The sequence below is a fragment of the Peromyscus californicus genome, unplaced genomic scaffold, assembly GCF_007827085.1.
Source record: "Peromyscus californicus insignis strain IS unplaced genomic scaffold, ASM782708v3 Scaffold_19__1_contigs__length_69161282, whole genome shotgun sequence".
In the NCBI taxonomy this organism is placed as follows: domain Eukaryota; kingdom Metazoa; phylum Chordata; class Mammalia; order Rodentia; family Cricetidae; genus Peromyscus; species Peromyscus californicus.
The window spans coordinates 9,824,943-9,895,936 of record NW_026294491.1 but is presented as its reverse complement, the minus strand read 5'-3'; the positions used below and the strand labels follow the sequence as shown (position 1 = coordinate 9,895,936).

The following is a 70,994-nucleotide window of genomic DNA, read 5'->3' as shown; positions in this document are numbered from 1 at the left end:
TTCCTTGCTCTCTTTCAAATTCATGGCCTGTTTTTCATTAATTGTGATTGCGTGCATATATGTATATGTACATTCAATGTATTCCCCAATACAAACTGCTCAGTCTGAATAACGGCACTTATATGTATATTTCCAGGGCTGACTATCTGGCATTGGATAACCAGTTGGTGTGCTCTTCCCCAGGGAAGACTATTTCTCCCACTCTAGGCATTCCTTAGTTGCCTGTAGTTTTTGAATAGGGTTGAGGACTCATGGTCATCTCCCTGTCTATTTTGGCATGTCTGTTGTTGTTGTCCTTGCTCAGCTCATGTTTAGATAGCCATGTTGGTGGACTTTATGGATGTAGCTTCTGAGATTACTAGGAAACACAGTCTCACGGTCAATTCCTTGATCATCTGGCTCTTAAATCGCTCTGCCCCCTCTTCCGCAATGTTCCCTGAGCCTTAGGTTGTATTGTAGATGTATCTCTCTGTTGGGGATGTTCCATTTTTTAACACGGTGACAACAGAAGCTTTAAACGTTCAAACCATAGTAGCAGGGACAATATTAGCTCATTTGGGGATATTTTATTAGCATATATTAATTGTAAAAATAATGAGTTTCATTGTGACATCTCCACACACACATATCACCCACTCTGCACATATACACCCCTCTCCTGCCCCCTTCTCCCAGTGGCCTGTTTCTTCTTGAATATTCCCCTTCCACTTTCATGTGTTTATTCTTAGTCTAGGTTCCACACGTGACAGAAGAGATGAGATGTTTGTCTTCACCGGTCTGGATTATTTCACTTAGCATGATGACTTCTGGTTCGGTCCATTTTTCCTGCAAGTGCTATGACTTCATTCTCCTTCATGACTGACTAATACTTCACTGTGTGTACATACATTTTCCTGGTCATTCCTCCGTGGTGGGCAGTTAGGCTGGTTCCATAGTGTGGCTGTTGTGAATGGCGCCATGATAAACACAGGTGTTCTGGGGTTTTCCTCTACTGAATGCTGACTTTGTTTTTTTGAAGAAGGGCCCCAGGAGTGGTATAGCCGGGCTGTCTGGTAGTTCTACTTTTGAAGAACTTCCTTGCAGATTTCTGTAGTGGCTGCATCTTTTACACGTCCCAAAGCAGTGTGCAGGGCTCTCTTTCTCTCCACCTCTAACAGTACTGTTGTCCTTACTTTTCTGAACAGCAGCAAGTCAACTTGCTGAGTGGTTTTAATTTGCATTTCCCTGGTGGCTAAGGATGAAAGCTTTTCGGTGTATTTATTAGCTATTGGTATTTCTTCTTTTAAGCATGGTCTGTTCAATTCATTTGCCCATCTATTGATTATATTATTGGATCACTTGGCGTTTACTTTTTTTCCCTTCAGTTCCTTACTAACTTATTTTTGGCTCAGCTCTTAGGAACCTGTTTCTGTGATGGGTGCCAGGTCAAGAAATGCTGAGCTTATCGAATAGAAGGCCTGAGGCAAGCTGTCAACCAATGTGGTAGACAGGTGCATGACAGATGGGCAGGGCAAGGTCCAGAGTGCGGCACCCGGGAGTCACACATAAAACATGCCAGAGCAAAGGGCTGAGGGTCCCCTGAGGAGAGGGTTGTGAGATGGAGTTTCAGCACCCTGGGGGAATTCTCAGATGAGCCAGCTGTCCTGCAAACCTCCCCAGAAGCCCTTTCTGCCGCATGGCTACAGAGTCTGTTTTCTCTTCCTCAAACATCTAAAGATGTCCTTGGCTGCCTGTCTTTCTGCTACCTTCCAGGGCACCACTGAAGCCACCAGACTGGAAGTATTCAGCAGCAGTTTCTCGGGGTTGGGGAGACAAGATCCTGCAGTGGACAAGTCACAGAAGAAGCCTGAAGCAAGCTTGTTTGGACTCAGCAGAATCCGACTTCTCCTGGTCAGAGACGTGGGGCTCGAACACAGCTTCTTTTGTGAGGACAGATCAGGATTGCTTGCATTTTCCAGTGGGGGGGGGGGGCTGCCACCCTTACTTTTAGTCATGACTGCTCCGGGGCTGGCATGGGGTCAAGGGACACAACTCTATCATAAAGTTGGCCCCTCTTAAAAACCCAAATACTATCAAACGTCACATTCCTGAAGCTAAAAATAAGCACAAAACCCGACATTTCCTAAGACACGAAGGTCTTGGCCAAGAACTCTGTGGCTGCAAGTCTCTCTATGAAGGGCCTGTCAGACAGTTATGCAGGAAGGGCCGTGGCTGCAAGGCCCCTGCAGACTGCCCTGTCCCCGTCCTAACATCTCCGCGGGGCAGTGGTGCTCCCCAGACACAGGCGGCACTGGTTTGGGCTTGCACCAAGACATCCAGTATCCCCTATGCTTGTGAGGCCGGGCCTCTCTGGGTGAGGGGACCCCCAAACCTCCCATGGCCTGAGAACAGAACAGGGGCTTCCATTCCTCTGGCAAAGCTGAACACTGAGAAACCTCAGTGCTGATTCTCTGTGGCTCAGCCCACAGTGATGTGCCCTGGCCTGAGTAAGGGCAAGGTGTGGGGAACAGGACGGGATGCTGGGGCATGCCCTCTTGGATTGGGGGTCAGGGACAGGGGCCTACTCCTCCATCCTAGGATGGGGTGTTTCTCCTTGAACACAGCTGGCTGGGGCGGGCTGGGGCTGGGAGGAATGAGCTTCCTGTCTCAGCACTCAGGCTCCAAGACACTACTAGGACTATGGCCTTGCCAATGTCTGTCACCTGGGGGCCTACCAACCCTCCTCCAGCTACCTCCTCTATGTGGCCACAGTAGGACAACTGGGGAACATAGAGGAGGGATGCTCTATGACGTCATCCTAAAGCTGAGGAACTGAGCCCAGACAGGCACTTCGGTAGCCTTGCCCATTCCCATCCATCTGCCATCAGGAGGAGCAGGACCCTCACAAGGGGAGCAAACACAGAGTAAGTACTGTCCCAGACATCAGTCCCCATCTGACTAATAGGGAACACCCAGGGAGGGACTGGCCTTGTCTACACAGGGCAGCACGGTCTCCACTCACTGTCCCCAGGACAGACAGACGGGGCCCATGTGGCGAAGGACTGGCTTGCAGGTAGAGGGACAGTGAGCAGGTGCTCAGAGAGGCAGCGTCCTGCTGACCACGTGGGACACACAGTTGGTCACTGCGCCTGGGCTGTCCCTCTGTGGCCCAAGCGGCCCCATTTCCAAGCCCTCCGTCTGTCCCCTTGGGCAGGCATCTTCTCAGCACAGCAGGGAAAGGACGGCACTGTCTGATGCTCCCGCAGAGCTCCCGCCACAGAGGAGAGTGCGTCCTTGGAGCTGCTGTCTGCTATAAATACACATCTGAGTCAGAAAAATCAAATGCCTCCAGCCAGGCAGCCAGTCTGCCCAGCAGCTCCATGGCGTGGGGTCCAAGCCCTCCCCGACCAGCCCAGAGCGGCCTACTTTTCAAGCCACGAACACTTAACAAAGGCAGGTTGGATGGGAAGGAGGGAGACAAACGCACCCCCCTCCTGAAAGTTGCTGTAACCTCATTGGAGGACTGCTAGGGTGTATGTCCCGCTCCTATTGGCTGAGGGTGGGCTGGTTCCAGGGACCCTGCGGACTAGGAATAGTCTTTCTCCATTCCTTCAGGCTTAACAGAGGTCCTGACATCTGCCCTCTGACCCCTAAGGTGACCACTCAGTATGCTTTCAGGATTTTAGGAGGCAGGAGCATCACTTTTCTTAGACTTCCAGCAAAATTTCTTGAGGTCTGGGAAGCTTCCGTCAGAGGCCATGTACCAGGGCCGCATGGGAGGCTACTTCCTGTCCACTACTGGCCTTGCTTGGGGTCCCCATGTACTTGGCTGGTGACTGCTGAGGCTGTCCCTCTGGTCTCTGGTGGCAGCAGCTGTCCTAGCTCAGGACTTCTTCATCTTTACACAAGCCTCCCTCCTCCCCGTGGGTCAGGGGAGCCAGCTTCAGGGGTTATATCAGATGGGTATCACGATTGGGCTGCAGTGCCACAAGGTCCCTGACTCAGTGACTTTCATGCAGGTCACAGGTCGACTCTCAGAAGATAACCATGGAAGGACAAGGGAAAGAACACGGGAGCAGAAGGGATTCCTCTGATACGGGACATGCTTTGCAGCTGTGAAGCAGCGCCTGAGTCCAACCCTCCTAGGAACAACGAGATCCTGACATTTGTGCCCTGACCAGGACATCACCCGTTGAGATGGCTCCGGGTTCAGTAAAGCTGTTTCCAGTGGAGCCCTCAGGTTCTGACACTGTCCAGTTTGGAGGGAAGACAAGACCACAGCACAGCCTTGCCAAGTTGGCAGTGCCAAGGGAGGCAGGTTGATTGGGCCAGGGGACCACTGGCTAGACAGTGAGCCGAGCTTGCCAGCCTGTTGCTGTCAAAACAGGGTCCTGTCGTGGTGAGCTGAAGCAGGCTACACAGGATGTGCAAGGGTGGCAATCTGCTCAGGTCTGGGAGAGGTGGGGCGCATCCTTGTGAGGCTGACGCAGGGCTGAGTCCCAGCAAGGGCCATTATGGTGAGGACATCACTAAAGACCCCTTTGTCCTTTGTCCTCAGCACCCCTTGTCACATTAGTTCCAGCTCTTGAGCTGTCAAGAGCTTCATTAGCCTCACACAAAGCTCCCCAGAGGGGAGGAGCCGGGCCAGGCTCTCAGAAGAGGAGCCCGGCTGGAGATGTACTCTGGTGAGGACCAGATAGACCCAGCCAGGCCTCCAAGGGTCCCAGAAGCATGTCCCCATCTTGCCACTGACATCCGTGCGCTCACGCGCACACACACACACACACACACACACACACACACACACACACACACACACAAAATCCTGAGCCCTCTCTGCGGGGCACGGCCTGATGTCCCCCAAGAAATGGGCCAAAACCCAGCCACTACATTCTGCACACTTGCTAAAACTCTGCCTGACAAAACATGGACCACAAAGCAAACCCTGCTCCATCATCCCAGTCACATTGGGATACATCAGTGACGTGGTGGTCCTTGACCCAGCCAGAGCTGCATCAGCCCCTCAACACCGCCCCAGTGCTCTGGAATTCAGGGAGAATCAGTAATGTCCTCTTCATTTCGTTCCAAAGACACTGGAGTATGAGGCAGGAGGGTGGCAGCGTGACCTGGCTCCTGGGGAGGAGAGAGGCCCTCAGAACACAGAGTGCACCAGCCTGGGATCGCCCCAGGTCTGAGTGACTAATGGCTCACTCACCATTTCTGTACTAGTCTTGTAGCCATCCAGAAGCAGGATGACACTCCAGACTAACTGACCACTCTGGAAAAAATGTTCCCTCTCTTTAGTTGTCTGGAATTTAGAGGTGACACCTGGCAGGTGAGATGCCTCCTGGGACTATGAATTAGCATCCAAGTATTGAGGTTGACTGTAAACTAGGATTAAAAGGAGCACAGAGCCAGCCCCTGTGTGCAGCCTGGGAATGCCTAGCTTAGAGAAATGAGCCTTCCGCCCATTTGAGCCATTTTATTATTTTGTTTTTCTTTTATTCCCTCTGAAACACTCCTGGAACTGACACAGGGTTGACTAGAAATGTGCCGAGCACCTGACCTTGGGCCTGGAGACAGGAAGCTTTCCATGAGCTTGCCACACAATATGCCACCTCAGAGGGGCAGCCAAGCACGGTCAGGCTGCTGACATTTCCCCCAAGTGCTAGGAATCGCTCTTCTTGGATTCTTTGATTTTCATCTCATCTACCGCACTTTGGTCTCTGTCATCTCTCTCACAGCACGGCTCTCTTCATCCCAGCCTTTCCTATGGGACCTCCTGGGATGTCCTGAGTACCCCAACTGTCCATGAGGACACCATGTTGCCACAACTCTTGCGGTTGTCTGTTTTATCAGTGGCGTTCCTAATGGGTGCCACTCTGCAGTCTCACTGTGTGCCTCCCTAGTGACCAGTGATGCTGGGCCACTTCCGGTGCTCATTGTGTGTTTGAGTCACATCTCTTCTACTCCTTTGTACTATTATTGTTTTAGTGTCCTGTGGTGTCCCCTATGATGAGCCCATCGACTCAGGGTAAAGGAGGTGCCACTCACCTGGGTGTCATTGGCAAGAACCCTAAGAGGGTTCAGGCAGCTTGCTTACATGCCCCTCCTCTGCCCAGTCTGTGAAAGGGGGGATGGAGGCTCTGATGGGCCAGGTGACAACTGCACACTCCCTGGGGTATACAATGGGGGACGGTCCCCAAATAGACATTCAGCAGCGGAAAGACATTCAGACCACCATAGGATTCACTGTTGCTGTCATAACATCTCAGAATATGGAAGTCACCGACTTTACAAAGCTGTGTTAAACAGATACCACCTGTATGCATGTGAGGAGGCACTCAGGGCCCCTGAAGGACACACATGGCCTGTCAAGAGAGGACACACACACAGGGCACAAAATAACACAGCAGGGCCATAGTGAAGAGGTGGAGGAGGAGGATAAACCCTAGCACTGTGGTTGCTACTGTTAGGAAATTTTTTTAAAGATTTATTTACTTATTATGTATACAGTGTTCTGTCTGTCTGTATGCCTGCAGGCCAGAAGAGGGAGCCGGATCTCATTACAAATGGTTGTGAGCCACCATGTGGTCACTGGGAATTGAACTCAGGACCTCTGGAAGAACAGCCAGTGCTCTTAACCGCTGAGCCATCTCTCCAGCCTCTGTTATGAATTGTAATGTAAATATCTGATATGCAGGATGTCTGATATGTGACCCCTGTGAAAGGGTCATCAAACACTCCCAAAGGGGGTCATGGTCCACAGGTTGAGAACCACCACAAGCAGTACGTTATCTAGGAAGCTGGGAAGATGGTGACTTCCGCTGTCTTTAGCGAATGGATAGTTACTCACATTTCTGGAGAGAACACATTCAGTCCGCCATGAAGAAGAGCAGCACACTGTTGATGACCAGGCTGGAGGTGCCCCAGCCTCCTTGACGGCACAGGCAGTGTAGGGATGAAGTTACTTCCCAAAGAGGCAGCCTGCTCTCAGCACCAATCTGGGATCCACTCACTGCCCAGATGTCCTGCACACACGGGCGCTGGACTTGTACCTCTGGGGCTTCGCAGACAGCTCAGAGTGGCTCTTCAACATTGGGGGCCGCCTCCCTGCAGCACTATGACCCTTTGACTCTGACTGCCCCTCCTTCGGCCACGGCAGCTGCTTCATCACTGCCCTCCACCACTTTCCTAGTGGCTGTTCTTCTTGCTGTGACAAAGCATCCCAAGGAAAGCGACTCGAGGAAGAAGAGTTTCTTTCGGCTCAGTTCCAGGTTTGAACCCACCATACGGGGGAGTCACGCGGGAAGCAGGAACCGCAATGACGAAAGCATGCCTGTGCTCAGCAAGCTTTCTCCGTTTATATAGTCCAGGAACCCCATCCAGGAAGTGGCCCTGCCCACAATTGGGTCTTCCAACGTCAGTTAATGTAATCAAGCGAATCCCCCATAGGCACTCCTAGGTGCCCATCTCCCGAGGAATTCTGGAGTCTTACAAGTTGACAATTAACGCTAACCGTCACAACTCCCTCCCCCCTTGTCAACTTGACGCCTGTGGTGGTTTGGAAGAAAATGGTCCCCAAAGGGAGTGGCACTATTGGGAGGTGTGGCCTTGTTGGAGTAGGTGTGGTCTCGTTGGAGGAAGTGCGTCACTGTGGAGGTGGGCTTTGAGGTCTCATATATGTTTAAGATATCACCCGGTGTCTCAGTTAACTTCCTGCTGCCTTTAGATCGAGATGTAGAATTCTCTAGCACTGTGTCTGTCTGCATGCCGCCATACTCCCAGTCATCATGCTCCCTGCCATGACAATAATGGACTAAACCTCTGAAACTGTAAGCCACCACCCCAATTAAATGTTTTACTTTATAAGAGTTGCCATGGCCATGGTGACTCTTCACAGCAATAGAAACCCTAAGACAACACCCAAACACATCACTTTTAAGCTATAACTAACCTACTATTCCTTATAAGCTTGTAAGTTATAATGTTGTGTTCAGTACAACTTCAAAGGTCCCTAGAGTCTTTAACAATTTCAATACTTTAAAAATCCAATTCTCCTGTGAGTTCCTATAAAAATAAAATCAAGCCGGGCGGTGGTGGCGCACGCCTTTAATCCCAGCACTTGGGAGGCAGAGCCAGGCGGATCTCTGTGAGTTCGAGGCCAGCCTGGGCTACCGAGTGAGTTCCAGGAAAGGCGCAAAGCTACACAGAGAAACCCTGTCTCGAAAAACCAAAAAATAAAAAAATAAAATAAAATAAAATCAAGCTACCTCCTTTCAACATATAGCACAGAGTAAACAATGCTATTCCCAAAGGGAAGAATGGGGATATCGGAAGAACCATTAAACCCTTTAATGTCATCACTGGAGAGGAGAGACGGGTGGACTGCTGAGTTCAAGGCTAGCCTGCTCTACAGAGCAAGTTCAAGGCCAGCCAGGACTACATAGTAAGACCCTAAGAAAGAGAGAAAGAGAGAGAGGGAGAGAGAGAGGGGGAGAGAGAGAGAGGAAGGGAAAGAGAGAGAGACCAAAACAAGACCAAACTACAGCAGGGCAAAACATCAAATTCTGCAGCTCCACGTCTGACATCTGGGTATTGTAATATAGTCAACTGGACTCCTGGGCTACAAAAGGTTTAGGTAGCCCCAGCCCTCACCCCTCCAGCTCTGCTGTACTCAGCACACACTGGTTCTTCTGGACCAGCTCTATTCTATCCCTGTAGCTCTCCTCAGTGCCTGTCCCATGATCCTAGCATTTCCAATATCCTAGGACCCCACTGCAACCTAAGCTTTACCTCTACAGCTTCATACGACAGCCTCTCTGGGCCTCTTTGCATGGACTCCAACCCTGTCGCACACTGGCCTCAGTGGCTTCCAACAACCACCTCAATATTCCATCATCTTTCATGCCTCCGAAACCATTACCACGTGGATGATGCCGCAAGCTCTGCTACCATCTCAAGATGGAGGTTGCCCTGCGCCCCTCCCCCAGGCTCCGTCAGCTTGTGTGTGCTGACCCTAGGGAAACCTTTTCCTCGGCAGTTTCTTTTGAAGGACAGGGAACCTTTCAGCTTAGGTTTTTTTCCCTTTAAATAAATTTGGAGCTAACCAGGATGGAGCCTGTGGCGGGTGAGGTTTCCTACGGTGCCAGAGCAGCATGGGAGACGTCTCTGTAATGGTGCTGATCTCTAACAATCATAGCTGCTTTCTCAGCACCAGCCTGAGTGTCCTGCCATCCTGAAATTTCCTCTGCTAAACAAATCAATCCATTGTTTTTAAATTCAACTTCACTCAGGTTCTCCAGACACAGGCAGAATGAAGCTACAATTTTGGCCCACATGTCTCAGAAATGACCCCTTGTTCAGTTCCTGACAGAGTCCTTGACCAATCCTGAAACCTCCTGAGGCAGGCTTCCACTATCTATGCTCCTTTTAACTTTACGGTCTTCCAAGCTCCCATCAGAATGGCCCGCTCAGCTCTGCCCACTTTTCTAACCCAAGTTCCAAACTCTTCCACATTCTAGTCACAAAACAGTTCTATGGCATAAAAGCCATACAGTCCAGTTTATCACAATGGTCCCACATCTCAGTACCAATTTCTGCCTCAGTTTCTTTCCCTGTTGCTGTGATAAAATACCCTGACAAAGGCAGCTTAAGGGGAAAAGGGTGTAACTCATAATTCCAGGTTACAGTCATCAACTGGTCATATTACATCCTATCTCAGTTTCTATTGCTGTGAAGAGACACCATGACCACAGCAACTCTTATAAAAGAAAACTTTTTTTTTTTTTTTTTTTTTTTGGTTTTTCGAGACAGGGTTTCTCTGTAGTTTTGCACCTTTCCTGGAACTCACTTTGTAGACCAGGCTGGCCTCGAACTCACAGAGATCCTCCTGCCTCTGCCTCCCGAGTGCTGGGATTAAAGGGAAAACTTTTAATTGGGGTGGCTTACTTACAGTTTCAGAGGTTCCATCCATTATCATGCTGGGACATGGCGACATGTAAGCAGACATGTGCTAGAACTGAAAGTGCTACATCTTGATCAGAAGGCAACAGGAAGTGGACTGAGCCACTAGGCAGCATCTTGAGCATAGGAGACCTCAAAGCCTGCCCCCACAATGACACACTTCCTCCAACAAGGCCATATCTATTCCAACAAAGCCACACCTCCTAATAGTGCTACTCCCTATGAGCTTATGGGGGCCAGTTACATTCAGACTACCACACATCTATAGCTAGTAACAGACAGTAATGAAAAATGCATGCTATTACTCAGCTCACATTCTCTCTCCAGCCCAGGATCTCCTACCAGGGAATGGCCCCACCCACAGCTAAGATGGGTCTTCATAATCAATTAGCATAATAATGACAGTCCCCCACAGATACGCCCAGAGGCTTGGCTCCCAAATTATTCTAGATTCACACTCAGGTCCCCCTCAGTTGCCAAGTGGGGCCCTATGCCCCCCTCTGATAGCTCCTCTCTGATAGCTAGGCTGGGGCTATGGCTCAGTGGCAGTTCTTGCCTAGCGGGCGTGGGACTTTGGACTCACTCTCCACTGACAGGGTGAGTGACAGCAAGAGGGGGGAAGAAAAGAAGAGAAGAGGGAGGGGGTAGGTGAGGGAAAGAGAGAAGGTGAAATGTGACATCTGTCACACTCACCAGGGGTCCACCACCTAAGGGGTACAGTCATCCCCAAACCTCGCTGGCATGCTGTAGCTGGAAGCTGCCAGGTCACCTGCTGGCATCTAGTGATTCATGGGAAAATCAAAGCTCCAAAGCCATATGGATCTCCTGAGATGTTTCCTGATGAATAATTCACTCCTGGACAGGCTCAGCACTCGCATTTAAGTCTGACTTCCTCCAGCCTCATGCCCAGCAAGCAAATGGAAAGGACTATCTAATCTGACAGAGAACATGTGCCGGCACCAGGGCTGCCAGCCCCCTGCACCAGGTCACTCAGCTTCTTCCTGGACAGGGCACCTGGGGAAGGGGCTACCCCTACAAGGCGCCAGGCCTGAGCCTTGCTGGGGCTTAGGCAGGGTCGCTGTATAGCTGGCCTGGTGACCTCTGGAATGGGGACTGGGAATGGCAGAGGAAAAGGGAGCTTTGGAGCCGAGTCCCCTTAGTGCTGGGTGAGAGACAGAGCCGTGCTGGGAACAGCCACCCAGACTAGCTTCATACGGTATGCAGTCACAGGACAATAACCACAAACCAGACAGCATTCTGGAAAGGTCCAGAAACAGACCTGCCCTACCCTTTGACACCATCCCAACTTGTTTCCACAGGTGCCTTATGGGAGGAGCTCCAATACCACGTGACTTCCCCTGGCTCTTCCTCTCAACCATCACTGTGGGATCCCTTCCCAGCTTGACAGGGTCTCCAAGTCCAGGTCAGCGTTACTTGGTGAGGGCAGACTGGGCTGTGTGACCCATGAAACAGGCCTGCGGTGCCTTCAGTGAGACTGAGGCACTCACGTGATCAGAATCTTGGGGGCCTACCGAGGCAGGTGCGGTGGGGCAAGAATCGTCCTGCCTTCTGCTTCTAACCCTCCACTGAATGAGGTCTCCTCTCTCTCCTTTCTCCGTCCCCTTTCTTTGTCGTGGGTGCTTTCTGACCCCACAATCCCTCCAGTGCCACCAACAGGGTGTCCCAGGTGCCACCAATAGTGTCTCTGCAGCTGGCCTCCGCACCAGGACAGCTGCTGGCTCCCAGAAGTCCTGGCCCTGGGGAGTTGGGATGGAGTGGTCAGCAGGCCTGGCTGGACCAGGGATGCTGCGATTGCAAAGAGCTGCTTGATTGCAGAGACCTGCTGGTCCTTTCTGGTTGTCATTTGGATTTGAAATGTGCCCCTGGGGTGGGGGTGGGGCTCATGTTCATCCCAGCACTCAGAAGGCTGAGGCAGGGGCCTGGGAGAGGGCATGGTGACCTGGTGGCAGAAAGCCCGAGCTCCACCCACCTCCGAGTCCCACAGAAATCTGAACGTGATAGTTCATATCTGCCGTCCAGGATTCCCACAGCCAGGTGGGAAGCTGAGATGGCAGAATCACTCAAAAGCTTGTGGGCTAGCCTGGAGAACATAGCAGAAACAAGAGGGTGGAGGGTGAGAACTTACTCCTTAAAGTTGTTTTCTGACCTCCACACATGCACAATGGTACACACACACACACACACACACACACACACGCACACACGCACACACACACACACACACACACACACACACACACACACACACAAAAAAAAAAATATATTTTTAAAACAGAAAACTAAGGCCGGATCGAGTTCAAGGCTAGCCTGGGCTACATAGTGAAGCTACTTCAAAAAAGCAAAAGCATCCCTCAAAAGGTCCTTTTGTGAAGACTTGGTTGACAGTGTGTAATCACTATTGGGAGGTGGTGGGAGTGGGCTCCTGGGAGGAAGCGAAGTCGCTGGGAACATGTCACTGAGGATCTTGGTACCCTTGCCCTTCCGGCCTCTCTCTTTGCTTCCCATCTGCCATGAGTTAAGGGAGACTTTCCACTCCCACGCTGCTTTCATTGTGATGTACTGAGCCATGGGCCCAAAGCAACAGGGCCGAGCGGCCAGGAAACCGTGAGCCCAAGTAAACATTTTCTCTTAGTAAGCTGATTGTCTCGGGCATTTTGTCACAAGACTGACTTGTGTAATAGCTATGGGAGACAAATCCAGAGACAGCAAGTGGCTTGCTTAGTGTTTGTGGTACTCAGTCTCAATTGTTTGGGTGTGCTAAGGGGGCATTTCCAGACAGCGGCACTGTCCCGTACTGGCTGGGGGCATGGATAGGGCAAAAGGCGGATGGGAGGAAAGTGTGGTAGGCAGGCATCCTCACCTCTGCCTGCTGGCCTCCATGGTGGCAGCCTCTACGTTCTGCCTCTCCCTCCCCACCACGATGCACTGCACCCTCTGCAGCGGCGGCGGGCAAAGCAAGTCCTCTCCCTCAGGCTGCCCGTGCCAGGTGTTGTCATGGCGCCAGAGAGGCCGACTGGTGCAGTGGTCGCTCAGGGCGGGAGGAGGAAGAAGGGGGACGTGACAGGGGCAGCCACTGAGTCCTGGAACTTCCATTTCCGACGATGAGAACTGTGGAACTAGCGTGTGTCAGCTGCCCACAGCGCTGCTCTGTCTGTAACAGCCGGAGTCCACGGGTTCCTTACTCTTCAAAATCTGTAGCAGACAAGATTAAAACAATGGAAACTTTGATTAACGGGACGCACCCACGCCAGCCACACCTCTGTGTTCCATGGCCCAGGGGAGGGCACTGGTGCCAGTGTTGGGAGCCGTTGACCCACACACCCCAGGAGGAAGGGGCTCCGAACACTGTGCTCTCCACCACAGCTCTTGGAGAGGCCTGGCCCGCCACATCCCAGGGATACCCTTGAGCCAAGTGCCCCGGCATCTTGCCAGGACAACACAGACTCTGGCCGGCTCCCAACAGCTCCTGAGCCCTCCAAGGCCCCATCTACCCCAGCTGCCATCGATTCTGGACAGTGTTTATGGTGTAGTGAGATGGATTCACCCTCTGGGGCGGCCTGCAGGGATTTAATGAGCAGACATCAGACTCAAGAAGGATGTAGAGAGGGCTGGGGACTAGATAAGCACCCAGCCCTTCCCCTGGGTGATGGGGCTGATTCAACAGCTATAATGGGGACCTCCAGCCTCAGCCAGCTGTGCCCCCTCAGCACACACGCAGGCTGTCCTACCAAGCTTGGGGCCAAAGACTAAAGTTTTGGTATAGAGCAGTAGCTGGCCTGACCCTTAGCTTGGTATCTGCTGTGATTGACTGCTTAAAGTCTGGACATATGGTGGTGTAGACAGCCTGCAGGCCACCCACTGTCTCTGGACCTCCACTCTCAGGAGATGAGCCAATACACTGCCTATGGGTGTCTATTCAGACCCTTGAAGGGGCCTGGGACAGCACTGTTGGCATCCAGGAGACACAGAATCCTAAACCTAGGCTAGCCCAGAACCTGTTTTTTCCTGGCAAGTGGGCTGTCCATGTGGCTATTGAACGGGATGATCTCAGAGCCTGTCAGTTCCCATGCCCTGGCTCCTGCCACCATGCCTATTCTCATAGGCAGGGACCACACAGGGCTGCCCCATCCAGGTGGGGCTTAGTTAAGCCACCAGTGTCCAGGCCTCTCCCCCACCTTGGTCTCCACCAGCTGGCAGGGCCTAGACTTCCAAGGAGCTTCTCCCCACAGTGAGACTGCTCCCTGGCCTGTCTACACTGTCACCTCTTGATATGAAACACCCAGGGACACCACCCATCTAGGAAATGAAGTGGACATCATGAGATTGGGCATGGTGATGGAGCCCCAGATTTTCACACTGGCTCAGCTTCTTAGGATTCTCAGGCAGTAGGAGACAGAAGGAGCCACCTAAAGGGATGGACCCTCTACCCTGGCCACTCACAGACCAGTCCCACTGTGTCTAGGGGAAGTCTGGGAGTCATGTTGGAGTCACTGAAAACCCTGGGTCAGAAAACCTGTGTGACTCTGGGTTTCAGTTCATACAAAAGCCTCAGCTGAGACGCAGCAGAAACCAACAGTCCATTAGTGTCCGCCCTCTGTCTGTGGACTGATGTCTTTTCCAGTGTATCCCATCAATAGGATTGTCTTTATGTAGCCTGGGGAGTCTGGCTTCTTCCACTCAAAAAGGCTGCAGTCCCAGCACATGGGAAGCTGAGGCAGGAGGATCACAAGAACAAGGCCAGCCTGGGCTACACACCAAGACAAAAGGAACGGAGGATGTGTAAGGAGATCTGGCACGTAGGCAGGGAGCATCTCTCGCTCTTGGTGGATTGCTCCGCTGTGCAGGGCACAGCTGACTTTGGAGCCCAGGCAGTGAGATCATTCTGCTCTGTGCCAGTCCTCACATGTTCCCAGCCAACCTCTTGGCATTCCAGGTGGGAGATGGTGTCTCCTTTAGCGAACAGTCATTGGTAATGGGACCACAGGCCTCTGGGGCTAGTTCTGACTGACGCATTTGGGCCTGGCTGTTGACTGACGTGAGCTAACAGCTCTGGGTAGGTTTCTATACTGTCTTGAGAACTTGCTTTCAGTTGTTTGTTTTTTCCCCCCATTATTAATGATCAGGGTAAGCAGTCTGGGCAAGTCAAAGGCCAAGCTTCCCTATGTATAAACATGAAGTCAATTCCCACTAAGCCTCCACCAGAAGTACTCTGAGGTAACCACAGGCTAACTAGGCAGAGTGATGTGGGCCTCAAAGGCCCGGGGGACTTCAGAGCAAAGGGCTATGACTGCCTAGTGACATATGCCGCGCTCTTCTCCTGACACCCTGCAGCATGTGGACACCCCCACCCACAGCCTCCCTTCTGCCAGGCCAGATTCTTCTTCCATAGGCACTGGTGCTCATCTGCCCACTTGCAGGGCCTGGCTGGGCCCGGCCCCTGCTCTGAAGATTTGGGGTAGGTATAGGTCCCTGAGAACCTGCATGGAGCATGGCGGGGAGGTACCCAACTGACTAACACTAGCTGACCTCAGCTGTGCAGCCCAGGGCACTGAGCTCCTAGGTTATTACGGCACAGACTGAAGTCGGTGCGCTGCAGCCCTGAGATTTCTCTGGAATGGGTGGAGGAACTTCTGTGTCTGGCTCAGGCAAGACCTATATGCAACCCTCCTCTGGGACATGTGGTGACAGAATCTGAGCTTGCTCTACACGGGGTGAATGAAGGACACATGGGCGGAGGCGGCAGCTAGGAAGGCACCCAGCTGGAACATTCTGCGGCCATCTAAGCCACCTCAACTTGACCTTTCTGGGGCCTTATGTAAGCACCCCTCACTGGTCTGAATGATCCCGCTTCATTGGGATCCTGAGCGTTGGACATGAGTGCTGCTGGCTGTGGATGCGGTTTCACAGGTTGATGCATTCTCCTGCCGGGCCATCCTGCTCTACCCAGGAGTAAGTGATTAGGTGATTCTGAGCCTAGTGCCCCTTCCGCCTCGCAGGAGCTAAGGCACGGGGCTTCTAAGGACAGCGTGTCAGCCTATGTTTAGCTCCAGGCAGGGGGTTGGGATGCTCTTGGGCCCTGCTGAATCTCCTGACAGCCTCCACAACACACCATACCTGCTAGCAGGGATAGCCTCACCGGAGCATCTCTCTCACAGGGTTTTTGCTCACTGTCAACTCCCGTTCAAGGGCGCTCAGAGCCTGTTCTACCTGCCCTGTGGAATGGAAGCTCAGCAGCCCAGCACATCTGGGTATCTAGAACCCCAGGGCCCCCAAGGCCAGCCCGGGCTCCTACACTGTATTAAAAAGAAGCTATATATATATATTCAGGGATGCAAGAGGCATCAGGGCCGCTCACAGCCTCCTCCAAGGTGTGTTAAAAATGGAATTGCAGCGGCACCTCACCCTCTGTGCACCAACAAGGCTGGCAAAGCAGGCTAAAAATACCAGGTGTTTCTCCTAGAGGCGTTGGAGTCAGGCTTGCGCTAACACCCCTCACCCCTCCTGTACTGCAAGAGGCTAGGGCTGCAGAGCCAACGGGCCCCGGATCTCAGCTCTCCCAGGCTGCTAGAGACTGCGTGAAACCCTGTCTCGCGGCCAGAGGCTGCAGGTACGACACACCCACACCCCTACTTCATGTCCAGTGCTGCTGGAATGGGCTAAGTGCGGGCAGCAAGGGGCCCCTTCTAGGGATTTTTTTTTCTGCCTCAATCCAGAGCCCCTGTGGGAAACTTCTCCATGTGTACGTGGATATCCTTGTCCAGTGAAAGAGGCAAGCAGGTGAAGGATGAAGTGGTAGGAGGAGACATCACCCCGAAGGGTCCTCTGAGCATGCTGACCCTCAGGGGGGCTCTTGATCTCCTCACCCTGTGGTCATACAAGGGTCTCCACATACTCACGGCTCCTTGAGGCTCCTGGAAGATGTGACTTGGCAAAAGACCAGGAGGCCCAGAGCAGGGGTTGTGGGTTCAGGCCAGCTGAGGTCTGGGCCAGCCCTGCTCCCACCTTCCACCATGACGGCTGTCCAGGCAGGATGCCCTACAGGGACATGCAGCTGGGGGCACCATGTCTAGCCAACCTCACCCTCTGTAGAACTTTCCCCCAGGATTCTTAGCCTCAGAATGGGAACTTGAGTTTGGACCCTTCACTCAGCTTCTCCGTGAGGATGTCCTTCCACAGAGCAGGACTGGAACCTGTCAACTCCTGTTCCCCATCTCTTACCTGCCAGGAGCTGCAAGCCTCCACAGACACAGACCGGGAACCACAAGCCACTTGTTGGGTCAGCTGGTCATGGGCAAAGCAGAGGGAAAGAAATCAAACCCAGAATCGCTGTGCACAGTGGTTTCCCCAAGTCTCTGCAGCCAGCTGAAGTTCATAAGCCAATCAACTTTTCTGCAGGAAATTCTAAGAACCCTTCTGCGCTTCTGAGTTATTACTATTCTCGAGGCTCTACCAGCATGCTCCCAGTGGGGTGAGCCAGGGAGGAAGCCACAGAACCTTCTCTAGGGTGGGGTCCCTTACTCCCCACATAAGAGCTTGGCTTGGAGGAGTTTTCCCTTTGGCCAGCTGTTTCTAGGGCGGGGCCCATGGTCCCAACGCATTGCCCAGGCCTCTACTGGAGCCTTCTGGTCTCATGGTATCCCTCGAGGCATTGCTAAGTGCTCAGGCTGAAGCAGTAATTAAGGGTTAGTCATTCCTGGGGTCACAAGACACCCCTGTTTGCTCTTTCCTCTGAGCCTTGGAAAACAGTCTGGCTTCTAGCCCCTGCCATGAAAGCCTAGCAGAGCCTGAGGCCCTTGTATGCAGACAGCAGTGTGCAGGATGCTGTTTCCTGGGGCCTCTACATGCAAAGCTACCTCCTACATGCTGGATGCCCAGCCAGTCCCCTCACTCAGCTGGGTCCAGAGTATGATCCCAGCATCATCTTGTTCTCCCCCTTTGTGAGATGGGCTGCTCACACTGGGTGTTTCCAGAAAATGAATTGTGATCTGGCTTCTTAGAACTGTGTCTGCCCACACAGGCTCTCCTGGGCCAGCCTGAGTCCCAGAGAGCTGTACCACCACCGATGAGGAAGCACAGGTTTCTCCAGCTCCACTCCCAGGCTGGAATCTGGAAAATCTCCTCAGAGGGCAGATCACTGCAAAGCTTCAGGGTGCCCTAACTGGCTGCAGAACCTTAGGCTGGCCCTAAGCAAATAAATACACACGTGGCCCAAGAGGTCAAGTTCAAGGAGACAGGCAAACCAGGCATGATGGCACAGAGCCGTAACCCAGCACTTGGGAGGCTGAGGCAAGAGGGTGAGTGAGACCATGTCAAAAAGAACAAACCCATCCTATACACACTCAGAGGCAAATCACACACACACACACACACACACACACACACACACACACACACACACACACATACACACACACACACACACACCCCTACTCACCAGAAACTCCCACGCTGTCTCATACTTACATTCAAGGGCAGGCCCCCCATCTCAGCACCAGAGCACATTCATAGAAATAGTGAACAGAAATGTCATTTCTGATGAAGTCTACCCCTAGGATTCCTGCTTTATACGCGCACACAACCTTCTTATAGCTGATGCTCTCATGCATGACAGCTGTCCTCAAACATTTTTTTATTCTTCTGGTAGCTCTCCTCATCCCTCACAGTCCATGGCCATCCAAGAGCTGGGACTGGTGACAGGCAGGCAGGGAACGGGGCGCGGGGGGGGGGGGTTATGGGGGGAGCAGGAGGCAGGGTTATTATATACAGCTGAATAAGGAAGCAGGTTTAGCTAACCTCAGTAGGAACAGACTCTCTAGGAGAGCAGTCTCCAGGCTGTAAATATCTGCGGGGAGAAAGCTACAGCGGACATTTTCTGCACACAGACCAGAGGAAGGCTTCGCCATGTCTCTGAGCTTCTCACACTGAAGGTTTTGCCACTCCCATAGGTTTGAGACACAGGAGTCTGTCATGGTTTAAATGAGAACAGCCCCCATAGGCTCAGCTATTTTAATGTGTGGCTCCCAACTGATGGACTGTTTAGGAAGGTTTAGGAGGTGTGGCCTTGTTGGAGGAGTGTGTCACTGGAGTGGGCCTTAAGATTTCAAAAGTCCACACAAGGCCCAGTGGCTCCCCACTGCCGTGTGTCTGTCTCTCTGTCTCTGCCTCTTCCTGTCTCCCTCTGCCTCTTGCTTGTGGGTCAGACGTAAAGCAATCAGCTACTGCTCCAGCACCATGCCTGCCTGCTGCCATGCTCCCTGCCATGTTGGTCAGGAAACTCACTCTCTGAAACTGTAAGCAAGCCCCCAATGGAATACTGCCTATTATAAGTTGACTTTCTATTATAAGTTGCCTTGGTCATGGTGTCTCCTCACAGCAATACAGTAGTTACTAAGACAGGGTGCTTGACATAGCCATGCTTATGCCAAAAACACACATTCATTCAGGACTTCACTCGTACCCTCCTACCTGGCACCAACTAGAACCATGGTACTGCCCCAAACAGACATCCTTCAAAATGGTGAGTGAACTGCCCCATAAGTTCTAAGGCCAGTATGTTCAGCTCAGGTGCTTGCCAGACACCCAGGTAGTATCAGCTGAAGGCCCAATGGGCTGGCAGGCTGCATGCAGGATGGTTCCCTCTCAAGGCCAGCAGGAAGGCCTCACCCTGCCATCTGCCCCCAGTGCTGCCCTAGACTCCAGCCTGGAGTTTCACAACCTCATAAGTGGCAGTTGCACGTGCCTGCCATTGGTCACAGACACATTTGGCCAAATGGAGACCTCCATTTGCATGGGAGCAGGTACCAGTAGGATGGGGAGCTATCTTGGAGGACAGCTACACCCAGCTTTGGCCACCACTGGGGTCCTAAGGTCTTGTTCCAGTAGACCAAGGAAGGGAGCCTCTCCCTCCCTGATCAGCCACTCGGAGACTTAACCTTTGGCCAGAGGCTGTGACCCTCAGGAATGGGGCCAGGGAAACACCTGCGTCCTTTCCCTGGGCCCTTAGGAAGGAAGGATGGAGAAAAACACCCGTATCCTCATGGCAGACCGACTCACTGAGGAGAAACTTGTGACAGGTGCCTTGGCTTCCAGCAGGGATAGGGTGGGCAGTGCCCCACAGGGGCAGAGGGAGGTGGGTCACCAACTCCACGCCAGATATGCCCATGGGACTGCATGGCTCTAGGCAGGTAGGAAGAGTGACCTTTTTGTGCCTCAGTTTCCCCATTTTTCAAAACGGGCCACATGGGCACCTGGCAGTGGTACTGGGGGAAGAGGAAGAGTCTGAGGTCAGCCTGGCCAGCAGCAAGGGTGCTGGCCTTGTGCCCGCACTGACTTCACAGCCCTGCCCTTGTCGTCAAGTACACAGCCCACTGTGGATTTCCTTCCCCTCAGCTGGAGGCGCAGCGCTGGCACGGGACACGGAGGCACGCCGCCGTCGTGAGCCAAGATGACGCGCACATTTTTCTAGGTGTGTATAGTGGAAACAAAACCAAAATATTAGCACAAGGCTAAGTTTGTTTTACAGCTGCAGTGATCTATGGCGGTACTTGTTCGACTCTGTCTAAACAGCTTGCCCTGCGCTCCCAGCCACTGCCAGCTTCCTGCCCACTGTCCCCTGGGGCTCCAAGGATAACTAACCTGTTGAGCTGACATCCAGAAGACAGAATCTCCTCAACAACAGATCATCCTAGCTATGTCCAGGACCCCCAAGCTCTATTTCCCTCCTACACGGCTTGGTATGGAAAAACCCAAGTTAGGTCTGCCACACTTAGGGTCTTCCGGTCTCCAGGGTTGGAGTAGGGCTCAAGGGTGCCCTGGCCTCTGAACATCTGATGGTTCTGGTCCCCTCTCCGGGCTAGAATAAGAGGCAGGGGCTCCTGACTCTCCGTAGCACAGCCCCAGCATCAGCCTCCCTGGACACCGACTTCGGTCCACAGGTCTCACTGAACCAACTCAGCCCCTCAGACACTTGAGTTCCGGGCTGCGAACTTCTTCCTAAACCCAAGGGAAGCCTCTTGGCTAGGAGAAGCTGCTCTGGGGACAGCAATGGCAGTGCTCCACAGCACTGTCACCCTCCCAGGAACTCAGCCTAGAAAGAGGCGAGAAGCAGGCAGCCATCTGTGCGTGGGAGCTGAGCTCACAGGGCCAGTGACTGACAGGTGTTGACAGACAGCCATCGACAGACAACTTGAAGCCGGTTTCCCAAGTTAACGCCATCCCCCATCCCACCTTGAGAGAAGCACTCATCTTACAGCAGAAACACCGAAATGTCACATGGCTCAGGGAGAGCAAAGAGCTTCAGCAGAAAGGTAGGAGGGCCGGCGGTGTCTTTGGGGGAGACGTGGCCAGCGAGTGTAGAGTGCTCAAGGGACAGCTAAGGTTGGTTCATTACACTGGGTGAATGCTCCTACACGGTACTGAGCTACGATGACCACTCAAACCTCTCACCGCCCACACTTGGTGTGACTGTCACACCCCACTTGCCCATGCACTCTGCTAACAGCTGGCACCAGTGACCATCCTAGCAGCTATGGCTTGTTCCTCAGGCGCTGTCATCTTATTTCATGAGAGTGTTTTTCACTGAGACTTGAGGCTCACCAACTAAGAAAGGTTGTCTGGCCAGTGAACCCCAGAGATCTGCTCAGCTCTGCCTCCCCAGCACGGAGATTACAAATGCACACCCAGTTTTTTTTTTTTAATTTATTCTTCTTTCATATATTACATCCTGACAGCAATTTCCCCTCCCTCCTCTCCTCCCAGTACCCACCCCCAAACCACTCCTTCTCAGAAAAGGACAGGCCTCCCATGGATATCAATCGAACATGGCACATCAAGTTGCAGTAAGACTAAGAGGCACTTCCCCTCATAGTAAGGCCGGATGAGGCAACCCAGTATGAGGAAAAGGGCCCCAAAAGCCAACAAAAGAGTCAGAGACAGCCCCTGTTCCCACTGTTAGGAGTCCCACAAGAGGGCCAAGCCAGGGGTTGGGGATTTAACTCAGTGGTAGAGTGCTTACCTAGCAAGCGCAAGGCCCTGGGTCCAATCCTCAGGTCCAAAAAAAAAAAAGAGGACCAAGCCACACAACTGTCATATAAATGCAGAGCTCCTAGGTCGGTCCCATGCAGGCTCTCTGGGTGTCGGTTCAGTCTCTGTGATGCCCTATGAGCCCAGGTTAGTTGATTCTGTGGGTTTTCTTGTCATGTCCTTGATCCCTCTGGCTCTGAAAATCCTTCCTCCTCCTGTACACCCAGTTGTTTTTTTTTTGTTTTTTTTGTTTTTTTTTTTTTTTTTTTGGTTTTTCGAGACAGGGTTTCTCTGTGTAGCTTTGCGCCTTTCCTGGGACTCACTTGGTAGCCCAGGCTGGCCTCGAACTCACAGAGATCCGCCTGGCTCTGCCTCCTGAGTGCTGGGATTAAAGGCGTGCGCCACCACCGCCCGGCCAGTTTTTTTTTTTTTTTTAAATGGGTTCTGGGGCTCAAATCGGGTCCTTGTGCTTGTATGGCAAGCTCATTAGTGACTGAGCATGTCCAGCCCATAGTCCACATTTTCTTGACAGTGGCTTTCGTGAACACTGTGGCAGGAAGTAAGCATAGCTGCTGTCTTAGTTGTGTTTCTAGTGCTGAGATAAACCAGGACCAAAAGCAGCTCAGGGAGGGAAGGGTTTATTTCAGTCTACAGTTCCACATCACAGCCCATCACTGAGGGAAGTCGGGGCAGGAGCCTGGAGACAAGAACTAATGCAGAGTCCATGGATAAGTATTGCTTATTGGCTTGCTCCTCATGGCTTTCTCAGTCTGCTTTCTTATAGCTCCTGGGACCACCAGACTCAAGATGGCACTGTCTACAATGTGCTGCTGTTTGTTCCCTCCCACGTCAATCAAGAAAATGTACCACAGGCTGGCCCACAGGAGACATTTTCTCAACTGAAGTTCCCTCATCTCAGATAACTCCAGCGTGTATCGAGTTGACATAAAAAAAACCCCAGCACATCTGCATAGGTGTCTCTCTGCCTTTAGGTCTACGCCCAGGAGTGGCACAGCTGGATCTTACGGCTCTACTTTTATTTAGGTTTTTTGTTTGCTTTGAGGAATTTGCAACTGACTTCCATAGTGGCTAGACATCTTCCCCAGCATGCACGTTTGTTTTGCTGTATGGGGTCTTGAACCCAGGGCCTCAGGCATGCTAGGCTAGTACTACACCACTGACTTACATCCCAGGCCACAGTTTCTTGATGCTAGCTGCTGTGACAGACAGATGGAACCCTGCTCACTAAGAATGACAAACACACTTCATGTATTTATCTATCACTTCTTCTGAGGACTCTTCTGTAGTTCATTGTCCATTGGTTGATCCCATCACTCCTTGGTGTTTGATATTTTCATTTAGATATATAGCTTCTCACTGCTATTCTTGGACTATTCCAGGGTCATGAGCAGAGCAAATACCACTACAAGCGCAGTCCTCTTCTGAAAGCTGCTCCATGTGCCTCTACCTTGAAGAGTTTTCTGTGCATTTCCTTTAGCAGTCTCACTGTTTGGGATCTTACATCACTGGTACAGGGTATGACATGGGAGTCTAGCTTCTGTCTTCTACATGTGGACAGCCAGCTTTCCTGACACTAGTCTGCTGAAGAGGCTGTCTCTTCCGCAGGAAGTTTTTGGAATGTGTGTAGAGAATTAGGTGGCTGTAGCTGTCTGGGTTCAGTTCATTGGTTTACATGTCTGTATCTATGTCAGGACCACGCTGTTTTTGTATGATGGCTCTGCAGTATAAGTTGAAATTAGGTATTGCTCTTTTTGCTCAGGATTGCTTTGGCTGTCTGGGGTCTTTTGTTAAGAATGTCATTTTTAAAGGATTGCATTAAATCTATAGATTGATTTGAGCAAAACAACCATTTTTACAATATTAATTCTGCCAATCCACGAGCATAGGAGATCTTCCCATCTTCCAGGGGCTTCATCAATTTCTCTGTCCCATGTTTTATGGTTTTAATTATTAACATCTTTCACTCCTTTGTTTGTTTTCATAGGTGGGTTTGGGTTTTTTAAATATTAAAAGAAATGTAATTATCTGTACGTGTGTGTCAGGAGGTCTGTGCATGTGTGAGTACAGGCGCTCATGGAATCCAGAAGAAGGCATCGGATCCCTTAGAGCTAGAGGTAAAGGCAGTTGTGAGTTGCCCAATGTGGGTGCTGGGAACTGATCTCGTCCTCTGCAAGAGCAGTATGTGCTCCTGACCACTGAGCCATCTCTGCAGCTTCTGCACATAGTCTTTATCAGCTGAAGACTGCTACTTCTAGTCTTAGTTCCTTCGGGGCTTTTATCATGAAAGGATGTTGAGCCAACTTTCTGCTGTCTCCAAGTAACAAAAGACACCCACAGGCTGGGAGTCAAAGGATGGAAAACAATCTACCAGGTGAGCAGAGACAGGAGACAAGCTGGCTTAGCTCTCCCGATATCTGATAAAGTAGATTTCAAATCAAAATTAGTAAGACGAGATAAAGAAGGCCGCCACATATTAATAAAGAAAACAATTCATCTAAGACATAACAATTATAAATACATATGCACCAAATGCTGGAGCTCCCTATATCATAAAAGAAAATACTAGTGGACTTAAAAGATCAGATTGGTCCTAATACAATAACCACTGTCATCTTAAATAGGTTATCCAAACTGAAAATCAGCAGAGGACAATAGACGAAATGGAGGGCCCTACCCATCAGAAACAATACACATTCTTGTCAGCCATCCATAAAACTAAAGTCAACCACATTCTAGGCCACGGATTGACTCTTACCAAATACAAAAGAATTTAAATAATCACTTGTGTTTTATCAGCTCATGGTGCAATAAAAATAGAAATCAACAGCCAAAAAAACAAAGGAGACAACACAAACACATGGAGAATGAACAATACACTCTTGGGCAACCAATGGGTCGCTGAAGAAAACGGGGGAAATTAAAAGTTACTAGAATCAAATGAAAACACACGCACAATTTTCCAGAACCACCGGGACTACTGTGGGGAGGTTCTAAGAGGAAGTTTGTAGCTATGAGTGACTTAAAAAAAATCTTTTTAATCAGCACACTCTCAAATAAATAACCCAATGATGCACTTCGAGGTCCTAGAAAAACAAGATCAGTTCAAACCCAAAAGCTGCTGACAGTAAGAAACAATAAAGATCTAGGCAGAAATAAATGAGATGGAGACAAATTCAACACAATCCCCCTCAAAATCTCAATGACAATCATCCCAGCACTAGAAAAACAGTCCCACATTTCATGCAGAAGCAGAAGAGGCTCTTACATAGGTTTAGCAAAACTTAGCAGAAAGCGATACTGAAGGGAGCACGATAACTGATCTCAGACTATACACCAGCCCCATAGTAATACAAACGGCGTGGTACTCGCCTGTTTCTATTCCTATCGTTGGGAGAAAATACCCTGACAAAGTCAACTGAAGGGAAGATAGGCTTACTCTAGCTCACATTTCCAGGGTATGGTCCATCGGCAATGCTGCAGGAGCTTAAGATAGCTGCTGTTCCTACATACATTATGGAGCAGAGTGAGGTGAATGCATGCTGCTATTCACCTGGAGAGGGGAAATGGGTGTGGGGATGAGAACAGGAGCTAAAAAATCCAATTAAAAAACATTTAAAGAATATTAGGTAGAAGCAAGAAGAACAATAACATAAAAAATGATTTAATAAAGTAAAAAGACTAAGAAACAGTTAATCAGGCTTCTGTGAAGTCAGGACCAGGATGGTGGTTCCGTATGGTGACCCAGCATAAGACATGGGTGGATCTGGTTGGTGCGGTTCAGTTAGGCTAGTGTGGCCTATGCATGAATAAGGAGCTGGGCTCTTCAGAACCCAGGGGTCCAGGTGGTTCAGAGCAGGACAGGGTGTGATCAGGATGTGATCAGTGAGGACAGGGTTTTCAGTTTCTGAGGTGAGAAGACCTGGCAATGGTAGGGTCCAGCCTCAGGGGACCCCCAGCCCGAGACTGGAATACAGTACAAAGCCTATGCCTTTTCTGTCAGCAAGAAGCCATAAGTTCATAAATATCACCTCTCTGCTCAGTCCTGACCAGGCACAAACCCCAGGGAGTCTCTGCACCCCAGAAATGTCCAACAGGAACAAGAGGATGCAGGTCAGGTCACACACGAGTGGGGAGGATCCAGAGGAGTGCCAGCAAACGATGCAGGCGGGAGGGGATCCCCTGTGCTCGGCTGGCGACTCTGGGAACACACAGCCCTGCAGTGGACGGGAAATTAATAACCCACTCACTCTGCCAACAGGAAAAAATAATAACAGAACACATGATTTTCTCGACAGGCCCCAGAGCAGAATTCAATGAAAGTCCACATCTCTGTGTGACAAAAATGCTCTGCAATTAGGAATAACAGGTTTCATCACTCTTCTGATGGAGGACAGGTTTAAAAGCACACGCCTACAAGGTACCTGGGAGAGTGTGCGGGTTTGCCCTAAGAAGACACACATACTCATTCACATGCAAATGCACCACACATGTTGCACATACCACATGGCTCTGTCCTGCACACACACACACACACACACACACACACACACACACACACACACACACACCGTCATTTAGGTAGCTGCTGACAGGTTGTCACCCTGAGGATTCCAGAAAGCCTCAAGACTTCACGTTGGGTTAATGCCCAACATTTGGATGAGGCAGGAACGTCTGAAGGGGAAAAGAGGAAAGACAGTGAAGGAAGCCTGGTCCTGGGTCAAGAAGCCTCAGTCAGTGCACACGACCTTCATGAGAACAGCCAGCAGTGTCCTGGCTTGGCTTCCGTGAAGAATACTGGCTGGCTGTTTTCCCGCAGCCAGCTCCAGACACAGCAGTCATAGTAATGAACAGTGATTCAGAGGGATCTGACAGACATGAGGCCCTCTTGGACATCCTGGTGACTCTGCTCCACATGTCGGTCCACTGTCCGCTGCTAGCATATGCCTCCCAGGTGATCTTCCTGTACTTTATGCCTGGATGATCAGAGCCCAGGGACTTTGAGCCACATTTACTGTAAAAAGACATTTCACCACAGAGAGCCCTTGTCCCCCAGAAATGCAGGACACAGAGGTAGAGGCACTGGTCTTGAAAGGTGTCTGCGTCCTCAGGGGTTCGGGGACACTCTTGGTGGGGGGGAGGGAGAACAAGGGACCCACATAGCCAGAAAGGGGTGCACAGATCTACTGCCAGGATGAAGTAGCCTTGGAGGACTTCAGGAGGCTAAGGAAGCTAGATAGTGTCCCTGTAGTCAAAGGGATGGCCTGACAGGCCCTCACAGGGACACCTCAGCAATGCACATGAATGCCTAGCATTGGAAGAGGCCTAGAATCAGGCTGCAGACCTTTGAGAATTGGGGGGCCACCTAAACACTGCTGAGCAGAGGCCTGGGCCCAGGCTGCCCCATTGCAGACCAATTCCTGCCCTGTTCCTCAGGAGACGGGCCTGGGTAGACACGAACCTCTCTCAGAGCTCAGCTGCAGGCCTCAGGGCTGAGAACAGAGGACTCCCAACCCAAGTCACCCAACTGCTGGTCACACTCACCATCCTGAGTCCCTCCTGAATCCATGTCTCACTCTGGACATTCATCCCTAGTGAGACTATGTAGTATTGGAGTCTGGGACCCTGGCTGTTGGCAGGTCCAACCAGTGGTCCTGGCAGTCCCAGCAGGGGCCCTGAAGGTACTGCTCACTGGGTTCTTTGCTATCCCCACAACCTGTTGGGCACGACTGTGGCTGGTATCCCTGGGGCCCAGGGAACTGAGCGATAGACCCAGACTGGATGCTGGCGATTCTGGTGTCTCTGCACTACAAAGGGGGACATCTGGGCCCTGGAGCCACACCAGGTCCCAGAGTGACTGATGCCGACCAGCAGCAATGATCAATGGGATTGGGGCTTCCAAGACACCCCCACAAGTGCCGCCTTCTGCAGGCCTAAGATGGCATCCCCACCCCACCTCTGGGAGCTCTGAGAGTCGGAGTAAGTCCAGTGGTCTCTGGCTGAGCAGCAGGGACAGTGAGCAGCTGAGTCCTTGCTAGAGGCTGGGACGTCTAAATGGAACCATCTTCCCTGTGCCCCACTCAGGGTGCCTTGTGGCCTCTACAGCCAGAAACTTAGCAGACGGAGGAGACACTGGGGTCTCAGGGAGCCCATGGTGGGGTGGCTTGAATTAGCCCTGGGTACCCATATCAACTCCTCCAGCACAGCCTACCCTAATCCAGTAATCCTGGCTAGCGGTGCCATGGTCAGGGTCCCCAGACCAGCCCTGACCTCCAGGTTCCACACCGGGCCAGAACCCCAAGATAGGAGAGCTCGACCTGCCCAGGACAAGGGCAGGGATTCCTCTTACCCACATCAGGAAGCCTTGGAGCTGCCTGGCAGTCTTTGAGCACCCAAGAATGGAGACACAAGTAGAGAGATTCCTGCCAAGGAGTACCAGAAGTCAGGCCTGGATCCGCTTTGACAAACTGCATCTGTGTCTCAGAGGCCATCCTGGGCCCTCACGATGGACCACTTGTTCCTCCAGACTGGCAGGCATCTCATGGGGTGAGGGATGCTCTGGAACAACCGTTAAGACACCCCCATTCCAGGGACATGAGCCCCAGAGCATCGGGCTTCAAGGTTCCGAAGGGTTAGAGCAGTTCCCCATTCGTCCCCTGGCCCCTTGGACATTGCTTGTGCGGCCTGGTGTCTGCTGTGTGGCCCTTGGCTCCGGTCACCTTCAGCTAGTCTCTCTTGTCACCGGAACAACTTGCCTTTGGACGTCTGCCCTTCAGTCTGGGGCAAGAGGGGACAGAGTTCCACAGACAGATGGGCATTCTCCCCACAGCTTCTAGGACGGCCCAGTGACAGCCACTGTTCCTGCTGGACACTTCCTGCCCACTTGCCCAGCCGGTCTGTGAGCTCAGCAGATGTAAAACACGTCTTGCCAGGGACCAGCTCCCTCACTAGAGCTAAGTTAGACCAGAGACTGTGCGAGGACAGTGGGTGTGGACAGCTTCTGAGGATGTCCCACACTCAGATGGGTTGTGGCCACCAAGTAAGACTTGGGGCTGTAGTCTGGACCTCCTGACCACCAGGTGGGTTGGGAAGTATAGGATGTAGGCCTGGTTAGTCAAGGCCAGGTACCCTGGGCCCCTAACCTCACCCCCTAGCCAGAGTTCCCTGAGCTCTCCACTCCCAGCCATGGTTTCTTCTTCCACCTGACTCTACCACACTGTACCTGAGGCATCTTTCACCCCACCCCCTCATTTCCCATGACATCAGCAAGCACAGGCATCAGGTGGGGTGTCCCTGAAGGCTGTTTAAAACCCACAAGTTGGCCGGGCGGTGGTGGCGCACGCCTTTAATCCCAGCACTCTGGAGGCAGAGCCAGGCAGATCTCTGTGAGTTCGAGGCCAGCCTGGGCTACCAAGTGAGTTCCAGGAAAGGCGCAAAACTACACAGAGAAACCCTGTCTCGAAAAACCAAAAAAAAAAAAAATAAATAAATAAAAATAAATAAATAAATAAAACCCACAAGTCAGGAAACCAGGTCCCTGTTGTGGACATGGACCTGGCCAGTGTCCGTCTTCTGAGTTATGGGTTGGTGACCATCAGTGCCCTTGGCTCATGGGAACAGTCCCTTCCTGGCATCTAGAATGTGACTTACCTCCGGGATGATGATTAGAGTCCCCTGAGCACCGGCAGGCCCAGGCCCACAGTCTCCTGGTTGTCTGTGGCCAAGGACAAGTCATATGGTAGGCTGGGTACCTTCTCTCCAAAGCAGAGGGCAGGGTGGTTGGTCTCTGCAGGTAGGACTTCCTTCTTCTTGGCTCTCCCAGTTACCCAGCCTCCCCCAATCTGGGAAGCATATGTAGGCCAGCCTTGGCCAGTGCAGAGCAAGTGGATCTCTGGGAAAGCCATTGCAAAGGAACAATGTAACGTTTCTTGTTCCCCTTACCATTTTCCTTCTGCCGGGTTCCTGCCTGCCTAGAAAGAAGGTGAATATGATCGCCGGGGCTTTTGCATCTGTGTTAGCATGCCATGCATGGAGCTGACATCTCGGCCTGTGGGCGACAGTGGGCAACCCTCCAAATTTCTCATTGATAGGAGACCACACTGCACTTGAGGCACCAGATTTATGTGTGGGTTTCAAGCAGCTTGTACCAAAGGCTGGTAGCTGACCAATGGCATCTCATGCTTCCTTGCAATTCCTGAATGGATGACATCTCAGTCTGTTTGCAATTCAAATACCATGGGCCAGTGTCCTGTCCCTAGGCAGCCTAGGGTGTGCCCCCGATCCTCTGGAAAGAAGAGCACAGGGCCCAGGCTCTGGGGTCTCAGGGCAGCTACTCAGCCTCCCCCTTCAAGATTTCCTCTGTATCTCCCAGAATGCTCTGTGTTCTTCCTGCTTCCTGAAGGGCTTGTTCACACCCAGAAAACACGGAGAAGGGCTGTCCACAGGTGAGGCCAGGCAGATAGTGGAATGAATGGGACAGAGTTTAGAGGGGACTCTGCAGAGGAGGAGCAGGCCCTGAGGACAGGTAGGACTACAGGAGCTGGTGGCTGAACTACAGGGCATGTGCGGATCCACTCCAAAGGGAGGATGGAAGCTGCTCCTTCCGACAGGCCCAACCTCCGGCTGAGCTCCCGACGGGAATCCAGAAGCCAAGAATACTAGTAGTAAGGACCACCGGGTGTGGGAGGGGCTCTGCTAGCCAGAAACTTCACTCAGGAACCTCTCCCGAGGCTTCCTTGTTCTGAGAACCCTGCTATCACACAGCATATAGCCACTTCCTGGGGGAGGACAGGGGACTCAGAGTCCCAGCATGCGACATACGTGGCAAGTGAATCCAATTACTCAACCCAAGGCCTCAAAGTTGAGTACTGCTTCAAAACACCCAAGGGAGCCTAGACATGTATTACTCACCCCGTCCTCGGCTGTCGTAACTGGGGACAGGGTCCACACCACCTCCAGACAGTAGCCTGTCTATAGACTGAGGGTAGAGAAGAGCAGGGGCCTGCTGCTCCTGATTGATTAACCAGCTCCCCACGCACACTCACCCATCACTGTCTTCAAGGAGGACAACGATTGGTAACCTCCTCCCCACTAGACTAGAACGAGGTCCCTAAGACAGCTTCAGACACTGACACAGATGTTTCCTGCAGCCTGTATGCTTGAGTATCTATACCTGCGAGTGTGCACCCAGTGTGGGTACGGTGTGAGCCGGCACATGTGGACCCCGCGCACGCGTGGTGTGACCGCACCTGTGTGTGGAGCTGTCCGACCTCTGGCCCTGCAGTAGGCTGGACTGCTGTAGAGGGCCGGCTGCCCGGTCTGCCTGAGGGCCAGCGCTGTCCCCGTGACATCAAGGGCTTTGCGACTCGTGCCTCCCACACACCTGAACCGTAGGTATCAGGTCGAGTAAGGACTTGGAGAGCTGGAGGAGAGGGCAGTCCCCGGCCGAGAAGCAGGGAGCTCAGCACTCAGGCTGGGTGGGTCAGGAGGGAGGCTCTCCCCACAGACCTCAGTTTCCCCCTGCTGTGGCCTTCTCTTTCAGATAGTCTGGACTGCAGGGACAAGGAGGCCACTTGTACTCCACAGGCATGGCAGACACTCCTTGGCCTTTGAGTCTGTGAGACTATGAAGAAAATTTTAGATTCGGAAATACAATTGTCAATTTTTAAAAAATGGTTTACTAGAAATGGTTAACTTTCAGTGTTGTAGCATTCTTAATCCTGAGGCGGATTGAATCCATACTAAGATGGCCTTATAGCTGTTCTAGCCCACATTAGGTTCGGAAGAAAAACACTTTAAACTGGGGCTCTACTTAAAATAAGGTAGGCGGGGGCTGAAGAGATGGCTCAGTGGTGAGGAGCACTGGCTGATCTTACAGAGGACCTGTTCAATTCCCAGCACCCACAGGGCGGCTCCCAACCATCCGTAACTCTAGTTCCAGGGAATCTGACACCCTCTTCTGAACTCCACAGGCACCAAGCATACTATAGTTGTTGTTGTTGTTGAGACAGGGTCTTGCTGTGTAGCCCAGGCTGGCCTCAAACTTGTGGCAAACCCCCTGCCTCAGCTTACCGAGCGTTGGGATCACAGGTGTGTCCCACATGACTCCATATACCCAACTACATCTGCAATGACTCCATTTCCAAATTTGCCCACTCTTGACTCTTTCGGGAGTACCAAGTTTCTCAGGACACTGGTCTTGGCATCTGGCACCTGGGTTCTAGCATTTCGTGAGCAGTCTGTGGAACCCCACTGGGTTGGGAGGTGAGGTGACCGTGATACTGGAGAGCCAGGGGCCTGAGGGAGTGATCTAGCAGCCTGAGGGTGCAGCTGAGGCCAGGGCCTCCATCTGCTGCACGCTGTACATACACCTATACAGTGTACCCTTTGTTTCATACTAGCTGTTTCTTTTCCCACGGGCTGGAAGCCATGGACAGTGGGTAGAGGGCACTTTATGTGCCCTGTCATTAGATGAATGAATGATGGAATAAATGGGTGGCGGGCGCTTCACCTTTCAAACTGCCCACAGCCTCCCTCTGCTCAGGAGCCCCCCTTTTCTGCTGCCAGGGCCACGGTAACCTAGACCTCATTTGGTTATGTTAGGTGAAGGACGAGACTCCAGGAGGCCTGACCTGAATGGAGGGTGCTGGGATGTGTGAGACACAGGCATATTCGTGACTCCCAGGCTGTGCAGCAGCCCAGGGCCGACACCCCACAGGCTTCTGTGCTGCCTAGAAGCCAAGTGTTGAATAAACACCAGGCACATTTCTTCTGGAATGTTCCCTGAACAGCGATAACATCACCCTGAGACACTGGGAAGAGCTGGCTGCTGCCCAGGCCTTGTCTATACGTGGCTTCTGAACACGGCCTGGCGGCTGTGGGCAGGGAGGGCCCCAGCCTCCCGGTTCTCAGACACCCCCGTGGCCTGTTTCCAGGGAGCACTATCAGCGTGTGCTTCCAGGATGTTGTAGAGCCAGCTGGCTGTGGCGATATCAGGCCCAGGCCGGCCTCCACATCCTCTTTGAAGTCTCTCTTGTGTCTGGCCTGAGCCCTAGCCCTGAGACCACCTACCTCATTTTTTTTTTTAAACATGTATTTTTATTTTATGTGGATGGGTGTTTTGCTTGTATGTATGTCTGTGGATCACGTGTGTGCCACCATGTGCTTGTACCAGGGCTGCCTCCTGCTGTCTCCTGTTCCCACTGTCTGATTGCCTCGACCTTTCCTTGGTGGCAGCCCAGCGTATCCTGGGCAGAGTGTGGCTGGAGAAGCCAGGCTCCACCTCAGGGAGGGAAGGACCAAGGCACTGCTGTGCCCCAGGGTCATTTCATCCACTATGTAACTTTCAAATCAGCACAAAAGCCAGGGAACTGTACATTTTCACAGAAATGTATTGCCATGTAATTCATTCTATAAAGATTAGGAAATAAAAAAACCCAGCAAACTCCCATCATCGACGCAGAGAGCTGCTTTCTTGGGATCTGCCTCCTGTGTCCATCCATGACCATGCTTTGGCTGAAGTGAAACGGCACTAATAGCCGATAGACCCCGAGTGCCCACGGGGTCTAGCCTCTGGCCAGCTGAGCGCAGCTCTGCTCTTATACACACGCTTATCTCAGGCCACTTTTCTGCAGCGATTCCGAGGTAGTCCCAGCAATGCCCGATGTCCTCTTGACTCCTCTCCTGCTCAGTCCACGTAAGTGTCCTCTGCTGGGCTGGCCCTGACCTGCTGCACCTGCCCTGTACAGGATGCTGGCCTGTGGAATGCTCTCCCGAGTAGGACCCTGAAGGGTGGTCCTAGGTTCCGCGGCAGGCATCATGAAAAGGTGCTAGCCATGGCAAAACTGGAGTCATTTCAAGTCGCAGCACAGAAACCTCAGTACAGAGAGCGTGATGAAGATGGGAAGCCTTCTAAGTCGTACCAGCCACACTGGATGGCACTCACACCACAGGTGGGTTTAGGCACACACGGTTTCTCTTAATGAGAACCTATTTCCCCCAGCAAGGCAGCCCCAGTGTCTCAGTAGATGGCTGAAATGGCCTCTGATAAAGGGAACTTGAGTCTGTGTCCAGGCCTGGTCACTTTTTGTTTAAATTTATTTGGTTTTTTTAGACAAGGCTTCTCTGCGTAGCCCTGGCTGTCTAGAACTTGCTCTGCAAACCAGGCTGGCCTTGAACTCAGAAATCTGCCTGCCTCTGCCACACCCAGCTTAGGCCTATTCACTCTTACCCACTTCCATTCACCAAGTGACCTATGATTCTACACCAGGACTGGGGCCTCATCTGTTCTGCCCAGACAAAGGGCCCAGGCTCCACTGCTGCCGACTCCCCATCATGGGAGCTGGGAACCTATGAGGATGGGGCCTGAGCATTTGGGTCCCCCTGTAAAAGGCTAGGGACCACCTGGGGGGCATGAGGAGTCACATCAGCACCCCCCAGATGTAAGCTGGGTCAGTTGGGTGACGGGACCTGTGGGTGTTGCGCTCCCCTTTCACATCCTGAGAAGCCACTAATGCCTGACCCAAGTCCACTTTTCCACCCAGCCACGTGATAATGGAGCTAGGCCTGTTCTATCTCCAGGCAGGACCACCTGCCTCCCTGGTCACAGCAGTAAACGGCAGCAAGAAGCCTGGGCTGAGAGAGGCCAAAGCCACAAGAAGGTGTGGCCTGGATGAAGGCAGATGATGTGAGGGACAAGGTGGCCAGCTGGGGTGCCCCGCTGTGACCAGGATCCCAAACAGAGCTGGGGAGGAGTGCCGAGGTCTCGGGGATGGAGCTACTTGACAGGTTTCGTTTCACACTGGTGCAGACCCTGCAAATCCTCACATGACCAGCCACTCCAACTCTGCCCCCCTAGCTGGGGACCCTGGATTTGTTCTGCAGAGGACCAGGACAGCTGTCCCAGGGTCAGCTCAGCCTTGGAAATGCAGGAGCAGCTGGCTCCAAGTGAAGGGAAGCCACAGAAGGGCTCCAGGCCACGGAAGCCACAGTCCATAAGTCACTTTATTTGTCCTCACCAGCAGCTCTTCCTTCCCCCTCCCTAGGTCTCAAGGCTGGTTAGGCAGCCACGCAGGTACAGGACAGGGTTCAAGAGCTGCCGGCACCTCTACCCACACGTGAGTCCTCTGGATCTCATGGCACGCACTGTCCTGGTCAGAGCTGTTTGCCACCTTCCAGCTGCATCTGGTGGGCCAGTTGTCGCCCGATGGCCAGCAGGGGACTGGCTCTGTAGGATGGGCTGGCCAGCAGCTCCCGAAACCGAGTCCTTTCTTCCTCACTGAAAGAATGGAAAGCAGAAGTCACCCGGGGAGAAGAAGAACCCCCAGGATGCACATGACAGGCCCAGGCCTAAGGCTTGAGCAGACAGCAGGGGCCCAGAGTAAGCATAAGTACAGTGCCAGGGCCTCCAGAGGCAAGGGCACGCGGGCTGCTGAGTGAGCATCAACCACGGGTGGGGTCACCCTCCCGGTAGGTCTAAGAGGGATTTGCTAAGGGCTGCTGCCAAGGCAGAGGCTGACAAACAGGGAGCAGTGGCAGCTCACATGCCCTGAAGACAGCCTTATATAAGAGGTGCCTTTCCCCCCAAATAGCCCAAAATAGATGCGCACAGAGAGCTCTGAGCGGCGGTGAGACAGAGACAGCTATGGACACAGGCAGCTCCAGGGTCTAGGGCCTTAGTGATCCTCATCTCTCAGACATGCAAGAGCCTTGGCTGTCAAGTCCCCCCATCCTTTCTCTCCCCTCTCCCCCAGCATGGCCTCCTTCAGTAGAGCCTGGAGACACCAGCCTGTGCTGCTTCCGAATGCAATGCCCGTCAACAGACAAGGTGTGGTGGTTTGAATGAAAATGGCCCCATAGGCTCATGTCTGAATTTCTGGTGGAATAATCTGGGAAAGTGGAACTTGGAACTACCTGGGAAAGATTAGGTGTGGCCTTGCTGGAGGAGGCATGTCACTGGGGGTGGGCTTTGAGGTTTCAAAAACCCACACCAGGCTCAGTCTCTTTTTCTCTACCTGCTGCCTGTGGATCAAGATGTAAAGCTCCCAGCTGCTGTCCTAGCACCATGCCTGTCTGCTCCCCACTTTGATGATGGTGGACTAAGTCTCTAAAACTGTAAGCAAGCCCCCAGTTAGACGCTTCCTTTTATGAGCTGCCTTGGTCATGATGTCTCTTCAAAGCACTAGCAGAGTGATTAAGACAGATGGATGCTGGTGTGCAGCAACAGAAGAAGCTGTAGGGATGCGGCACATCTGGCAGGCAGAGCTACTGCTCGTCCCAGCCATGGTGCAGAGGGAGCTGCCCTGGTCCAGGCTAGCCTACAGCAGAGGCACGGGAAACAGTGACTGCCAGAGAGCAGACACTCAGACGGATGCTTGCCTGGCAGGAGCTGTCTATACTAGCTGCCTTCAGACAAAGCTGTTGAGAAAGATGTATGTTCACAAGAGAGGGAAACAAGAACAACACACACAAGCCCAAAAGAGTCAAGTGAAGATAGATTTAGGGGTAAGGAAGAGATGAGGACACCTGAAATGGAGCTCTGAGGCTGAGACCTGGGAGTTAGTCCACAGGACAGGAATGGGGCTAGCGGGGCCTACTGCCTGGCTCTGGAATTCTAGCTGCTCAGAAGGCTGACACAAGAGGATAGCAACTGCAAGGCCTGCCTTGGTCAGAGAGAGCGAGTTCAAGACTAGCCTGGGTAACTTAATAAGAACCTCCCTCAAAAACAAGAGTCGGGCAGTGGTGGTGCACACCTTTAATCCCAGCACTGGGAAGCAGAGCCAGGCGGATCTCTGTGAGTTCAAGGCCAGCCTGGTCTACAGAGTGAGTTCCAGAGTAGCCAAGGCTACACAGAGAAAAACCCTGCCTCAAAAAATGAAAACAAACAAACAAACAAAACAAACCCCCCAAAAACCAAACAAACACGGGAAACAGGATGTATCTCAGCTGTAGCGCTTAGTATGTACGAGGCTCTGGGTACAATTCCCAGTCCTGGGAAGAGGGGTGAGGCTGTAAAATTCAATACAAATTTCCCAAACCAAGAGTAATCTTTAAAAGACTTTAACCTATACACTGAGAGGGCACAAAGAGCTTCAGGAAAAACTGACAGAACACTCAACACCACTAAATAACAGAGATACTATATAGACAAGGAAAAACATCATTCTGGAAACAAAAACAAAACAAAACAAATAAACAACAACAACAAAAAATCGATGTGTGAGTGTGAGATTGAAACTGCCTCAGAGTCCCCCAAAGCCAGCACACCACTGCAGCCAAGTCTGCAGAAGCTAAAAAATCGGAGCCAAGAATCCCATGGCCAAGCTCACATCTTAGAACAATGTCAGTCACCAACAGGACAATCCTGCTAATTTAGGGACAAGGTGTGGGGGATATGTGTGTCTAACCCATGGTAAACACATGCCCCAGCCACCATCCCAGAGGCCCAGGGAAAACTAAGTTCCACACACCAGACGCTGTCACCACTCCCTGGAAGCACTCCAGACAGGCGCCCAAGGCCTAACTACAGGACAGAGAAGAGGGTGGGAGGCTCTGGGTCAGGTAGGGTGGCAGGGTTGTAGATGAGGAGATCGGGAAGAAGGCTCTGGTGGCCCTGGCGGACAGGGCTGTACTCACAGGAGCTGCTGTCGCTGGGCTGTGCTCATCCGGCTAAGCTCCACTGGCCTGGGCTTGCTGGTCACCCTGCTGTGGACACAGAGAATCCAAGTCAGTCTGACACCACATCTCACTAGAAAATTTGTCTCAAGCCGGGTGGGGTGGCACACGCCTTTAATCCCAGCACTCGGGAGGCAGAAGCAGGAGGATCTCTGTGAGTTCCAGGCCAGCCTGGGCTACAGAGTGAGCTCCAGGAGAGGTGCAAAAGCCACACAGAGAAACCCTGTCTTAACAAACAAACAAAAAATTGTCTCTGTGGTGCCCCTGGTGTCTACACCACCAGGAGTTCATGAGTTCCACACTGTACACTGGCTGTGGAGATTAGATCTAGATGAGCCACATCACCTGGCTACCATATCTGAGTTAACAATCACATTACCTAGGGTCTTGTCTTACTCCCTAAGGTTCCCATGTGATACAGAAAGGACTATCACCCCAGGAAAACACATCACATTTGGACCCCAAGTCTGCCACCTGCCCAACCTGAGTGGAGAAGCCTTCTAGGCGACAGCCTGCCCCGGACTCTTTACTTCACTAACTCTAAAAACACAGCACTCCCGACAAGACACAAATGCCTGACATCTGTCCCCTCACTTCTGATGAGAGAAGACAGGGCTCTGCTGATAGAGGTCTGTGGCAACTGCCTTCCAATGTGACCTTAGGAGTCAGAAACAAATCTCATGTCTGCCCTACAGATGTCAAAGTTCACTGAGGGGCCTTCTGGGCCAAGAGGGTCTTGCCTGCCAACCCCCAGACAAGAGTCATCTGAGAAGATTCTCAGGGCCTTCCACACTACCACACTGGGTCTGACATGGTGGGTAAGTTTGAGAGCCCAGGGTTCGGTGCCAGGCAGCATTCCTGCAGATTACCAGGAACTGATTCAATCTTTGGGAGGGCAGCAGAAGCATGCCCACCCACCAGCAAGGGACCTGGGGGCGGAGGAGAGGAAGATCCCAGAGCTCACCACCTGAGAAGATGATTTCAGAGATGCCATGCTGAAAGAGTGAAGCCCTGAGCGGGAGGCAGCCAGAGAAGGACGGAGAGCACCATGTTCTAGACCAACACCTAATTTAGAATCCTGAGCAGGAGGCCTGATCTCCTATTCATGTTCCTTTTCAAATATGAATGAACGACTTTGGTCTCAATGCATTCTCACATCCTGGTTTTCTGGTCCTCCTGAGTAAGGAATGCATGCAACCCTTTCCCTGCCCCAGTCTGTGAGGATGGTGACCTCATGCCTGTTTGCTCAGTCCTTCCAGAGGCCCCAGAATCCACCATGGAATGAGAAGAAGTAACTAAGCAGTGGTGGCCAAGGCCTCCAGGCCAGCCTGGAGAGGAACACTGCCTCAGGTGACCCAGCTAGGTAGCTCCCTCAGCCTCATTGGCTGGATGATGGGGAAAGTCACCCTAAATGCAGTCCAGAGCTTCTCTGAGTATGGTGGCGGTTGCCCAGGTCTCACAGAACTCTGTGCATGGGCACGGAGAAATCCTGAACTCAGACACTGGAAGCGAGAACACAGCCTAACTAACCCTGTGAAGTTCTTCCACGGGCAGACGGTGGACTTCCTAGAGCACAGCCCCATATGGTGTTTCATAACTGGAAAATTTAAAACTAGTAGATTTCCAAACATACAACAGTCAAAAATAGATTCAAAACCAAATGCAAAATGAATCCAGGGTGTTTTTGGCAGAGTCTGCCTGAGCTGCATCATGCACCTTTACTTCAGCCTTGGTCCTGAACGTACCCAGGATGCAATGCCAACCAGCACTGCCCTCCTCAGCTGGGATTCAAGACTGTTACATGGGAGGCGTGGCAGTGTTCCTCTTGTACAAGGTTTCTGGCTCTCGGAGAAGTATAACGGTATAACCACGCAAACAAAGCCTTGTAATATATCCTTATCATTCTTCACGCCCGTGTCAAATCAGGCTGCCTTTGCATTGCATTTTTTGAATCCTTGATTTAAAAACTGCTGTTTGACAATCTAGATGCCCCTCAACTGAAGAATGGATAAAGAAAATGTGGTACATTTACACAATGGAGTATTTCTTAGCTGTTAAAAACAAGGACACCAGGAAATTTGAAGGCAAATGGATGGAACTAAAAAATATCATCTTGAGTAAGGTAAGCCAGACTGAGAAAGACAAAGATGGTATGTACTCACTCATAAGTGGGTATTAGCTACAAAATAAAGGATAACTATGCTTCCAGAGAGGCTAGGTAACAAGGAGGGCCCAAAGGAGGATGCATGGATTTCCCTGGAAAGGGAAAATAAAAGAGATTTCATGAGTGGACTGAGGGCAGGTGGGGATGGAAACATGAGCGACTGAGGGGTACAGAAGGGGAGAGTACTGAGAGAGACTACTGGAAAGGGGGGGCATTTCGGGATCAGGTAAAAAAAAAAAAAAAGGGAATCTCCCAGGAATCTACAAGGAAGACCCTAGCTAAGACTCCTGGCAATAGCAGATATGTAGCCTGAACTGGCAGTCTCCTGTGACCAGACTGGTGCCTGGCCCAAATGTCATCAGAGAGGCTTCATCCAGCAACTGATGGAAAGAGATGCAGACCCACAGCCAAACATTAGGTGGAGCTGAGTGAATGCTGCAGAAGAGAGGGAGGAAGGATTGTAGGAGCCAGAGGGGTCAAGGACACCACAAGAAAACTCACAGAATCAACTAACCTGGGCTTATAGGGGCTCACAGAGACTGAACTGACAACCAGGGAGCCTGCATGGGACTGACCTAGGTACTCTGCATTATGTGACAGTTGTGTAGCTTGGTCCTCTTGTGGGACTCCCAACAGTGGGAACAAGGGTTGTCTCTGACTCTTTTACTGGCTTTTGGGACCCTACTCCTCCTACTGGGTCACCTTGCCCAGCCTTACTACATGGGGAGGTGCTTAGTCTTACTGCAACTTGATATGCCATGTTTTATTGATACTCATGGGAGACCTGCCCGTTCCTAAACAGAAACAGAGAGAAGTGGTTTGGGGAGGCACTGGAAGGGGAAACTGTTACTGGGATGTAAAATAAATAAATGAATGAATAAATAAATAAATAAATTTAAAAAGGAAAAAATTGCTGCTTGAGTTGCTGACTTGAGTTTCATAATAGATAGATAGACGGATGGATGGATGGATGGATGGATGGATGGATGGATGGATGGATGGATGGATGGATGGATAGAGACAGACAGACAGAGATGGGTGGATGGATAGACAGATAGATAAATAAATAAATAAATAAATAAATAAATAAACAAACAAACAAACAAACAAAACATTAAATGAAATTTTGTTTGAGGTTAGAACATAATTTCCAGCAGTTTCTGAAAAAGCCCTACACATACTTTCACCATATATATGTTTACTATGTGAGATATCATTCTCAGCACTTATGATTATAAAACAAAACTGTTGATCAACTCAAAAATACTAAAGATACTCTACATCCTTAAGTATCAGATGTACAGTCAGGATTTTTTTTTAAAGATTTGTTTTTATTTTTACTTATGCGTAGATGGATGTGTCTGTGAGTGAATGCCATGAGTGCAGGTGTCCCTGAGGCCAGAAGAGGGCGTCAGATCCCGTGGAGCTGGAGTTACAGGTGGCTGTGAGCCACTCAGCGTGGGTGCTGAGAACTGAACCAGGGCCCTCTGCAAAAACAACAAGCACTATTTTTTTTTTCGAGACAGGGTTTCTCTGTGTAGCTTTGTGCCTTTCCTGGATCTTGCTCTGTAGACCAGGCTGGCCTCGAACTCAGAGATCTGCCTGGCTCTACCTCCCGAGTGCTGGGATTAAAGGTGTGCGCCACCACAGCCAGGCTGTTCTAGAGAATTTGATCTCTCATAAGTAGGCTGGCTGGTGACAGCGTGGTCTGCAGTCCACCTCAGGAATCCTGCAGACCCTCCAGCCCAGCTCCAGTGAGAGAGCTGCCACTACAGGGGAACCTGGAGGGTATTGTGAAGACCTTCAGGCCATTCTGTTACACAACAGTACTAGGCCACACCATGGACTTGCAGTAGACCAGGTCATGGTGATATGGGAGAGGGTCACAGGATTGTCCCACATAAAGTCCCTTTGAGTCTACAACATGAGGATGTGACTGGTGGGCAGAAAGTGTGGTCATCTAGACATAGCACCTTCCTTCCCATAGTGAAGAGCACTGCCCTGAACAAGGCCAGTTTAACATAGTAAAGACATACGTGGGGCCTGAACCCCCACAGGCCAGGTAGGCATTAGATGGCCAAGGGGCTGGCAGGGGCAGGTATGAGAATAGTGGGCAAAGGCAGAGTTACTGGCATAGTGAGCATCCCCAGCTCCAGTCCTCGGTGCACAAGCCCAGCCCTCGGTGCTGGGTGAGCCTCCCATCCTGATTTCAGCTCTGCCTCTGGGACTCCCCATGCTCTGCTGTCTGTCTCTTCCCTTTACTGTACAAACCATGACCATTTTATACCAGCTCTTTCTGAGACCACTGAATCCTTCTAGAATTACCAAAGTTGAATGTATACCTGCAGTTGCCAGAGTGAGGAACTGTGGTTCTCCTAACTCTGAGTGCATATTCTCAGGTTGGCACGTGGACTGGAGCATCTACTCTGTTATAAGTAAGAATCTGGAGTGACCTGCACTCCAGCCTCAGATCCTGCTATCTGGCATCATTCTCCAAGGCAAGGGACCAAGCTCCTTGGAGAATCACCTGGTACCAGGACCAGGCAGAAGATGCCCAAGGTGAGCTCCCAGCATCTACTAACATCAGAAGGTGAGGAAGCGCTCAGACACACCCACCCCACAGATGGGCAGATCTGAGCCATCTGGGACCTACTTTAAGAAATGCCGGTGGCCATTGCTGGAACAATTTCAGCAATAAATGAAGTAGTATTGGATGATAGCCCAAAGCATAAAGTAAACACTCATGAGTCTATAGATAAACCAATGATGGGTAAATACTCAGGGAAGAGGCAAAGCTCCCTCTTCAGCAGAACCCACGATTCTGCAGACCCTGTCCCTAAGGAGAGGGAGCATAGCTCCCCACTCTGGGCCCAGTGTGGCCAGTTCCTTTCCAAAGGCACAACATGGAAGGGGTCAAAGCCCAGCACAATGAGAATCCTGGGAAACACACCTCCACTTCATGGTCAGTGATGAGTGAGGCTAGCAGTGTGTGACTGGATAATGTCATGAAGATGGCTGCAATCTGCATGAGCTTCCTCCTAGCAACCCAGGTCTTCTCTACTCTCAAGAAAACATGGGGCATACTTTAATGGGGGATGGTGTGAAGAATCTCAACTTGCTGGGTGGTGGTAGTGTACACCTTTAATCCCAGAATTCAGGAGGCAGAGGCAGGTGGATCTCTTAGTTAGAGGCCAGCCTGGTCTACAGTGAGTTCCAGGACAGCCAGGGATACACAGAGAAACCCTGTCTCAAATCATGACCCCCAGCTCCCCAAAAATGCTTGCCTCAGTCTGAAAAGCTCACAACCAGGAGGAGCCTGAGGAAACAGGAGGATCACATGTCAAGTTTCCTCCTGTAAATTACTATTTCATTTTGTGGTGTGCGTTCACATAGGTGTGTTTATACAGGTATGGACAGATGTGTGTGTGTGCAGGCACATGTGAAGGCCAGAGGTCAACCTCCGCCGTCTTCCTTAAAAGCTCCACCTCATTTTACTTGGAGCTCATCAATTTGGCTAGGCTGGCTGGCCAATGAGCTGCAGAAATCTTGCTGCCTCCACCCACGGGGCACAGGGTTACAGAGGCCATGTCCAGATTTTCACATGGGTGCTGGAGAGGCAAAGTCAGGCCAGCAAAAGTGCACAGCAGGGACTTTATAGACTGAGATGTTTCCTCAATCCCCTAATTACCGCTTTACATTTAGTATGTGAGGCAAAGTGCACGAGGTACATGTGCAACAGCATTCAGGGCTGGGACAAGATAGGAACCTTCTCTCCTCACAACTGAAGCGATTCTGAGCAGGCACACAGCCCCACACACTCCTCTCCGGGCTGGTAGAGCAGGCTGTTTACGCATCTCTCCCCATCGGGGAGCCCAAGCACATTTTTCAGATGAGAAACTATAAAGAGAGAAGGGACCCTTGACCAGGGTCACATTTTTTGCTTAAGAACCAGGAATGGAATCTGCATACTGGCTCTGTTCAGCAGTTGAGGCTTGACCTTGTGTCAGCGCTGAAGCAGGCCTGAGCAGAGTGGGTGTTCCATCTTGGGAAGCCAGCCCTTGGCCATCTGGCTCTATAGTATGTCATCCACCTGCCCCATGATAAGGATGAGGGATCACAGATGAAGTGCATGGAACCTTTGCTTTAGCCTCAGATGAAAATTCAGTAGGAGAAACAATTATTTGTTTAAAAGGTAAAATAACAAGTAACAAGCCTCGCTGGGTGGATCTCTGTGAGTTCGAGGCCAGCCTAGTCTACAGAGCGAGATCCAGGACAGGCACCAAAAGTACACAGAGAAACCCTGTCTCGAAAGCAAAACAAAAACAAGTAACAAGCCTCATGTGGTGGCTCACATCTACACTTGGAAGGCTGAGGCAGGAGGACTGCATTAAGTTCAAGGTTGGTCTGAATTACATAATGAGTTACAGACCAGCCTGGAGAGTGAGACCGAGTCTCACCCTCATCACCAACATCCTATAGATAGATAGATAGATAGATAGATAGATAGATAGATAGATAGATAGATAGATAGATAGATAGATAGATATGATGATGGTGAAAATAATAATATAATAATGATGATGATGATGGTAAAACAAGAAACAGGAAAAACCCCAGAAATGACAAACCCTGAAAGTCCGGCAGCTGTGAGAGCAGAGTGTCCTTGAAGCCCCCCACCTGCCCGGGGGTGCAGCTCTGCACTTGGAGAGCCCCTTGCCCTGTGCCCATTCTTCATCCTTCAATGCACACTGAGGATCCACACACTTAGGGCTGTGTGGGTTCCATGCCCACTCACTGAGTCTCCCCACAGAGTGCCCAGTTACAGACACTTATCCTCAGTAGGGGTCGGGGAGGGAGAAACAGAGGCAGGGGAAGGACTGAGAATGGGACATCAGAGCTGTCTGCAGGGTAGCAGGAAGGTCAGTGGATGCACAGCAGTGGCCACGAGGCCTGTGCCTGACTGTGTGCATAGGCTGGAAGCTGAGGCCAGTGGGAAGAAGGCACGAGGAGACACACAGTGGTGGGCTGCCAGGCTGCCAGGCTGCAGGCAGGGGTACATCCGGGCGCTCCTGTCACCACAATTACCACATTCACAGGCGAGGCTCCCTGGACCACATGTGCTGACCCACTCACCTTGCAGAGTGGGGGCCACCATTGACAGCTATCAATCCCTCCCTTCCCCTCTGAATCCAGGGCTGACCACAGCTCTCTGAGAGATGGCCAGCACAGGACGCTCGCTCACCTCCTGGTGTGCTGCCGACGGCTGGCCTCCAGTTCCTGCAGCTCAGGTAGGGCATCCCTCAGGGGGTGCAGGTCGCCCACCACCACCGTGGCCCTGCGCCTCCGCTCCTCCTTGAGCTTCTGCTCAGCCAGCTTTATGGCTTCGATTTCTGAGGGGAGAGACAGGAGTACATGCCAATTAAACCCATTCCCCAGCCGCCCCACAGAGGCCACCAATGCCAAGGCACCCACCACGCTGCGTGCGCCCTGGGCCTGTTTGTTCCCACAGAGCAGAAGTGTTCTTTGTGTCCCCGCTGTCACCTGCTCTGCGCCCCTCAAGACTTGGGGGGCGGGCCAGCGCTGAGTTATTTTTCTCTTCTTAATCACAGAGGCACACTTTAATTACAGGGCTGGCGATGAGCTTGGAGCTGCAGCACAAGAGACCGCCTCCTCTGCAAGGGGCACAGTGCAGGGCCTGCGCGCACACACACGGGGGCTGGCACAGGGACTGGGCAGATGCAGGCCCCGGGCTCTATTTCCATAGGCCACTCACTGAGAAGCCACAATGTCCCTTTTCTCCTGGGCAATCTAGAACCATGTGGCACCTCCTTGAGAATGCAAGGTGGGGAGAAAGGTCTCACGGGAAGGAACTGGCAGCCTTGGGGAACAACGGGGAGCAGGGTGGGTGGCCAGGTGGCATGCCAGCCAGCACTAATGTAAGAGGAAGTTCACTGCAGGGCACAGCCTTGGCATCTGATTTTCTTCAAAGTCACACGATACTTCAAATGTGGTGACCCTGACAGAGGGGGTGAGGCTACCAGCAGCTTCCCCTCAGCAAGGCACAGCAACTCTGCCACTCCCTACAACTGGGAAGCTCAGAAAGGCCCACATGGAGGTCCAGTACATCAGGGTCCATCACTTCACCCTGAGGCAAAAACAGCCATCCAAGCCCTCTGCCCAATGCAGCCTAAGAGACTGTGGACTTTTTGGTGTTTTTTTTTTTTTTTTTTTTTTTTCAGTCTAGCTGGAACAGAGCAAACAATTCACTTAGCACCTCATCAAGACCAGCCCCTCTTCCCTGAGCCAAAGTCTGGGGACTGAACTTCCCTGGCAGCTCTAGGGGCCACCCTCTCACACACGCACCTGGCAGACCCAGAGAAAGGACAGCAAGGCTCAGGAAGACATGCAGCCCAGACACACACAGCAACTCCAGGCCAGAGACGCCCAAACAGGGCGGTCCAGGGCGAGCAGGGGTAGTTTGGGGTCTGGAGGTTGTTGTAATCCACCATGACCCATGGCAGTGCCCGCTAAAAGGGGAAACCCTGGCCACTGGATGTGCCAGAGGAGATGTGGTCAAACTCACTATCTACTCGAGGTGAAAGTTACAATGAAGCCATAAACAGATCTAAGACAGTAAACACCTCATTCTACTGAGCTCCACAAGATGGGGCCGACGGACCCCAGTCTCCTGCACTCCCATCTGGCAGCTCACTGCTACCAGGGAGGCAGCGACAGAGGCGGAAGAAACAGCGAGGGGGTGGGGGGTGGGGGTCAAGGCAGATGTGCCCAGCTTCAATCCCTAACCCACAGTGCAAGAGGACTTTAACCACGCTGAGCTGGGAAAGCAATCTAAATCCTATTCTTAAACAAACGAAACAAAAACAAACCCCTCAAACGTCAGAGACAGGAGGATTAAAAGAAGTTCACGGTTTCCAGGACAGTCCAGGATATTCAGGACCCTGTCTCCAAAACATAGAAATCTCAATGTGAACAAAACATTATTTCAACAGAACAAGCAGGAAAGCAGAAAGCAGGTCTACTAACCCTCAAAACAAACAAGAATGGAGTCCAGAGCAGAGTACAGACCAAGACAGAGGAGTGGCCACACCGGCCGCTGCCCCTCGCTCCTGCACCGGAGGATGAATTACTTGAGACTCTAAGTAAGTAGAGAAGCACCAAAAGTCAAAACATGGTAAAGCCCCGAAGCACCGCCGGAATCCAGGGAAGGAATCACAGCCGTGAGGCGCAGCTTCTGAGCTACCAAACATCAGACGGGCACATCAAGTGTAGAGACGCTGCATGGGGCGAGTCGAGCTGTGGGTGGTGTGAAAGGAGTCTGGAGCACACCTGACCGGTCCACAGACTTTCAAGGGCCATCATGTTCAGAACACACCGCTCTAGGGAGGGAGACCATTCCTCAGGGATCTGGCACTGGCAGGGTTAAGTCAATAGGCAGAGTGGAGCAAAAAGGAGCAAGGGACAGGGCAAAGGGAAAGCTTGGGACAGTCCCTCACAGTGACAGCAATGACAGATACCGCTAAAGGTCCCAGAGAATCCAGGGTAGCTGCCAGACTAAGACATGACCTTAGCAAGATCACAGATGTAAGGTTGTTATTAAAAAAAAAAAAAAAAAAAATCACTTGTACTTTTACAACTTGGAGAAGTTTGTCCAAAACACAAAACACACACACACACACACACACACACACACACACACACACACACACACACACACACAGAGGAGAGAGAGAGAGAGAGAGAGAGAGAGAGAGAGAGAGAGAGAGAGAGAACATTTACAACACTGATCATGGAAATTAAGAAAACTTGGCATGTTCCTGGACTTGATTCGGTATTGGTGGCAAACCCTCCTGAAGCTGACCTACAGACTCAACACAACCCCAGTCATAATCCCTCCAAGCTTTGGTTGTTGTCTTTCAGGAAAATGAAAAAGTAACAGTAAAATTAAATGCACGTGCTGAGACCCAGAAACACCAGAGCATCTGAAGACCAAGGAGCAGAGGAGGCCTTGTGTGACCATTCACCTGCTGAAACTACTGAGATCCCAGGCCACAGCACAGCACGTGACTTTCAAAGGGACATTCCAAAGAGGAAAACAGTCTGCACCAGAGACCAAGGAGCAGAGGAGGCCTTGTGTGACCGTTCACCTGCTGAAACTACTGAGACCACAGGCCACAGCACAGCACGTGACTTTCAAAGGGACAATCCAAAGAGGAAAACAGTCTGTACCCAACTGTGGCAGGCCTACCCACCAACTCACAGCAGACAGACGCCACTTCAAGGTGGACACACCTAAGGACTAGCCGCTCTGGCACTTTCAGAAGGGAACATCTTTGTGACTCCGGATTAGGTGCTCTTTGGGGGATTTTGTTTGTTTTTGAGACAAAGTCTATTATATCGCTCTGGCTGTCCTGGAACTCACTATGTAGTCCAGGCTGACCTCAAACTCAAAGAGATCAACCTAGGCAAGGCTTTCTTAAACAAAACACACTATAACCATATGGAAAAAGAAATATGGGTTTGATTTTTTTTTTCAATTAAACTCCTGCAGTTAAAAAAAAAAAAAAAAAAAAAAAAAAAAAAGGCTGGGCAGTGGTGGCACACGCCTTTAATTCTGGCACCTGGGAGGCAGAGGAAGGCAGATCTCTGAGTTCAAAGCCAGCTTGGTCTACAGAGTGAGCTCCAGGACAGCCAAGGCTACAGAGAAACCCTGTCAAAAAAAAAGGTTAAGAAAATGAATGTGCAAGACAGTCTGCAAGAATACAGCACACATACACAGCTGACCAGGACCAGTAGGTCCCCAGAACACAGAGTTGATCAGGGTTAACAGGTTCCTAGCACAGCAGACCACCAGGGCCAGCAGGTCCCCAGAACACAGAGCTGATCAGGGCCAGCAGGTCCCCAGCACACACAGCAGACCAGGGCCAGCAGGTCCCCGGCACACACACACAGTCCCCAAGCTCAGTAATAAAACACAGAGCAGCTTGAGAAAACTGAACCTCACTGAAGATGAACCGCAAAGGAGATGGACATACATGACAGCACTCTTCCACAGAACAAAGACCAGCCGTCCATGAGATGTTAGCCCATGTCACCAGATACATGACTGGAGAAACACACACCACCGGTGAGCACGACTGTGTGGCCACTACAACTCTCATGCTCCTGGAGGGGCGCACATGAACTACTGCTTCAGAAGAATGTCTGGCAGTTGCTTATAAAACTAAACATACACCTGCCCTATGACCCAACATTCCATTCCTAAGTATTTACATAAGAGGAATAAAAACATGTCCACAGAAAGACTGGAACAAATGCTCACAGCCTTATTCACCCCAGACAAGATGGAAAGGCAGATACCCATCAATAGGGGACGGGGCAGCAATGGTGAACAGGAGTGTGATGCCTCTCAGCCATGGGTTGGCCATTGCTGCCAGCAGCGCAGCCTGCAGGAAGGCCGAGTACGGCCTGTGTGCATGCACTCCCAGGAGATAACTGCAAACCCAACCACAGACACGCTGGCCACAGCACCTCACCCTGGACAGTCAGGTGGCAGACGCAGCTGTCAGAAGTCACTGTTGTGCTAGGCACACGCTCTTCACAAGAGAACAGAGAAGATCACAGACAAGCCAAATGCTAGCCAACCTATTTGTGGGAAGTATACAAATGCCCCCAACTTGCTTTGAAACGCACTAAGATGCTGATGGGTGGACAGGGATGAACCAATGAATGGCTGTGAGATAGAGCAGTACAGTGCTAACTGAAGACGCAGCTAACGCTGTACTCGGAGGCTAGGAGTCAGACAGAAGCTACCAGTTCAAGAAGACGACAGCAGGACTAGGAATTCACAGCCAGGATTCTTGGACTAGAGAGGTGAAGCTTCTTAAGGAATCTAACCAGAAATAGCAGAACACAGATAAAAATAACAAGACAAAGTCAGCAGTCAACAGCTCTTCCTGAGGACCCAGGTTCAGTTCCCAGCAACCACCATGTGGCCCACAACTGGTTATAATCCTAGTTACAAGAGACCTGATGCCTTCTTTTGACCTCTGCAGGCATGTGGGCCAAACACTCATGCACATAAAAAGGTCTCTAATGAGAAAGCAGGGCTGGAGATGCAGCTCAGTGGCGGAACACTTGTCCAGCATGAGAAAGACCCTAGGTTCAATCCGTAGTACTGGAGGAGGGTGGGATGGAGGGGACAGAGGGAGGGAAGAAGCAACACACAGCCTTTTGCTAATAATGTCTGAGATACGATGAGATTAGACTGTTTTAGGAGAAATCATGAGCAATTAAAATTGACTCAATCGATTCAACCGGAAACAAAGTCTCACATCAAAGAACGACACCTCAGACATGGTCAGGTCCCACAGCTGAAGCTTTGGTGTTTTCTGCTCCACAGAGAACACACCACAATTGCTAGGAATTGTGAGAAAGTAAAGAGAGCAGCCAATTTCTTTAAAAATAACATCCCAAAAGTAACAAAATATAAAAGTAGTAATCATTGAGGAAACTGACCAATTTCTATAAATATTGCTTCCAAAAAACACCCTTTTATTTAGAGTTTTCAAGAAAAAAATAAGGTAAATCATACTTAAACATGCAAGAACATAAAGATGAAAATGTTCCAAATTAACTCCCAAGGTTGGCAGAATCACACTAAGAAGATAGCAGCTAAGGAAAAAAAAAAAATTACAAAGCAATCTATGCAATTTTCAAGTAAACACAAGAAAGCACTTAGGAAAAGTCGCACATAATCAGCATTATGGAAAAAACCAACTACCAAGGGCAGGAGGGGAGCGAGGAAGAGCTGCCCCATCTGCTCCAGACGCCTGACTGGGGACCAAGACCAAAGGCAACCTCAGCCATGCCAGGAGGGCTGCCTGACCCCCACAGCTGCGGGACAGGGGCACAGAGATCAGGAGTTCAGGGCCAGGCTTGGCTACCCAGGGAGCTAAGCTAGCCTGGGCAGTAGAAGACCATCACAAAACACCACCAGCCAACCTCAGGCAGACCCGGAAAGATCTGCAGACAGGCCTGAGCTCTGTGGAGTCACCTCTGTAGCTAAAGCTTTCATCATGGAGCCCCAAACAGACTCTGGACCCAAAGGGACAGAGAACAGCTCTCAGGATGGTTTTCTTGAAGAGGAAGCAAGGGGGCTGCAGGAGGCTCACACCGGCCTACGCCCACTCTGGGGACAAACTACCTCATGTTCTCTGTCCTGTTGCTGACCCCCTCTATGTGGCCAAGTGAAGCCAGCCACTAAGTGCTGCCTCTAATGCTTCCCAGTGAGCTCCTCCTGGATCCCATCAGGGCCTGTGAGGACAAGAACAGGACCAGCATCCTACAGTCCAGCCATGTGGCACAGGGGTCTGAATGAGATGAGACAAGTGTGGCTAACTCACAAGATAAGGACATGAACTTACTCTGTAGCCATCGCTCATGGCGAAGCCTCAGTTTTTCCTTCTTGGGCAAAATGGTCTTTGGCTCTGTACCTGAGGAGAGAGAACACATGAGTGAGTAGTGAGGTCAGACAGTATCTGTTCAGCCCCGGTCCCTCCACCCCTGCAGAGACTAAGGCCAGGGACGAGGCAGGCTGTGACTGCTCAGGTGATGAACAATCCTGAAACCTCAGCCTCAAGGCTCCACACAGCAGGGGGTCCCTGGGTTGGTCTCCAAGCTCGGCTGGGCCCCCAGTGTACTCGGGGTAATGTGAGGTTGCCCCGGCGCCATCCCCAGGTCCTGGCCATGACATACCTCCACCTTGCTTGACAGCATTAGAACACAAAGCCTGAGAACAAAGTCCCCAGGAGAGCTCCCATCACTGAACACCAGCCTACAGCCTCTCATCTCTGGCTCTCCACCCTATCTTTACCGCGGCAGCTTCATCTGCCGAGTTATGTCCTCTCTTTCTTGTGCTCCTGGCCTCAGATAACCCTCTATGGGGTGTTGGCACACCCCTACTGTAAGGGCTGAACTGTATTCCAAAACCATGCGCTGCAGCGCTAACTCTTGGTTCTTCAGAATAGAATGCCAGGCAGCCAGGCATGGAGACTCATGCCTGTTATAATCCTAGCACTCAGGAGGCTGAGGGAGGAGAACTGCCATGAATTTGAGGCCAGCCTGGGCTAGAATGTAAATTTCAGCTACAAAGTAAGACCTTGTCTTAAAACATTTTTCCAAAAGGAAAAGTAATATTGCTGTCTTTGGAGACAGGGAGTGATGGTTAGTTCTGCATGTCAACCGGACATGACGGGAAGGTAATCTCAATGAGAAATCGTCTAGATTATGTTGGCCTAGAAGGGATTTCTTCATTGGACTGGGGCGGGAGGGTCCACCTTGAATACGGGTGGCACCACTGCATGGGCTAAGCGCTGGACGGAACGAAAAGCAGAGGGCAAGCTCAGCACTGCAGGCCTGCATTGATGCATGCTCTCTGCTCCTGACTGCAGGTATAAAGTGAGCAGCTGCTGGAGTTCCTGTTGCCTTTCTGTCCCCAGATTGATGGGACTGGAACCTGGAACTGTGAGCCAAAGAAACCACTCCTCCCCTAGGTTGCTGCTGTCGGGTTTTAGCACAGCTACAGGAAACAGAACCAAGACGCAGGTCTTGGGGCTCGGGAGGTGGCTCACAGGTTAAGAACGTTTGCTGTTCTCGCAGAGAAAGAAGCCGGGTTCAGTTCTCAGCACCCACAGGGCAGTTCACAACCATTTGTAACTCCAGTTTTAGATCTGACACCCTCTTCTGACCTCCGCAGACACTACATACACATGGTGTACTTACATACACACAGGCTAAGTACTAATACAAATACAACAAAAACAAAATCGTTTTTTAAAGGCACAGGGGCCACACACAAAGGTAGTTTAAATAAAATGAGGTCCTCTTTACAGAAATGATTTAGGGAACATGAGGTCCCCTTTACAAACGAGGTCATGGCTCTGATCTTACTGACTGGTATTCTTATAAGGTCCACGAGACAGGTGCACTCAAAGAGAAGGCCACACAGAGAGAAGACACCATCTGCCAGCCACGGAGGACCAGCAGAACCAAGCCCTCCCTGTCACAACTGCGTTTCACAGTTCTAGCCTCCAAAACCACTAAGACAACACACATTTAAGCCACTGGATCTGTGGTACCGCCAGACAAGGCCATCTTCTCAGAAATGATGAAGAGCAACCAGTCAGGCAGAGGACTTGCAGAAGTCCCCAGTCCCTGCTAGTCACCGCTGCAGGCAGAGGGCCTCTCTATGGCCGAATGTTCACTTGCCTGGGGACATTTAAGAACACTGGCTATATCTCTACCAGGAACCAGATGACATGACCCCATTTTTTTCAAAGGAGAAACCATGGCTCACCATTGTATGCTCTGTGAAAACATCAGTTAGATCTGTGCCAATTACCAGAAGTTGGCTGATTGTGGAAAACAGACAAACAGGCTGTGTAAGCAGAAAGCACTGAGAACACGGAGGGGCTGGTCTGAGGAGCCTGGACAATGCCAGCAGGGCTTCTTCTCTGAGAGTAATCACAGCCCACTCGTAGGGACAGCTGTAGCCAGCGAGGGTCACCGCCCAGCCAGTGTAGCACCTCCTGCCTATAGCGAATAAGTAGGACTGAGCATGGAACCCAGTCATTACAAGGCAAAAAAAAAAACGCTTCACTGGTTACCGAGCTTCCAGAGGCCCACATCCTCAGGAAACTCGGTGGCATGGCCTCTTGGTAGGATGTGTAAGTCTATGAAATAAACCTGGAACCCACTTGATGGAAACACCAGGCCTGGGGGGGGGGCGGGGAGTTCACTGGTCTCAACACAATGATGGTCCGTGTCCTTGGCCTTAACTGACTTTCCCAGAGATGACATGGTTTTAGCCACAGACACATGCTCCTAAGAACAAGAGAAGGAAACACAGTCTCCTGCATCTTAAGCATGTGGATGTTCCTGGACAGTACAATAGAGAACCTGCCATGTTTAAGGATAAACAGGAGGCAAGTCCTGTCTCGAGAAGCTGGAGATCCTGTTAAGCTATTCCAGCCTTTGTTGGGGGATCAGGCACAAACCCTCAGCAGCTGGTGACTCAGTTCCTTCCCAGTTACAGCCAGACTGCTGGAGTCTTGTGTCCGTGCTTCCAGCCTGGAGCTGAGCTGCCCTCCTGCTCTCCACCCCTAATTACTCATCTTCCACCAGAAGGAAGGGCTGGGATTGCAAACCTTGGTCTGAGATGGGGCGATGGAGGGGGATGGGGGTAAGGGGGCCCAGGGCTCCGTAACAGCTCCTCCCATTGGTCGGATGGAGCATCCAATGCACTACACTGACTTCAGTGTGCCCTAGCACCATACAGCTGCCACATGTAGGTGCAATGTCAAACCACAAGGGAGGTGACAAGGCCTAAATGTGGGATGTCAGGCTAGGGTAGGGCTTGGGGGTTATCTGGGGTGCAGGGAAGCTTGTAAGAAAAATGGGTCTAGCCCAGCCAAGACAGCACCAAGAGAGAGGGACAATATGCTCAATGGTAAGACATCCCAGGGGGCCGGAAGTAATTCTCTCTAGATGATTCTTTCAACTTTCTGTAATTCTGCAGTTACTCCAAAGCAAAAAATAACACCCAAGGTCAGTGGAGACTGGCCCAAGCAGTAACATGCCTAGCACCACACAGAACGAAGGATGTTGGAGCAGGCTACCGAGAATGCTAGCTAGAATGTGACCCTCTTAGCCCTCCATGGCTCCAGAGAAACAGAAGCGAACAGGCTGTTCTTGCGGATGCAAAGGGTTTGGAATGCTGAGGTCATGCAGAAGCTGAAGCCCTGACACAGCCCTGGGGTCCCGCGGCACTTGGCACTGATGTTCACCCTTGCTTCATTGGACTCTGCACAGCCTAATGGTTACTCCCTGTGGGCACAAAGACAGGCCCAGAAATAGGCAGCAACCAGACACATATGGGCAGCCTCCATGATGAGGACAAGGGGATGTGTGTGATGTCAGGGCCATGCTGGTTAGAGTAAAACAGAATGAGCTGTGGCTGCTGCCCTAACGGGGAGCTATCCGGGAGCCACTGTGACAGAAACAGCAGCTCAGCCCTGGCTGGGCCGGGACAACTGGGCTTTGAAATGTGGCTGCTTCCAGGCTTCTCCTTGACCACCACTTGTCACAGTGTGAGCTGTAGCCCTCACACTATGAAGGAAGGAGACAGGGCCCAGCAAGCATTTCTGAGGAGTGACAGTAGTGACAGCCATACTGGAGCAGGACATCACAACACCCCCACCCCAGCTTCTTTACCAGAGGACCGGAACTTGGAATAGGTGCCAGGATTACAGAGCAGGCTGGGCCCAACTGCAGAACCGTGACCCCTCGAGGATGAGCAAAATGTCTAGAATGAAACTTGCAACACAGTTGAGACCTAAACCAATCACCACTGGCCAGGCTGAAAGCAGGACCAGACAGGCAGGAAGGGCCAGAGCAGCAGTAACATCAGCTCCATACCAGTATCTTCAGAGCATGAGAGACGGAGGTGTCGCCACCTGGTGCTCCTGGGCTGCTCAGTACCCATAGCACCCAGGGAGAGGGGCAAGTACTCCGCAATGGTCAGCTTTTTATTACTGCGACCAAACAGCTGAGATAAGCACACTGGAGAGGCTGAGGCAAGAAGACTGCCGTGAGTTCAAGGTCAGTGTGGACTAGAGTGAGACTTTAACATTTTGTTTGTTTGCTTAAAAAGGAAGTGGCTGGATAGCTCAGGCGGCAAACGTGCTTGCTCTGCAAGTCTGACCAAGCTGACCATCTGAGTTCAAACCCTGGATCCCACAGTAGACAGCAACAGTCAACTCCCTCAAGTGGTCGTATGACCTCCAAACACATGAGGTGGCCCATGTGCTTGCACATGTGCGCATACACACACACACACACACACACACACACTGTACACACAGAATAGTAATAATAAATTAAATGAAATTTTAAAAAGGAGGAAGGGCTGGGTATCATGGCTATTTGTAAGGGATCATCTAAATGAGACTAACTGAGACGGGAAGAACTACCCTAAATACAGGCAGTACTGTTCCATGGGCTGGAGGCCTGGACTGCAGAAAGGAGAAAGGGATTGAACAAGGCATTCATGACCCTCTGCTTCCTGACTGTGGAGAGGCAGTGGCTCAAGGAGGCATCTGGGCAGCAATGGGCCACGAAGTCACTGGGGCTGTCAAGGCCCTAAAAAGATGCCATCTCGGTGTGGAGTTTGGGAAATACACAGGGCAAGTGAATCCACAGGGAGGCAGCCAGATCACAGGCAGAGCCCAGTAATGGGACAGGAGCTGCTGAGCACAGGGTGACATCTGCACACAGCACACTCAAGCCTTTCTACTTCTTGTCCACCCTGAAGGTTTATCTCAAAACCTACAGCTGCCCTCTAGCCTAGCTGCTGATGGGAGACGGGAGTGAGGAGCAGAAAGCCTCAGCGGAGCACCGCTGGTCAAGCTGCGCAAACAGCAGGAATATGCTGAGAACCCAAAACAGCCCCGGCCACTTGGTCCACAGTACTGGGCTTAGAAACAGCACCCCACATGCACAGGACCAGGTTCAGCAGGTCACCTCAAGGCAGGACCAGGTGTCTCTCTTGATATTTCTTGGTTATGACTTACTTTTCATACAACTCCAGGTAGAGGCTGAGCCCTGATGGTCAAGTCTCTGCCACAGGGCAGCAACAGTCCACAAGGCTGGCTCCATACTTAGAGAGCCAGGCCTCCAGCAGAACAGGGTGGAGGGGCCATGTCCAACTATCCTCCCTTGTCTCTCAAGACTGAGCATGCCAGTACCCCAAGATCCCTATACAACAGATCCTGATTCCTTGGGCCTAGGGATACAGGCCCCTCAAGAGTCCTGAGTTTCAACATCATCACAAATGGGCAATCCCTACTGGGCAGAGGTGGGCACTCAACATGGTCCACCACAGAGCACAGGAAACACACAGGCAGTGAGGTTGTCCGGTGAGCCCACACCCACCTTCTACTACATGTCCTGCTAATGTATGCTTAAACTAGTTATAAGGCCTCAAACCCAACAGGCACCTTCAGTCTGATGAAAGTGTGGTCTGTCACGCTATTTGGAACAAGTTCCAGTCACTATCATAGGTGCAGCCTTGCTTTGTTACCAACGTAGGCCAGCTTCTATGCTCAGGCTCTGAAAAGATAATCTGATAGGTCCTGGCACCATATAAACCAAAGCTGCAGGAGGGAAGTGGCAGTGGGTAGCCCAGAACCTAGCCCTAGTTGGCTCCCTGCTGGCTCACACAAACATCTGCACATCACACTCCACAACTAGGTAACAGAGGACTCAAGGAACGTCATTGGAAGGGACACACAGAAACAGTCACTGGGCCATATCTGCCAGTCCTGATTTGGTAGCTCAACAAGATGTGTGCACCAATGTCAGCCTAGCAGCCCACAGGGAGTACTTTCAGAAGCAAGTGCCTGCCCCCCTGCTCTCCCCAGCCCGGCAGCCAGCACTCACACGACACTGCAGGCAAGGTCAGCTCATGCTGAGGCAAGGTCAGCTCGTGCTGTGACTTGCGGGTAGAGCTCGTTCCCATAACTCACTGGTATGTGCTCATGTTAAGCCTGGGAGCTGAGTAGAAACAGTGGGGAGTGTGTCCTATGGGCTCTGTCACAGCCCTGACTTCACAGCCCTCTATTAAACAAATTCCTAAAGGAACTCTCATCCTCTTAGGGTTCTGTATACACAGGAACTGGCTTCCGGCGGGTCCACTACTCCAGGACCTAAGAAGGGAATGAAGCTTTGCTGCCCTCTGCTGACCAGAATGTGAGTACACAAAGGACTGGCACCCTGCAAAGTCACATTCACTCACCTGCTCATTCGGCTCAACCTAGGGGAGGTTGAGGGTCTAAAAAGGTACAGCCACCTGCGCCCTGGAGCCTGTCACGATGCCTGAGAAGACCATGTGTGTGCATGTGTGACCATGTGGGTTTCCTGTAGCACAGCTGCAGGCACTTCACACAGCCTAGGGCTCCTAATGACCTGTTTGCCCCACAGCTCCTGGTGGCCTCTGCATCCAGCAGCATGCTGACCAAGGGCCACTGACAGTACTGTTCACACACTCCTCACAGCCTTCCTTCTAGGAGTCCCAGCCCCACCCTGGCTCTCCTCTGCAGGACCTGCCTCATCCTGCCCACCTCTTGGAGCTAGAGTCCAGAAGACAGTCTGGAAATGGATTGAGCTTATTTTCTGCAATCTCGTGCAGGGACAGAGAACTGGAAATAAAATCCAAAAATATGCTTGTGGACTGTCTCCTCCATACAGCACAACACCCTTTTTTAGCTTCATGCCCAAGGTCAATAAAGGCAGATGCCAGACAGCATACCATGACCATCTGCTAGGCAGTGCCATGCTCAGGCTCACTGTAGCAGCTCAAACTGACTACAGACCAGGTAACACACCATGTGCAGGATGGGGCAGGAGGAAGGGTGCTCACTAGTATCTGCCACAACTCCTCCAACCCCTGCCAAAAGAGCAGGCAGGGGAGTCATAAACTACCTCACATGGGGGTTCAGGACCCCACAGGGAAGACCCTCTAGCCCACAGGACAAAACTGGGTTTATTGCTGGGGTTAGGGGAGATCTCTGGACCAGTCTCACCCCTCCTCCCAGGGCAGGAGGTGAAGATACCTAAGTTAGGAGCCCCACAGCACAGCTGCAGAGCCCAGCACCTCCCAGGAGGTAGAGACCCTTCCTGCCACAGGAAAGCAAGCTCAGGGGAGCAGGAAGGGAGCTGGCTCGAGGTATCAATAGAGACATTAACAAAGCATGCACAGAGACAAAGGTGCTACCACCTCCTGGGGCTACAAGCCTGAATGTGGTAGGACAGCCTGTGTGTGCACACGGGGATCATGGCAACTGTCTATCCTCCTTAGGTCCATACCAGCTGTATCCACCTCAGCTCCTGGACCTGAAGTGTGGAATTTTTTTTTCCATTTTTCTTTATTAAGAAATTTTCTACTCACTCTACATACCACCCACAGATCCCACCTCCTCCTCCCTCCTCCCACCCCTCAGCCCTCCCTCCCAAGCCACCCCACATCCCCACATCCCCCAAATTAAAGTCTCCCATGGGGAGTCAGCAGAGCCCGGCACACTTAGCCTAGTCTGGTCCAAGCCCCTTCCCACTGTACCAAGGCTACACAAGGTGTCACACCACAGGCACCGGATTCCCAAAAGCCCATGCACCAGGGACAGATCCCGATCCTCCTGCCTGGGTGCCCCGCAAACAGTTTGAGCCAAACAACCATCTTCTGTATCCAGAGGGCCTAGTCCAGTCCCATGGGGCTTCACAGCCACTAGTCTATATAGTTCATGGGCTTCCACTAGTGTGGCCGGTCATCTCTGCATGTCTTCCCATCATGATCTCGACGTCCCCCGTCTGCAGAATCTCTCCTCTCTCTCATCGGTTGGATTCCCGGAGCTCAGCCTGGTGCCTGGCCGTGGATCTCTGCCTCTGCCTCCATCAGTCACTGGACAAAGGCTCTATGATGACAGTTAGGTTATTCGCTAGACCAGTCATCAGAGTAGACCAGTCCAGTGGAATTATTTCTGACACGGTCCTGGGCAAGGATGAGGCATGGGGCAGGTGTTGCCATGACACAGACAGAAAAGTACCTACAGGCATTGCTTGTACCTCTGAAACCAACAGGTCACAGGGCAGACTGTGGGGGCAGATGAGGTCCGGAGTGAAGTGTATTGCTGACATAGGCACAGCCATGTCAAGGACCCCAAGGCCTCAGACATACGGAAACGGCAAAGCCTTCCTCTGGTCCAAGCACAGTGTTTACCATTGACCAGTGTGCAAACACTACCAACTACAGCTTCCTCCTCCCAGATGACTGCAATTGAGACTGCGTCCCTACAGAGACCCCTGTGCTAGCTAGTTTGGTGCTTGACACAAGCCAGAGTCATCAGAGAAGAGGGAGCCTCAATGAGAAAATGCCTCCATAAGATCGGGCTGTAGGCAAGCCTATAGAGCATTTTCTTAATTAGTGATTGACAGGGAACAGCCCAGCCCATTGTGGGTGGTGCCATCCCTGGGCTGGTGGTCTGGGGTTCTATAAGAGAGCAGACTGAGCAAGCCATGAGGATAAGCCAGTAAGCAGCAGCCTCCACGGCCTCTGCATTAGCTCCTGCCTCCAGGATCCTGCCCTGTGTGAGTTCCTGCTTGGCTTCCCTCAATGGACTGCGATTTGTAAGCCAAATAAACCCTTTCCTCCCCAAGTTGTTTGGACATGGTGTTTCATCACAGCAATAGAAACCATAAGACATCCCTGAGTTTCCAGATGGCCTAGGTGCCCTCCATCAGAGCAAGCACAGCCCGCCCGAGGCCTCCCTACCCCAGCTCTCCCGGGTGTGTGTCTGTCCTTTCCTCACTCCTGCATTGCCCCAGTCACAGTTTCAGGACCAAGACAGGCAGAACACAGCAGGAGACTGAGTCATGGACTCAGCTCCCTCCATGATCCATGCCCACTTGGACACAAGTTAGGGCCCCCTCCACCTGCCTGGCTCAGCAGGAACAGAAGTGGCCAGTACCAAGAACACAAAAGGTACCAGGCAACCAGAAGAATCATGGGAGAGGGATCTGAGATGCAGACCTGGAACTCCGGGAGACTCAAGCTTTAAAGGCCAGGTGGGAATGAGATAAAGGACTGGGGTTTTCCAAACACAAGTCCCTCCCTACACACACGGGGCTGTCCCCAAAGGATCTGCAGGCATTGCTGTGTCCAACAAGCTGCTGCTGATCTTTAGTGCCACAGGGCAGAGAAAGAGCCAAGTCTGCCCTGATTCCCAAGGACTCTGTGAGGTCTAACAGTCACCTATGTCTAGCCTAAAGTTAACTGAGGACAGATATGTAATTGGAGAGAGACACAGCCAGTCAGAGGGGTCCCCAAGAAGGCGGGGCTGATTAGAGGATAGGTGACACACACAGACACCATGGAAACTGCAAAGGAGCGTCCCGAGAGGTGCCTCAGAGACCACCCTTGGTCTCCAGGGACTAAGGCTGGTGTAGACTGGATGAGTTCTTCATTCCGGAGCACCTTCTTCTAGGACATCCTCTGCCCCAAACACATGCACAGAGGCAAGAATCATGGGCACCGAGAACCAAGGCTACTCTCTGGCCAAAGCTATACATGATCCAGGCTGAGGGGCCCTCCCATAACCCTAAAACCCATCTCTGCCTCAGACTAAAACTCTAGACCCTATGACCCTCTCAAAGGGGCAGACATGGGAAATACGTACAATTAAGGAGGCCAATGGCCACTCTAGAAAGTGAGAACTCAGATGTGATTCATCCCTTATTTAAGGTTTTATTTTTTCTTTAGACAAGGTTTCTCTGTGTATCCCTGGCTGTCCTGGAACTCGCTCTGTAGACCAGGCTGACTCAAACTCACAGATATCCGCCTGCCTCTGCCTCGAGAGCACTGGGATTAAAGGCGTGTGCCACCACCACCTGGCGGGTATACAGATTTTTAAGACATCATTATCTGAAGGACTCAATCAGCTACAGTTTTCAAATTCTAATTAATTGTTAAGTTAATCCTTTTGAGAAAGCATTGCTACCAAGTGGAGGCAGGTATGAGGGTGACAGGCGGCCCCAGGACCATCCCAACAACAAGGCTTGACAGAAATGTTAGCAGGAAAAGGACAAGACAAGGCTGGAGGAGGCACTGCCATTGCAAGGTGGCCACCAAGTTCTGCAGGGTCCAGCTGGCAGGAAGGGGCCCACGGCTCAGCTGAAGCCAAAGAGCATCCTACTGTCCCGAAGGATATACCAACTCCTCTGGAGTTGTCTAGCTGGGCCCGCCTTGGGAATAAGGAGCAAGGAACCAGTGTTTGCTGAATGCCTGAACCTTTCTGGACATAGTAACCTCAGTCTCTATGAGGTGAGTCTGTCACCATTTTATATACCAGGACTGACAGTTAAGAATGTGAAATGTCTCCTCTTTCTGTGAGCGGCCTAAAGTGACCTGTGAAGATGGTTCTCTACTTTCTTAACCAAGAAAACCCTACAAAATCATGCAAATCAAGAGGTTCAAATCTTTGTGTTCACTTTAAGAACACCCATGAAACTGCCTAGGCCATCAAGGGTATGCATATCCAAAAGCCACCAAGTGTCGAGAGATGTCACTTTAAAGAAGCAGTGTGTGTTCTGGCGGTAGAATGGAGTTGGTAGGTGTGTCCAGGCCAAACAGTGGGGCTAGACACGGGTTCCAAGACAGCCAGGTCTATGCAGAGAAACCCTATCTTGGGGAAAAAAAGAATGTCTTTGGTCACAATACTCGTCAGCAGTAACAATTAGGGCTGACTACCTGGCAGGCCAAAGCCCACCTGTTTTCTGCCTCCCTGTCAATGTACAGGCATAGCATCAATTTGGTAGGAAGTTTCTCTACTGCAAGAGTGTTTAGGGATGCATGCTGAAGAATTTATGAATGAAATGCCAAGCACTCTGGTACTCACTTCAAAAGTACTCAGTGAATAAGAACCAAGGGCAGGCATTTGGCACATGGAACTTCTTTCTACTTTGGTATATTTTAAATTCTTTTCCATAAAAGTAACGTCTCTTTTTGTTTTGTTTTGAGACTGGGTTTTTCTACATAGCCCTGTCTGTCCTGGAACTCAGTATGTAGACCACGTTGGCTTGGAATGCACAGAGATCTGCCTGCCTCTGCCTCTCAAATGCTGGGATTAACAGTATTCGACACCACATCTGGCCTAACATCTTTTTAAAAGCACAGGCCAGCCCACAGGCAACAGTCAGGCTGTCCTCTCACCTCTCCAAAGGCAGGAACTCACCTCTCTTTAGGGACACCACACTCTTCTGGTCCAGCTCCAGCCTCTGCACCAAGGCACTAGGGTCTATCTTTGTCCTGGCAAAGATGTCATTGTGAACCAATGTCCAGTCCTGCAGTCCCAACAAGAGAAGAGAGAGGACAACATCAAGTTGACCTTTAGTTTCAGAGTCACATAGTGACAAGATACCAAGACAAAAATCTCTACTTCTCAGCCAGGGAGGCCCTGGGAAAGTAGCCGTGTCCCTATTCCCAGATCAGGCCTGTACCTAGGATGCTCCTTCCTGCCTCGATCAGACTTGGAGCAATCAGAGCAGCTGGGTCTCCTAGAAAGTAGAGTGGAGCTCTGCTAGCACAGGGACTGAGCATGGCCTCCATGCAAATACATGTAGATCCAGGAGCAGCTCTGTGGAAGGGCATCACTGCAACTGTATGCATAAGCCCTCCCAGGAATGAGCACAGGGAAGCTTCTAAGTCCTCCACCACCTCTGAGGGTCAAAACAGGAATACCAACCACATAGCCTTCCAGTAGTGAGGCAAAGATCTGACCGGCCAAGGGGCTTAGAACAATCTCTGTCAATACGTGGCTTAAGCTTGAGCCAAGTTACCAAATTAAAAGAAACATGGAGAAACTAAGACATCAGACGCTGCACAGCAACGGGAGGATGTAAAGAGAGATGGGAATAATTCTCAAATAGTTTAGCCACACTCAAATAAAAGCTGGGCACAGTAGGCTACAGCCTGGGCACAGAGAGTGACAAGCCTGCCTGAGCTATAGTGAAACCTTGTCTCAAAAACAAAACAAAACATAAAACAATGAAATAAAATAAAATGAAAACAAATAAAATAGAAAACCCAAAGCAACAACTGAGCAATTATGGTGATATTTTATTTGTGCTCTAACAAATAAAGCTTGCCTGGAGATCAGAGGAAAAAGCCAGCCACTATATTAAACATAGAGGTCAGGCAGTGGTAGCACACCCCTTTAATCCTAGCACTCGGGAGGCAGAGATTCATCCTGTGAATTGTGATTGATCTCTGTGAGTTCAAGGCCACACTGGGAACAGAGCTAGATGTGATGGCACATGCCTTTAATCCCAGCACTAGTTAACCATAGAGGCCTGGAGGTCTGTACAGACAGGAAGTGATAGAACTGGAAGGAAAGAGGAAGTGATATAGCTGGAAGGAGAGAGGAAGTAAGATGGCAGGGCACAGAAGGGTATAAAGGCGTGAGTATACGGGAAGTAGCTCTCTCTTAGGCTGAGGATTTCCTAGCAGTAAGAACTTGTGGCTTGACTTGTTCTATTCCTCTGATCTCTCAGTTTCCACCCCAATATCTGGCTCCAGGTTTTTTTTTTTTATTAATAAAACTGTTTAGCAATTCGTGTTACAGAGCAATGGTAGACACAGGTCATCGGTAAAACAATTACCTACGTTCAACTCCTAGAACAGAAAAACAACACACTAACTTAAAAAATAAACAAGATATCCAATCAAAAAGTATCAATGATTGCTACAATATTAACCTGTTTCCTACAAAATAATAATAATAAACTCTGGAAGAAGAAATGTCAATATGAAAAATACAACGGTACTTCTGTACACTAGTGATGAATACTCTGCCCCCAACTCAACAGTACTTCTGTACACTAGTGATGAATACTCTGTCCCCAACTCAACAGTACTTCTGTACACTAGTGATGAATACTCTGTCCCCAACTCAACAGTACTTCTGTACACTAGTGATGAATACTCTGTCCCCAACTCAACAGTACTTCTGTACACTAGTGATGAATATTCTGTCCCCAACTCAACAGTACTTCTGTACACTAGTGATGAATATTCTGTCCCCAATTCAACAGTACTTCTGTACACTAGTGATGAATATTCTGTCCCCAACTCAACAGTACTTCTGTACACTAGTGATGAATACTCTGTCCCCAACTCAACAGTGTTTCTATACAGTAGTGGTGAATACTCTGTCCCCAAAATTCAGGAAAAATGTCCATTTGCAACAGCATTAAAAATAATAAAACATTGCCAGCCAGTGGTGACAAATGCCTTTAATCCCAGAACTTGGGAGGCAGGGGCAGGCTGATCTCTGTGAGTTTGAGGCCAGCCTGGTCTACAGAGCTAGTTCCAGGAAAGCCAGGACTGTTACACAGAGAAATCTTGTCTTGAAAAGAAATAAATAGATAGATAAATAAATAAGGATAAATTAATTAGTTAAATAATAAAATACTAAGCCAGACATGGTAGCATATGCTTATAATGCCAGCACTTAGGAGAAGGAGGAGGAGGAGGAGGAGGAGGGAGGAGGAGGAGAGGAAGAAGAAAGAAAGAAAGAAAGAAAGAAAGAAAGAAAAGAAAAGAAAGAAAAGAAAGAAAAAGGAAGGAAGGAAGGAAATCATATTTAGCTGGGCATGGTGGTGCATGTCTTTAACTCCAGCATTGGGTTAGGGGGCAGAGGCAGACTGATTCTCTTGTGAGTTCAAGGCCAGCCTGGTCTACATAGCGAGTTCCAAGGCAGCCAGAACTACAGAGAGACCCTGTCAGAAAAAAAAAAAAAAAAAAAGAAGAAGAAGAAGAAGAAAAAAAAAGAAAAGAAAGAGAAAGAAATCTCAGTTGGGGGCTAAAGAAAAGGATGGCTCAGTGATTAAGAACATTTGCTGTACTTGCAGAGGACCTATCTTTGGTTCCCAGCACACCCATGGTGGAACACTCTAGTTCCAGGGGATTCACACACGCCCTCTCCAGCTTCTAACAGCACCAGACACGCATGTGCTATATGCATACATGCACTCAAAACACATGCATAAAATAAAGGATTAAAAAAAAACTCATCTGTCACAATCACAAATGAGATTGTGTCAGCTTTACAGGTGTGTGACACACAGCACACAGTAAATGCATGACAAACATGCTTTTAGCATTTTACTGATGCGAAGTCACTGGCCCAGTGGTCCAACGATGTTCCCTCTGCTCCTCCTATGCAAACCAGAAAACATTGCCGAGGCAGCTGAAGGAGGAGTCCGGGGCAAAGAACATGTGGATATATTGCGCAACGCTGACGAACTCTGACCATATCATGTTGAGTGAAAGAACCCAACACAGGAGATTACAATCTCCCTCTAGTCACACAGACGGTCCACAGCAGAGATCCTGGCTGCAGGCATGGGTGGATGAGGCCATGGATGACTGTAAAGAGAACAGCGCTTCTTTTCAGGTCACCTAACTTCAGGAACCTCCTCTCTTTTACTCAAAGCCCGGTGCGATTTTAAAGAGCTAGCGAGCATCCCGCGGCACTTCCAGAACGTGGTGGGATACTCTCCTCCAGCAGATGGAGAGCTTCCGGAGCCCCACACTTCAACCGGGAGGGCACACGATGAAGGCACAACGGCTAAAGGTGGGATCGGGTCAAGACCCTAACTAGAGCGGCCAGAACCCACACAGTGCAGGCGGCATCCCGGCCGGGTGGAAGCCCGGCCCCTGCTCTGCGGAGACCCCAGCCACGCAGGGCTCCTGCTCTGCGGAGACCCCAGCCACGCAGGGCCCCTGCTCTGCGGAGACCTGGCCCGGGCCCGACCCACGCTCTGCACCTCACCTTTGCCCCCGCTCCGCCCGCCGGGGCCTGTGGGGGAGCCGGCTCCAGGACGCGGGGCACAGGACGGGGTGCAGCCTCCCCGCCGGGCCTCACGGCCGCCTGGTGCACACGTGCCCGCAGCGTCCTCACTTTGCCCATCTTCAGTGGAGGTCTCCACCGGGTCTCAGCGCCGCGGAAACGCCTAGCACTAGCGGGAACGCCTCCCGGAAGTGCTCACTGCGGGGGCGGAACCAGACGCCTTCTGCGTTCGTTCGGCCGGTTCCCGGAAGTGCCTCGCGTCCTCTGTGGGCGGTCACGGTGCTTACGTCCCAGTGCTGCCGCTCGCACGTCAGAAGGGCGCCGACGTGGCTGCTATAGGACCCTTGGTCTTGCAAAAAGCCAGGGAAATAAAAGCGACCGAAGCCTCGGGTGCATATTACGAGAAACGGCGTGTTTCTATGGGGCGAGCCTGGGGCCGAGTAGGGAGACAGGTTCACGCCCGGGCCTTGGCCAAGTGGCCTGTATGACTTCTGCAGGTTTCTATTTGTGCAGTATTGCGTTTCGTCCTCAAAACAGGTCCTGGGAGTTGGGGCTTTACTCGTCCACTTCAATGGGAGCCAAGCGGCAAATGACTCGGCGGCCTCTTCCTCCCTTCCTGCACAGTCGGCTCCGCCCCCAGCAGCCCCTGTGCACCCAGCACAGTATTGCGTAGGGAAAGCAGGGCAAGAGTGAGAGCTGAGTCCCACTGTTCACCTAAATGACACCTGTAACAAAAGCGGGCTATGGTTGGGGCCACACAGGAAAGCTGGACCCAGGCGCAGCCCGGGTTGTGGCTTTCGCCCTTTCCCTTTCTTCTACGGTAGAGGGCGTCCTGGGCTGTCTGTCCATCGGGCCCCAGGTGCCGCCGTGGAGCATGAGCTGCTTAGGGCTCTTGTCCCAAGGAGTGCACAACACTACAAGGGGGCAGTAGTTAATTTTTTTTTTTTTTTTTTTTTTGCCTTTTAAATTGCTTTATTAATTTCAAATCATGAAAAAATTTCTTTCTAAAATGGATTAAACTGGCCGGGCGGTGGTGGCGCACGCCTTTAATCCCAGCACTCGGGAGGCAGAGCCAGGCGGATCTCTGTGAGTTCGAGGCCAGCCTGGGCTACCAAGTGAGTTCCAGGACAGGCGCAAAGCTACACAGAGAAACCCTGTCTCGAAAAACCAAAAAACCAAAAAAAAAAAAAAAAAATGGATTAAACTGCCATACTGATAGGAATGCTTAGAATTGAATGCAACAGTAAAACAATCTTTAAGTAGAAACTGTTAAGTGGAAACACCAAAAGTTTACAGAAAAAGTGCTTCACTAAATACAAGCTTGTAAAAGAGCAGCCACTTTATGAGCTCAGAGAAAACCTTCAGTTTTTAAGGTATGAGGCAAAGGTCATAGTGATTGTCGGGTTCTGGTGTCTGGAAACGCCCGTAAGGCCTCATCTGTTGCTCCCTAGTCTTTTTCTTGCCTTCCATCACCTGCCCTACAAATTTCCCAACACCCTCTCCCCCTTCATTGTGATCAACATGTCTATTTGGTGTGGCCCATCGAAAATCAGGCACAAGTCGCCTGACTCGTCCCCTTCTGACATTTTCCCCAGGCTTCGTGTTTTCAACTTCTTCCAGCTGGTGGGATTCTTCTTCACTTTGCTTGGAGGCCTTCCCTTTTTTGTTTTCTTTTTCTTCATTCTGCACTGCGAGATCTTTTATGGCTTGTTGCTCTTTGGACGCCATTACTCCTGGGCCTATCCTCGCCTTCTCCCACTCTGGGCAATGCTCACCACCGGGTGCGCTCCTGCTCTCCGCGCTGCCGGGGCCCCCGCGCGCTCTGCGCCACCACGAACAGGAGCCTCAGCCAGGGATGGCGGGCTGGAGCGAGTCGCTAGTTAATTCTTTGGACGCCTCTACTCCTTTTCCTGTCGCTTGAGAGAGCGCGTGTCCCGCTGGCCTGGCTCCTGCCAAACTGGGTTTCGGAGTCGAAAGGACTGGACTGTTGTCTCTGTCTAGCTCCGCTCTTCAGGCCTGTACCAGGACCAAGCTCCAGGTTCACCCTACTATCTTTTAAGCCTGGAGGCTGGGTGTGGGTGTGAACCGCCGCCTGCAGGCACGGCCACTGGTATGGCTGCTGGGGGAACACCGTACCATAGCACCTGGCCTGGGTCACACAGCTGCCTAGCCAGCGGCAATCCCCGGAGTAGCCCTGGGCCAGGTCAGGCCCCAGTCCATCCTCAGCCCCCCTGCCTGAATCCAAGTCACCTCTGCCTGGCTGGCCTCAGGGAGAAGGGCCCCCTTGAGCCTCCCAGGGAGGTGGCCAGGTTCGCTGGGTCTACTTTTGCCTCAGGTGACTTGGTCAAGGCCTGAGCTTCCCAAGCCTCAGTTTCCCTGTTTCTACAATGAGGGGGTGGGATAGGATAGGGTGCTAGAGAACTGCGGGTAAAGCAAGAGGGAGGCCCTGCTGGCAGCTTGTAGCTGGAGCTCATAGATTCTCAGGGCTGGGCAGAAAAGAGGCCTGTGGCCCAAGAGGATGTTCGCCACGGGAAGAGCAAGCAAGCACACCCAAGCCCAGGGCTAGCACAGAAACACCCAGCACTTCTGAGGCCCAGGACCTTTCTGTGACTGAACTTGCAATGCAGAGTCCTGAGCCTAGCTCAGATCCTGCGGGCTTGGCCAGCTGCTCTAGGCGATGGGGCAGGGAAGTGGTCCCTTCTCCTTCACACCATCCTGGGGAGGGAGGGCTTGCTGAGTACCAAGGACTAAGTCCCACCACCGACTTTGTTCAACCTGTAAAGGACACAGAGCTCCTTCCCAGCAGTCCCCCTGAAGTGTGGTGCTCAGAGAGCTGAGAAAGGGCGGGCTTGGGTGTCCTTGTGCCATACTGTTACCTCCCACTGGTGGATTGATGCCACTGATTCTGTGGGCCCAGGCTAATTAGGAGGGAGCCTGGTGCCATGGCCATAGAGAGGACCTTCGGGCAGGTGGTACTTCTGCCCTAATGACCATTAACTTCTGGCTTTGTTGATGGCTGGGTTTATTACCTCCATAGCTGAGATGTTCCTGCAGTGAACATCCTTCCCTCACACTTGGCTCCTGAGACTCAGGCAGTCCCGCACACGTCTACACTCCAGGGGAACAAGGGCTGGCAGCTGGACCAGGGTGTGTGTCCCTGCCTGTCCTGTGGGAAACCATGCAGTGGCACCCAGGGTGGTTCAGAGGAAGTGAATCAGGGGAAAGACCCATGTCACAATTTCAATAAAGTGCTGAGTGCTGAGGACACAGGAGACCTGAGAGTCTCCTCAGCAGACAGCCCTGATGCCCTTGCCCTCAGGGGTCAATTTTAGAACTGATCTCATCCTTTCAACCCTCTCTCTTTCCATTGAGTCAGCCTGCTGAGTAGGTAAAGCTGGTTGACAGGGCTTGAGTACTTAGTAAAGTTGGTTTATAATAACCCCCTTACTTACTATAAAACGAATACACAGTTATCCTAAACAGATTGAAAAGTAAAGAGTCAGCTAAAAAGTTGACATTTCTTGGACCCTATAACCCAGAACTACAATGTGGCAATCCTTCAAGCAACCCCGGCTGGCTCCTCCAGGGTCTGGGTGCCCACTCAGAGTCAACTACGGCCACCACTGCTGCTGTCTTTAGATTTTGACAACCAGTCAACACTGCCATTGCCCTTATTCTGTTTCTGAGCCCTAAACTGGCCCAGCCACCACTACCACCATTTTGTTTACTTGTTTTTTTTTTTTTTTAAGGACAGTCTCTCTATGTAGCCCTAGAGCACACTATATGGACCAGGTGTTGGGAAAGGGTGGGGGACGGAAAAAAAGGAGCCAGGCCTGGAAAGACAGAAAGATGGGGGGTAGGGGGGAGCTGAGCAAGGAACAGAGAGAGAAGGTGGGGTCCGCGTCCGGCTTTTTTAAGGAGCAGAATGTGTGACCACACCAACGTCCCTTGATGATGTAAGACGCAAGACCCCAAGCTGCCCATGTGCAAGAGTGAGGGCAGGATCCTAACACCAGGCTGGCCTTGAACTCAGAGATCCACCTGTCTCTGCCTCCTAAATGCTGATATTAAAGGCATGTACCACCACACCCAGATCACTACTGTTCTTTATACCCTATTTCAGGGGGTGCTGTGGAATAATCCTCTTGTACACTGTAAAGATTTGTCACTCAAATTGGTTTACTGAAACACTGATTGGCCAAAAGCCAGGCAGGAAGTGTGGGGGGGGGCAATCAAACTGAGGACTGGGTTGAAAAAGGATGGAGTCGAGGAAGACTTGAGTGAGTCTCCCAAGAAGCAAGATGCCAGAGGACCAGTAAAGCCACAGACCACATGGCAATACATAGATTAATAGAAATGAGTTAATTTAAATGTAAGAGTTAGTTAGTAATAAGCCTGAGCTAATGGCAGAGCATTTTGTAATTAATATAAGCTTTTATGTGTTTATTTGGGACCGGGTGGTCAGGACAGAAAAACTTCACCTCCAATTACAGGTGGGCTCGTTGGTCAGTCCCTCTCAGAGATAACTTCCTGCCTAACACTACCCAGAGGGATGAAGGAAAACACATGAAAGTAGGGGGGGAATTGGGTTGGACCTTTCAGTGATGAAAGGTGTGGGTGGGCAGGGGATGGGTTCAGAGATAATACCAGTGTATTCAAAGACATGGGAAGTGACG

At 51.2% G+C, this 70,994-nt stretch overlaps 2 protein-coding genes across 3 annotated transcripts; both read right to left on the bottom strand.

Moving 5' to 3' along the window:
* Positions 1-33,377: 33,377 nt before the first annotated feature.
* Slx9 (SLX9 ribosome biogenesis factor) lies at positions 33,378-66,577 on the bottom strand. Of its 2 annotated transcripts, none has more exons than XM_052744592.1 (6): positions 66,301-66,577; positions 62,701-62,809; positions 51,286-51,354; positions 45,084-45,231; positions 37,639-37,707; positions 33,378-35,281 (listed from the first exon to the last, which is right to left on the bottom strand). In XM_052744592.1, the coding sequence occupies exons 1-6, from the start codon at positions 66,436-66,438 to the stop codon at positions 35,158-35,160; spliced, it is 657 nt and encodes a 218-aa protein (XP_052600552.1). In that variant the 5' UTR covers positions 66,439-66,577; the 3' UTR covers positions 33,378-35,157. The 2 variants fall into 2 exon arrangements, with proteins under 2 accessions (XP_052600552.1, XP_052600551.1); XM_052744591.1 differs by lacking the exon at positions 66,301-66,577 and adding an exon at positions 65,635-66,243.
* A 1,109-nt stretch (positions 66,578-67,686) lies between these two features.
* Positions 67,687-68,046, bottom strand: LOC128114524 (protein BEX4-like). The gene has a single exon (XM_052744594.1). The coding sequence runs from the start codon at positions 68,044-68,046 to the stop codon at positions 67,687-67,689; it is 360 nt and encodes a 119-aa protein (XP_052600554.1).
* Between the last annotated feature and the right edge of the window lie 2,948 nt (positions 68,047-70,994).

What these genes read in the sequence shown, in the direction of transcription:
- LOC128114524 (XM_052744594.1), bottom strand. Translation starts at nt 68,046, where the DNA reads ATGGCGTCCAAAGAGCAACAAGCCATAAAAGATCTCGCAGTGCAGAAT.
- Slx9 (XM_052744591.1), bottom strand. Translation starts at nt 65,781, where the DNA reads ATGGTCAGAGTTCGTCAGCGTTGCGCAATATATCCACATGTTCTTTGC. An exon ending in GGGCCAGTGACTTCGCATCA is followed by an intron (nt 62,810 to 65,634) that starts GTAAAATGCTAA and finishes TTGGGACTGCAG; the next exon opens with GACTGGACATTGGTTCACAA. An exon ending in CGTCGGCAGCACACCAGGAG is followed by an intron (nt 37,708 to 45,083) that starts GTGAGCGAGCGT and finishes CTGTGTCCACAG; the next exon opens with CAGGGTGACCAGCAAGCCCA.